The sequence below is a fragment of the Artemia sp. Qi Xiang Cuo genome, chromosome 7, assembly GCF_049724085.1.
Source record: "Artemia sp. Qi Xiang Cuo chromosome 7, ASM4972408v1, whole genome shotgun sequence".
NCBI lineage: Eukaryota > Metazoa > Arthropoda > Branchiopoda > Anostraca > Artemiidae > Artemia > Artemia sp. Qi Xiang Cuo.
In genome coordinates this window covers 76063347-76135435 of record NC_142800.1, presented here as the reverse complement: position 1 = coordinate 76135435, position 72089 = coordinate 76063347, and the positions used below count along the sequence as shown (strand labels likewise).

Sequence of the window (72089 nt, the reverse complement as noted above, 5' to 3'; positions counted from 1 at the left end):
GATTTGGACTGATATTTTTTTAACAATATCGACAGTTTTGAACTTGGTTATCAAACACCAAAATGTTTAATGCCTTTACACTCAATTCATTATAAAAAGTAATGCATTGTCAAAGCAGTTTGTTCAAAGTAAAACATTAAAACTAAGATTGAGAAAATCAAATAAAAATTTTTAATTCATTATTTTTAATTTTGAATACCGAAAACCAATATATTTGACACCTTTATACTTCATAACTGTAAAAAACTAAATCTTTTTTCAAAGCGACAACTAGATAAACACAATCCCTCCTGGACAAATAAATAAATAATATTTATATTTATTATTATACTTGCCCCCCCTGCCGGTCCCCATGACTGTAGCCCTGTGTAACTAAACCAAGGTTAATTGACTTCCCGGGCAACTGAGCCATTTTGTGTTTAACTACTCAAGCCCCGGACCCACCCTGCTAAGTTTTGAGTATTATACACAAGAAATTCTTCGCTCGACGATATCTCATTTTGGCATAAGAGGCACTGAATTTTCTTGGTTTCAGTTTTATTTGAAGGATAGGATAATTTCTGTTGATACAGTTTTCTTGTCACATGTGAATTTTGGCGTCCCCCAGGGATCAGTTGTGGGGCCTGTGCTATTTTTGATTTAAGGAAATGATCTCTATTATGTAGTAAAAAAGCAGAAACTTATTAATTGCTGTAGACTTTGTCATACTAAGCCTTCCCTTGCCCATAGTAGCAGCTATAGTTCGCCTTCTTCTGATGTCCTTGCTTGTTTTGCCGATGACAGCATACTTAGCGCTTCGGGAAACTGTAAATAAGAGCTTCATTTAAAAAACTTGTTTGAGAGGGTAATTTTGTGGGCTTGATGTTATTTATCTTACCCTAAATTTTTCGAAGTCCAGTTTTTTTATTTTTTCGCTTGTTTCTCATGTTTACCCCCAGTTATCAGAAATTCCCCAGCCAAATAGGATAATTCATAGATCTAAAGATCGATATGTTCGGTTTTTGGGCATTCTTGTTGATGAAAACCTATCTTTAAAATGTCATATCGATTTTATTAAAATAAAGATATGCCAGAGTCTCGGTATTTTAAGGAAACTTAGACATACTTTTCCTGGATAAAATTTGAAAATACTTTTTCACTGCTTGATCCAATCTTACGTTTCTTACTTTCCAATAGTGTGGATGCCAACCTTTTCCTTCACTGTTCAAACCACTTTCTAAGGTTTACAATAAAGTTAGAAACCTCATTCAGGAGACTAATCGTTCATAATTTACCACTTTACATGGTCTTGAGTCACTCTAAATTCTTTCATGAGCCTGCTTTACTTTTTCTCACCTTCATGGTGAACTCCTCCAGCCCCTAAGTGATCCGCTATCGTTTACCTCTGATCATAATAATTATAATCTTCGCAAGACGACAAATCATGTTCAAGTTCCATTTAATACTTGCATAAGATCAGATTTTAATCCTTTAATGGCGTGTCACATTGTTTGGAATAAGTTGCCTGAATCGGCTCGAAGGTGCCACTAATTTGGTTCGTTTAAAAAAATTGTTAAAAATTCTTTGTTATCTGTTTTTTTTATTATTATATTTTTTTTTATTATTATTATTATTATTTAGTCTATTTAATCTACTTAATTAATTTAGTATATTTATTCTATTTTTTCCTATAGTTTTATTTTATCTATATTTTATTAAATTTTGTTTTGTTTTTCATCTCTGAGTAAGTAACTCATTTGTCTTCCACCTTCTTTACAGGCCAATGAGCCTTTGGGGGAATAATAACATGTATCATTGTATGTGTATTTAATGAAGAATAAATATTATCTTATCTGAACCGTGAAAGCAACCTACGCAAGTCATTCTACAGGCAGTATTTTAGAAAAACCATTATTCTTGTCACAAACCATTAAAGGAGATGAATTTGTTTTGGTTTCAGACGAATCATACTTTTCGTGAACGTTAAGTAAAAAATATTTGTGTTGCAAGTCTTTGAACTTCTTTAAAATTTATTAACTTAGATGACTAAATTTCATCAGAAGTCTGATAATATTGCAGCTAAATAAAACATAGGAAGGGGACTAGTTGTACTTGGTCCTTAACATGCCCTGAAAGTTTTCGATGAATGTTAAAAAAGAAAGTTAAGATGCCCCTAAACATTTGCTGAACTATGGGATGGCTGCAAGAATAGCTTCACCTAAGGTGAGGCTGTTCTAGAATCTTAAGGGGAGTGTATAGCTAAATCAAAACACATTATATTCATGCAGCTTGTAAAAAAGGTTACAAGAAATATTTAATGTTATTGAGACTAATATTATAGTATGCGAAATAAGGTGAAGATATTCTTGAATCTTAATTTTAGTGTATAGCTAAATCGACGAACATTAGGTTAATGTAGATTGCAAAAAAGGTAACAGCAATATTTAAGTTTATTGCGTCGAAACTTATAGGATACGATATGTTCAACCCACCAACAGGTAAAATATGCATGCTACTACCAGTACTACTACTATTAAGTTGTATTGTTGATCACCAAAATGGAAAATGTGCATGCTTCTACCAGTACTACTACTATTATGACAACTAAGTCTCCTTCGACAACTACGAAAGTTAAGGGTAATAAGGTATCTAGGTCTTATAAGGTGTATATGAAGTAATATGGTAAGGGTATAGAGGTTAAGTGTGCACATTTGTGAATGAATATCCCAATAGATTGTTATGAAGTACAGCTCTTCAGAAACAGAAGTATTTTAATTAAGAAAAATTTTTAGATACCACCAAAAAACATTATTCATACAAATATTTTTAATTTTTCAAGTTTTAGATAGTATAGAATGAAACTGGTCCTTACTTATTGTTCATTATCACCAACTGTTTAATGCAAGTGTTTTTCTTATATTCCTCTTACTTTTTTTCTAGGAGCAAATCTACCGTATCTCTTTGGAAAAGACGAAATGGTATCGTGCACTGGGAAGTGACGGGCAATTGAAATCAAGGGATTGGACATCAGTCATAAAAAACGTGCTGAAGGATAACGGTATCTTTTGCATTATATCTTTTAAAAGTGTTCATAAGCGTGAAAGGTATACAACTGCTCGTGGTAGGTGCAATTTAAACGGATGCTCTGCTTCATATTTTTTAAAAATAAATAAAAATGAATCAGGTGATTACAGAGTAGAAAAGTTTTTTGAGCTTGAATTAAAACCAACAGTCATAATACAACACACAAAATATCAAAAGACAAAAAATTCATTAGCAGGTGTAAACCGTAACGACAAACAAAAAGAAAGGCACGTTGAGGGTGTTTATAGTACATTATACATGGACAAATGTACTATTATTGACAGTGTCGGTGAATATGACCAGCTTGTACTACCACCGTCAATAATAGCTTACACAACAGCCCTTCACGAAGCAAATTAAAAAGCGAGAAAAAGTTTTGAGACTTTTGCGTCACTTGAAATTCAAGCCGAGACTTACGTAAGAGCAACTACATCCCCCAAAAGTAAAAATATGGATCATATTTTCCAGGTTTTATGCATCAACTGTCCCATCTTCCTTTTGGAATTTTTTTGTGCTCTGACAAATAATTGAGACTGGCAGGACTTGAGCTAAAGAAAACGAAAAATTTAGTTCAGAATTTTTATGCCACTGGGAGTATTGTCAAAAAGATTCCAGATGTGGACAAAAGAATCTTATTTCACAGCCTTGTCTCACACGACAACGGAGAAAGAAATCCAGAGATTTCTTATTCTGATTGTATACTAAGTAGCCATGATCATGTAGAGATATCCTATATTATGGCTTTTTACCTGAACAAACTTCAGCAATTAACCAGACTTCAGTTACCAATATTTTTAACTTATTTTTCTTGGGCAAAATTTTTGGGCCTCATTTTCTCATGAACCCGATTTTTCTTAGATTAATATTTATAAATTTTTTTAAAATTTTTATTTAAGGAAAACACGGCTCCATCATTCAGGTCTATCACCTGGCTCTTATTATGTGGTGCACATGTAGTTAAATTTACAAGTGCTTTTGTAAGAATATCTTAAAAGAAAATAGACATTTACGAGATTTTAATTTTTACAATTGTTCGTATTTTTCATAACAAGAAAATTAAAAGAGTTAAATACTGTTAGGTTCGTCTTGCATGTATTTTGCAAGAAGATTATATAACACCAAAGCTAAAACTGTATTTGAGGGACGTTTGTGAAGTAATACAGAAAAAGGACGCATTAATCAATGAAACATTTAACGCAGATTTCAGTCAGTACGAGGCTAAGCTTGATGAATTATCTCAAACTGGGCCGAAGATCCAAAGGAACCCATTTGTTCAATATTCATGTGGTTTAAGAAGAGAATATTCGAGTGAAGAAATTTACAGCATTATTTTTCCCATCAACCAAGAGAAGAACGAATACAAAAGTGACTATGTCCTCCAAAGAGATAAACAGCTAATTGTAAATCTGTGTCCATTGTCGACAGCTGTGATGATCAAGTCCAATGGTGAAGGGCTAATCGGTAAAGATAGATTAACAAACTCTTCAGTTGAAAATTATTTTAAGATTCTTAAACATCAGGTCTTAAAGGTAGCCTATAGGCCAAGTCACGTTTCAAACTTTGTCGACAAAGTTTATGAAAACTCCAAACATATCACAAGTATTCGACTCAGTGAGAATAGCCCGAATGAACACGTGTCTGGATATACCAAACAAGTTAATGTTCAGTTAGTATCATCCGAGAGTGAATCAAAATCTTTAGATTCTTATTGTTCTTTAGACGAAGCATCAGAAGAAGAACTCATAAGGTTTTCTTTGCCAGAACCAACGCAGGAGTCCTGGTCAAAAAAGCGCAAATCCCTTAAAGATAATTAAGAATTTTATCGAGAGCCTTGGGCCAAAAAATTCATATTTGATAAAAAGTATTCATAATAACATTCATCAAAAAATATACACTCAAATTAAAATAAATATAATGTTTTCTCAACATTTTATAATAAATATAAAAAATATGATCCTATTAAAAAATTAAAAAGCAATGAAAAAAATACATAAAAAGTAAAAAAAACAAGTATAAATTAAGGAAATACACACAACTACTCCGCAAGATGCCCCAAATTTATGCAATACTTTCTTGAAATAGACACAACTAAAACGCTCATCCTTGTCCGTATCCGGACTGGCAGCCATAAAGAAACGTTACTACTGGAAGATTTGAAAACACTTATTGAATTTGAATGGCTTAGTGACAATGTAATTGATTATTGGATGTCCGTCAAGCTTCAATATCTAGGTCTTACAGATGCAATGAGTGTGTTCCCAGTTCCTGGAGCCGATAAAATTCTTGATTTAAATTAAATTAATTCTAGAATTTTCAATAAAAAAAATTTGATATTCACTATTCTTCAAACTGGCCACTGGAGAATTGTAATTATTGACAAAGAAAATAGATGTGCCATTTTCTTTGATCCTCTTAACCCCGAAATGGAAGGTGAAAAGAAAATTTTCGGGGCATGGATGATAAAAAAGGGGATGCTTGGGCATGAAGACAAACTGGATAAATTACAGTTCCAATTCTACCGCCAGACAGACGGACACAACTGTTGAGTTATGTGTTTATCATTTTTGGAGTTCATCTTCAATTTATATGAAAACACCCAGCAGTCACCCCTTCTAAAAATTAATGAAATGAATAAACAACGCATGGACATAATTCCAAATTTTCAAAAACAGAATGTTGCCCTTGCATAACGAATGAAGATTTTTGAATACGTTTATTTGCATACTGATAAAAATTATTTTCAAAATCGTTGCCGTATTTGCGGTTTTGGTCATCCCCCGTACAAAGACTTGGTTAAAGGAAATCAAGTACAATGGATTGGCTGCGACTCAAATGCTAACCATTGGTTCCATATAGTATGTTTTGAGAGAGAAATTGGCGAACTACCATTCAATGACGGAGAAGAGTTTTTTTGTAGAAACGCTAAAATTATTCAAAAATTTGAAAATTATTCAAATGTGGACTTTGCACACATTGTATGTTGTAATAGAAAAATAAGAATCACTTTGAGAAGAATGTGTAGCAAATTTATTTAAAACAACTACTCAACCTCTAGCCTGAACAGTGACAGCAAGCCCAATGATATTTTAACAATACTGTCCCAACATCAACTTACATAACTAGTATTGCTATTCAAAAGATAGAGTTGATAGAACAAGAAAAAATAATATAGAAATTTTTAAAAATAGCTGTTTTAAAACTTGAACTATAAACCAACTTTGATTTTTACTACATTAAAAGAACAATAATAATTTCAATGAAAATTTAAATATTGGTAAACTCAAAATTTAAATAATCAAATTAAAGTCAATAAGGAGATGTAAAAAAAGAAAATTGAAGCCAAACAAAAATATGAAGTAATAATAATAACTTAAGAAATTGTACAAGCCGTTGGACCAAAAAGTGTTTTGCATGTAATTTTTTGTAAAAAAAATTAAATTGCTTTTCTGAACTAATTTTAACTAGTTTGTCGTAATGATCCAAACCATTCTAGTTTTCTATATGGTTTTCATTTTAATTTTAAATTTAGCAGTATATTTCAACCAAATTTATCGGTACAATTTTTCTGATCTCAAATCATTCAAGCATTACCACTAGTTATCTAAGTTAAACACATGCAGGCCCACGAATGTACACTCGCACATACTCACTTACCTACGAAAAAGAATATGCTAAATAGAAAGCAAGTGTCGTCGAGATCAAGCATTCAGAATTAGTGACAAAATTTGGTAAAAAACACAGTTGAAAAATGAGATCTCATTTTTCAACAACTAGCACGATACATTTTTTTTGTAGAGTTTTCGTTCTGATAGATAAAATTATATTAGTAAAAAGAGTAATCAAAAAATGGCTACCGTGTTTTTACCCGTCCTTTCGGCTACTAAGGTCGTTATGAAAAAAGTGCAGGACTCCACATAGGTACTCTTTTCCATTGTATTACGAAAACTTGCCACCAGGCAGTTCTCGGTAACGTCACATTTTTCCCCATCCCCCCCCTTCTACCGCCCCTTCGGCCGGTTTTTGTTTTGCAATTGTTTTTTTTTTGTCAAAAACACTTGCCATTTATTTAGTTTTAAATTTTGTTTTGTTATACTATTTAAAAAATTTCGTTGGATATTATTGGGTGTAATTTTATGATTACATTGTTAAGGGGGGGGGGAAGTTGCACAGATATAAATTAATGCTATTATAATTAGTCAGAGAATATATTATTTAAAATTCAAAAGGTACCCTCCGAGATTTATACGACCACTCCTTCAATATGAAGGGCATCTGAGGATATATAGAATAATAAAACATTATTGTTAATATGGTTTTAAGATTAAACTTGACAAGACCAACGTTGGGGCTCTTTTCTATAGGCAGGGCGTAGCACGCATTTACGATAAAGTTTTATTGTTGATTTGTTCAGGTGCAAGAATATAACCCACTAGAAAGCTGGAAAAAATTAACTTTTTAGAGGTCGTATCTCACTTTTGATTAGGAGTGTCAGTTGCTAACTTTTTGCTATAACCTCTTTATTTTTATAACACCAGCTTGAACACTTTATACTCAATACAGTCCCAATAGCTGTTATAAAAAGGAAAATTTAAATTGCTTTTAAATTAATCAGAATTAGGCACAAAGCAAGGGGAGTAAATTCTATTGAAACTTTTTTTTTGCCAAAATTTCTTTTTTTTTTGTTACAGAGTAGTGTAAATTTTAAAAATGTGTTAGAGAATATGAAAATATATTTTAATTTTTATATATAAAAAGAAAATTATAACCGATTCGAAAAATAAAAATAGTTTATCCGTCCATTCTCGCAGACACTGTAAATAAACAAACACGCATGGTGACTCATTGCAAAAACAATGACTAGAATAAAATATAGGTTAATTTTCAACTGTAAGACTACTCTAAACTATTTTAATCTTTGTCTCCAATTCTGGACGTACATAGCAAATTAGTATATAAGGGCAATGACGTCAAAGAGAGGAAAAATGTTTTCTAGAATGGACAATTTGAATGGCAAAAATACAAAATTTGGGGAAATTCTCTAGTTTAGAAAATTAGCTAGTTTAGAAAATTTTCATATCTAAGTGTAAAAGAATAGGTTTTAAGATTAAAATAGACAAGAACCACCTAAATGACTAAAATAATAAACTTGAAAATTTAAAGGCTGGAAAAATCTATAATTGAAAACTCAGACTATTAATTTTTTACTGAACCGTTTAATTTTTTACTGAATAGTTTAATTATTCTGCATTTGTTCATTTATTTGTACCAAGTTTGGGAAAAAAATAGCCTTGGGTGTAATATTACAAAATTACTCTTTGGTAATATTTGAAATATTATTAATTACAGCTGAAGTCTTTGCTTAGGTTTCATTCTTGTTATTATTTTTCCAAAAAGTCACACACACAAAAATACACACAGCACAAACGCAGACACACGCACATACACAGACAAATACACCCACACACAAACAGACAAAGAAAAACACACACAAAAACACACAAAATAAGACACAAAAAAACACACGAAAACAAACACACAAAAAAACACACACACACACACACACACACACACACATGCACACACGCACACACGCACACACGCAAACACGCACACGCACACACGCAAACACGCACACACACACACGCACACACGCGCACACACGCACGCACACACGCACACACGCACACACACACACACGCACGCACGCACACACACACACACACACACATACTATTGAATTTTGTTTAGATTTTTGATTCATCATAAATCTTTTTTTTACTTGTTCTGTAATCTTTGTATTCTTTATGAATGACTCAAACTAGGCAACCCCTTGTTATCGCTAAGAATATATATAGTTTGCGAAACAGCAGTTGTATACCCCTGACGCCATCGCATAAAGCGATGTTGACAAATTTAAAAGAGCTCTGCAATAATCCGTATCCTATTGATGTGTTGTTCAGCCGGACCAAATGATGCAAGTTAGCTTAAATCCAGTATTTTTCCGAAAAAAATATCAGCTGCTCTCCCAAGCTCCAAGCTTTAACAGTTTTCCTAGTACCAGTTTATTTAGAAACTCTCCATTGTTTGGAAATACTAGGATAAAGAGCTTCTATCAAAGATTTCTTAGAAGTTTGGATCTCTCTTTTCTAACTAAAATGGCATGACTCAAGGAAGTAACAGGTTAGAAACAAAAAGAAACAAGGCATATATAATCTTAGTGACGATAAACCTAAACATATTTTTTTAAGTCGTAAAAGTATCAAGGACATTTGTTGGGGGAGGGGGGATGAACCACTACCGTCAAATATTACCTGAAAGGCATGGTTTTCTGATATTTATTATTTGGTTGATTGGAAATCAAGGAGTTCTTATAATATTAACTTATGTTGATCAGCTCGTTCAACCGTCACAAGAAATAAGCAAAACAAAATGATGAAGTTTTTGATGACAAGATGAATTTTTGATGAAGTTTTGATGACAAAACAAAATGATGTGGAAACAGAAAGTTTTTTTTTTATGATAAAAAAATTAAGATTTCTCTGTTAATTTAAACCCACTTTTTGTAATTTTCAGCAGTATTAGCCAAAATCAATGACTGTATATGAATATCTACTATATTTTTGCGTTATCCCCACATTGCGATGACAAAACTTCTCAGTGAAAAAGCAGAAATTCTGAAATGTTCGTTTAAATTAATTAATGTTAAGTTCAAGAATTATAATTTTTCTTTTCTTTGGTTATAATGAAGGAGATCAATCCTACCTTGTCTTCAGAGTTCACTGCAAAAAAGTGGGGACGGTTAACTGGTATGAACTCAAGATAATTTTTTTGAGAAACTCGTATAAAAATTAAAAAGTATGCATATAAAAAATTTGTGACGAGTTTTGTAAGCTACCCACCCTGAACAATATATTGGACAAGGTGTTATGTGTCTTATTATTTTTGTTTCTGCCTGTCTTAGTAACTCCAACAGTAAATAATTAACACAATTAAAACACATCTGAGAAGAAAACAAAACGGCAAACTTAAAAGGAGCTCATACATTGAAGAGTTTTTCAAGTCCTTCTTGCCTACTTTTTCATGTATGTTTTTCTCTATGCTTCATTCCAAAGGTTTTTGATTGAACAAAATTCCTTCGTGCTCATTAATAAAACTATATTTGGGGACTATTAAGCCACAGGACTAAGGCTCGAAAACTGACATTTTTACCGAGTGTTTAATTTATCTAACATTTGTTTTTATCAATCGTTTTTTTAGAAGAGTATAAAATAGTATTGTGACGCCATAAATGAATTTCTTTTCCTTGAAAGGGACAGGCCTGACGTATCAGGGGTTAGGCTAAAATTAAACAAGTCTTCGACCCTAAGCTATTAAAAGCCTATTACTAATAAACAAAAGATTAAATCTTAAGTAATTTATGAGTCTTAAACTAAATACTTAGATATAAGTCTTTAGCTAAATACCGATTCTTGAACGATTACTCATAAACTAAATATTTTTGGTTATCAGAAGAGCTTTTGGATTCATCACCCCTGTTCCCAATGCCTGAGTATATAGTAAACTTACACGAAGATCAGTACAGAATAATTAGTCCTGAAGTTGCACCTGTTTAACAGGCAGTTGTTTCAAAAATTCAACTTAACCTAAGACTTACATCGATTGAAAAGGCAAGGACGGATTTTGCTACCCAGTAGGTAGCGGGGTGATTCCAAATTACTTCAGGGGCCTCTTACTTCACTTTTCCATACCAGCAACAATATAAATATTGTTCTCATTCTTCGGTCATTGATAAACATTAATTGCTTTGTCAATATCTGATCGACAGATGTTGTGTCGGTGAATTTTTTACCGCCCAGTGTGTAAGTACTAGATTAGCAGCGGCAAAAAAACTTGGGGAAAAAACACTGTAAGAAACGCAAAGTGTGTTTCTGGACTATTATTGAGAAATATTTTGGAAATACACAGGAAACCGATTGTCCCAGAATTTTGTCAATAGTCTTTGGGCCCGACCATATTGTGGCCTACAACTTAAAGTGCCGTTATTTGATATAAACTCAACTCCACGTTTTGTCCTCTATACATTCTTATCCATAATGACCTTTTTTCGAGTGCCATTTTGTATATTTGAAAGCAACAATATAAAAATATCTACAAAATCAAAAGCAGGTTGTAAGAATACAGTACAATTATGTGGAACGTGAAGAAGTATAAACTTCTGTAATGAAACAGAAGAAATTTTAAGTTACCCTTCATTGTATCAAGTTTTAATTTTCAAAAGGCAAAAGGACATTATCCTCTGAAGGGCTAAGAAAATTTCAAGCATTTATTCTTTTTTGGCTACTCGGTTGCTCTATTTATTTTCTTCTCAGATTAATTGCTGCTACTCACGTAATTTAAGATAAATTGGTCAAAGTTACAAAAGAGTTATAGCTTTTAGGTTTTTTCTAGCTATTCTTGTGTTTTAAACTTAAAGAGGGATTTTCAGAACATCTGGTAACATAAAGCAAAAAAGTTGCGGAGTGTTGTAAACTTGGTTGAGAACAACGCTGACGGCTTTTAATGGGGCCTTCTAAAGGAAAACTGGTATTCAGAGCTGTCATTGAATGATTTGGAATGGATTTCCCACATCAATCTTCGCGATTTTTGTAACGTAATTGCGTAAGATGTCACAACAATTACCTATTGTAGTTGTACAATGTATCTATCCCACAGAGACATTCTTTTTATATATTTTATTATTTCTGTTGCATAGTTTAAAAAACCGGCTACCAAATAAGTTTCCAAATCAACTTATCAGCGCTCTTCATAGTCCCTTCTTAATCCACATTCTTTATTCTAAACACACACAGGCTTCCCTCCAAAAACTAAATTGCACCTTTTCTCCTCATAATAGTTGAAAGATTATATGACTCGTTCCATGATTTCTCCGTAGACTTTTACAAAAATCAGCTCCATGTAAGAAATTAAATTACAAAACTTAATGTAAAGAATTCAAAGAATAGTAAATAAATATGACTAATTTATAGTTTACCTTATAGTATAGTTTATTGTTTAATATATATAATATAAATTATCTATAGTAATGTATAGTATTTTTTATTATTTTAGTTGTGTGCAGATTCATTTGGTTTCAAGTCTTCTCAGATTTTTCGTTAGATTACAATATTTTTAGCTCGTTTCTTTTTTTCGGACAAGTCATATTTATATGCACTTTTGTTAGGTATGTTTCTTTTTAAATCTTCTTTTTAAACTATTTTTTTTTTTTTTATCAATTTTGTATAATTTTTATTAAATATTTTTTAGTTTCTGTAATGAAAAATATTCATGGTTAGAAAAGATCAATAAAAAAGACATCAAAAGTGCAGCTTGCCGCTCTTTGCATCGGATAAAAACGAGAAGAATTTCTTAAATTCGAGATTAGATAGGAGGGGTTCTAAAACGTCTCTGCTATCCTCCTTTTTGAATTTTTCCGTTTTACATCCTTGACGCAATTTCATAGGAATAAAGATTGTTTTTTCCCTTTTCAAAAAGAAAATGATGTATTAACTTTATTTTTTGCGTTTTCACATTTTCAAGCTTAACGTAATCAAGGAGGCACACTTGTGCCTCTATAAAGAGGCGACCCACCACAATGTTAAGCGATTTCCGGTGATCGCATTTTGTAGCCCAAGCTCCAACTAAGAAACGTGAAAAATTTCACCCCCCTCCGACTTTATCTGCATGGTTAAAAGTGGGCCGGAAGTTTCGACCCTCCGACCACAACCCCCCGTTAACGTTGTTCGATCGGAATGAAAGTTAGAAGTTAAGCTTTTCTAGGCCCCGGGAGCTTATTCTAAAAATTTCAGCTCAATCCGATCACTTCTTCTCTCTTTTCCAAAAACCAGATATAGACACTTGATGTTCATTTCTTTTTTTTTATTAGCCACGCCTACAGGCCACAGTTGGCCCTGGATCCTGGTGAATGAGGACTCATTCAAAGCAGACTTCGACCGGTTAGGGCCTTTTGATATTTTCAGACCGAAAAAATTATCCCCCCAATTTACATTTACGAAAAACCTCGTTTTCCTATAAGAGCCCATGTTAAATTTTCCCACCACAGCCCCCCTTTAACGTTGTCTAATCGGTCTGAAATTTAGAGACTAATTTTTTATGGGGCCTGGAAGCCTATCCTTGAAATTTCCGCTCAATCCGATCACTCCTTCCCTATTTCCAAAAACCAAATATCAAGTTTTGTGAGGATTTGTTTGCGTCAAAAATACATCACATAGAATAAAAATAATGTAACGTGTCTTTGGTGCTGTGGTCACTACTCCTGAGTGTCAGGCGGAAGACCCGGGTTCGATTCCCTGTCAGAGAAATTCTTTTTACATATTGAATTTAAAGTTTAAAAAAGAAACTCAGTTTCTTTTTTAAATCCAATCTATTAAATCCTTCGGCTCAACAAGCGTATCCAGAATATCTGTTTAAAGATGAACAAGTGTGCCTCCTTAATCTTAAAGACAATGAGGTTTGGGGGGGGGGAGCCCCCCAACTTTAACGCCTGACACGATCAGCGAACAGTTAGTCAAGCCAAAATAAGTAATAAACTGTACAAAAATTTGCTGAAATTATTTGAAAAAAACTACGTTTTCTAAAGAGTTAAAGAGGCTGAGTCAAAAGTTCGAACCTTAAAACGTGCAGGAATTAGGAGGTACTGTGGGGGGGCTGCCGCCCCCCGAACCCCCCGCTTTCGCAACCCTTTAAATAAAAATAAAAATTTTTTAAACTGAAAGTAAGGAGCGACATTAAAATTTAAAACGCCCAGAAATTAGACCGTATATGACAGGGGCTGTCCCCTCTTCACCGCCTCGTTATTTAATATTAATTTTTTATTTTTTAAAAAAAAAGAGTTTTAATAAATTCAAAAATTATAGTAAAGAGCGAGGCGTTGTGCAGGGGGCCCCCCCCGATTGTAGGCAATAATTTATATTACTTTAAAGTTTTTATGTTACTCCTTACTTTCAGTGGAATTTGTATTTATTTATATTTGATCGTTTTTAAATAATACCGAGGAATACAGCTCCCTCTCCATTTTGGCGGATGATTTAGGGTGAAAAAAATTTCTTATCGCATTTTAATTTGAAAAATGCCTTAATTTCATATTTTTTTAAATCATGCCGAAAATCACCTCCTTGCCGCAAAATTTCTTAGGGGGTATGCGGCAGACCAACAAATAAATAAAAATAAAACAACCCTGTAACTCCAGGACTGGCAACTTTATTTATATTTTAGATATAGTTTACTTAGTACCGGTACCTGAGAAGGGATACTTAAAATGTATTGTGGATAAAAATGGTTAGAGTAACTAAATAAATTTGAGAACCACTGCTCTAGACAATTCCAACCCGGTAAAAATTTCGTGCGGAAGACTCATTCCAATAAAAATCTGAATTAGAATTCTTAAGAAAATTTAAATTCAATTAAATTAAAAACGGAATCAATGATAAAACAATTTTATGCCCTAACACAGTATTCCAGGCCATGCATTTTTTTTCAGTATGGACTAACAAAAGCGCTATTTAACGTAAATTGCAATATTATTTCAGAAACCTGGGGCTGAGATAAGTCGAGGTTTGCTTGTGCGACGTGACGCCAAGCGAGCAAATTTGCTGCTGAGTTGTGCAGGGTTGATCGTGGGGGGGATTTAGTTGGAGGATGGCTGAGGGGACATTTTTGTTGCATAAAGCTCAGTTGTGGCGGAAACTTAGCCGAGTTAAATAAATAATACAAGTTGAGATAGTTCACACAAACAAATATATTGAGATGTCTTCCCTGTCTTTTATGCCCTAGTTTCTTCAACGTAATACCTTTGACATACTTTGCTCTCCACTGTCTTTCATATTTAGCTTTACAGATGTCAAATTGCCACCGAATTTCACTGATGCCATTGGAATGCAATAATTAACACACAATTTGCTCTCTTCTTAATTCTCCTTTTCAACATGTGTACTCGTATAATAAAACTCAGCAAAATTTCATTGAGGCCATTGGAAGAAAATCAAGAAACTGTATTAACGAAGAATGGTCTACAGCCGGGTAAGATCAGCTACAGCCGGGTTAGATCTCTAAGTCCCGTATTACCAAGATAAAGTCAAACCCACTGCGCCACAACAGGGCCAAAAATAGACTTTTGGTACCGGAATAGTGCTATTTCCGATTATTTATCCATAAATTAGTGTAAAACTCATTTTTTCCCTATTATCCTGTTTGTTTAATGCATTTGTTTGTGCATATTAGATTTTATTTGATATTATTATTTATATAATAAATTTGTTTTTTTTTCATATACTTATTTTTTATAATTTTATTCTATATTACTTGTATGTGAAATATTGTGTTGGAAATTAGCTAGTCTGAAAAAAAAAATTGAGAAAAAAGATTGGTTATAAAAAATTAAAACAGAAAATCACAATGTTTAATTTTTCCAATACCAAATTTAAGCAAAATTCTTTTGATTCCATTGAAGCAAAATGCTAAGAAATTACCTATATTGCTGAAGTGTTTATCTGTAAATTAGTGTTACAAACACATAAGTTTATGTATTACCAAATCCATGTGTTTTCTCACTAGTTTGTGCATAAAATGCTGTTGTCAATTTGTTATTTTACTTAAAAAATTTTTTTTTTTTTGGTATTTTCAGTTGATATTTATTAATTTGTCTCTGCATATATTACTGCTGTTAATTTTTTATTTTAATTAATAATTTTTTTTTGGTATTTTCATTTGATATTTAGTCGTTTTTCTCAGCATAGCTTAATTCTTTCAATTTTTTATTTTACTTAATCAATTGTTTATTTCGTTTTTTTTTTTAAATTAAGTTGATATTTAGTAAGTTGGCATTCAATAAATTTAGTGTATGAATTCCACTCTTTTTTTTATTTTCTAAGTATGTGTTCATTTTATCTTAGTTTGTTTCGTTTCATACCTATGTTAAATTTAATTTGGCATTCCTTGTGTTTCAGCTACAGTAAATATCAGTGCTTACACTGCACATCATTTAATTGGCTGTTTTTTTTATTTAGTCAACAACCTTGACTAGCTAATGATGTTTCTCTTCAAAGTATTATTTGAAAAAAACTACGTTTTCTAAAGAGTTAAAGAGGCTGAGTTACAAGGTCACACCTTAAAACATACAGGGATTAGGAGGCACAGTTGGGGGGCTGCCGCCACCCAAACCCCCGCTGTCGCAGCCTTTAAAAAAAAAAAAAAAAATTTTAAACTGAAAGTAAGGAGCGACATTAAATCTTAAAACGAGCAGAAATTATTCCGTATATGAAAGAGGCTGTGCCCTCCTCAACGCCTCGCTCTTTACGCTAAAGTTTGACTTTCTCACAACTCTTTTTTTAAACAATAAAAACTTTAGCGTAAAGAGCGAGGCGTTGAGGAGGGCACAGCCTCTTTCATATACGGAATAATTTCTGTTCGTTTTAAGATTTAATGTCGCTCCTTACTTTCAGTTTAAATTTTTTTTTTTTATTTAAAGGCTGCGAAAGCGGGGGTTTGGGGGCCGCAGCCCCCCAACTGTGCCTCCTAATCCCTGTACGTTTTAAGGTTCGACCTTGTAACTCAGCCTCTTTAACTCTTTAGAAAACGTAGTTTTTTTCAAATAATTTCTGCACGTTTTTGTACAGTTTATTACTTATTATTGCTTGACTAACTGTTAGCTGATCGTGTCAGGAGTTGAAGTGGGGGGGCGGCCGCCCCCCCCAAACCCACCGCTCTTGAACAGTATTGTGTTAAGGCTTTTAATTCCTGACTACTCAAACCACGTCGTACAGGGTGCCTCCTAATCCCTGTACGTTTTAAGGTTCGAACTTGTGACTCAGCCTCTTTAACAGCCCCCCCAACTGTGCCTCCTAATCCCTGTACGTTTTAAGGGTTGACCTTATAACTCAGCCTCTTTAACTCTTTAGAAAACGTAGTTTTTTTCAAATAATACACATAAACAGGTTAGAAATTCTTTTTTATGAAAATTGACGCGCAGATATTTTCATAAAAAAGCATGTCTAACCTGTTTATCTGTATTATTTTAAAAAAACTAAGGTTTTTCGTAAATGTAAATTCGGGGGATAATTTTTTCGGTCTGAAAATATCAAAAGGCCCTAACAGGTCAAATTCTGCTTTGAATGAGTCCTCATTCAACCGGATCCGTTGCCAACTGTGGCCTGTAGGCGTGGATAAGAAAAAAAAAGAAATGATGATGAATTTTAAGTGGCTATATTTGGTTTTTTGAAAACAGGGAAGGAGTGATCGGATTGAGCTGAAATTTCGAGGATAAGCTCCCGGGCCCTAGGAAAGCTTAAGCTCTAAATTTCAGCCCAATCGGACAACGTTAAAGGGGGCTGTGGTGGGAGGGTCCAAACTTCCGGCCCAGTTTACCCCATGAAGATAAAGTTGGAGGAGGATGCAATTTTGCAAGTTTCTTAGTTTGAGCTTGGGCTACAAAATGCGATTACCGCCGTCTCTCTGCGACCTCTATGACATGAAATCACTTAACATTGTGACGGGTCGCCTCTTTATAGAGGCACAAGTGTGCCTCCTTGGTTTACTGTTGATATTCAGATCATTGATGTTCAAAATACTAGGTCTTTAATGCTGAGTGTTCTTTCGTGTTTTTTTTATGTTAGCTCCTAAGTTTTAGAATTTTGCCGGTGTTGATTTTAACAATTAATTATACGTTATGATGGTATATATTGTTGCCTAATAATAACTAATAAAATTGTTTAGGTTTTTGTAATGTACTTTTAAACAACACTTCCGTTTTCCTTGTTATTTGTATGTATTACATCAAAGCGGTGTTTTTGTTTTTGTCTGTTTTATAAAATATATCTTCATAAACAGAATACTATGATCATCAACGTTTTCATTTTTAAGTGATTCCGTATGCTGTTCTCCTGTGTGTTATTTAAGTTTATTTTTATAAATGTATTACCTTGCTGGCAAATATGCATATTGTGTGTGATACCGTGCACAAATAACTTATATTTTTTTCAACAGGTAAAATCAGCGAACCACCACGAATCAAGGATGATATATAATATAAAACTTACAAACTTAAAATAATTCTTTACAGATGGATGGGACTAATAACTAGAATAAGTTCAGATAAATTTAAATTAGGCCAGTTTAGGTAAGGTCAGATCAGGCAAGGGTAGGTAAGACTAGAATAGGTCAGGTTAGTCAAGAGTAGTTTTATCTTAATAAGATTCATTTCATCTGACATTTCACCAAAAAACAACAATCGAATAAAAAACAAATTACAATATCTACTATGGATCTGTTAGTCCGTGGAGATAGGTTAATCCTGTTTTGTTTAAATACCTAAAGTACTTCTTGATGTATTTTCAACAGGTTTTTAGACATATGATTGCAATGAAGCGTTTGCACGTTAATTCTTTTATTGTTCATAGAATTTGCTATTATTTTAGAAAATGTGCACTATAAAAGTATTTGGGTTATGTTGTTGATTAACTATGTTTAATTTTGAACAGTTAAGTAGCTACAGTTTTCTTGGCGGTTTTATAACAGAAAAGTGTTCAAAAACTGTTACAAAATGCTATTTTGTTAAAACTCAATATCATAGAATCTATTTAGTGCTTGCTCTGAGTGTATATATTTAAAAATACTCATGAGTCATTAAAAAAATTGCCAAAGAAGGAAATTAAATTTATTAATTTATTTTCAATCTGAAAAGAATGTAGTTTTGATTTGTATCACACGTATTTTTGTACGTTCTTTTAGTAAACTAAGCTAATATGTATATAAAGCTCTACCAACATATTGATCATAAAAGGTACTCGACTCTAACTTTATTCATTTCTGTATTTTCTTTGTACAATTCAATACCATAATCACATACATGACATAATTGACATTGAGATTCCATGACTGAAATCATGAATATGAATTATTAAAAGCAATGGCTTGCGAATTTACAAGGAAAGTGTTTTGTACAACAATCAGCAATATACAAACACAATTATGTGCCAAACTACTGAAGATCCAAATCCTGAACTCCTTCAGTCACACGGGGAGAAAAGATTGTAGCCATCTGCTGAAATGAGTGGTGAATGTTTACATAACTCACACCTTAGGTTTCGAACCGGAAGAATAAACTAAGAGATGAAATGCAAGTTACAGTGTGATGCTTATGGAAATCAATTCAATGGACATACAGTATATATACATTATCTTATTTCGGTAATGTGCTGCAAATACTTCTTGTTGTAAATTTCAGAAGTATTTGTAAATAAAGACTTTGAATTACTTAGTGGAGCGATAATTTTTTTTTTCCATCTAATTCGTCATTAGTTTTTGGAAGCAATAGTGAATTTATATAAACATATAAATTGATAGTTACTGTGAGGATTGTTCAAGTGCTTGGACATTTGATGAGGGTCATAGCTATTGTTGTAGTCTTTGTCATAAAACCCTATAGTTTTGGTCAATAAAATTTGTTAGTAAATAACTATTTCTTTCCTTTTATCCTCTCCACATTTTACTTCTTAGATCTCTGAAAGCAGCGGAAAATTTTATGTATGATTACATTTATATGTGCATTCCCTAGAAGCGACTTGTATTGATTGAATTTTGATCAGTTTGTCTTTTTTAAATACGTATGCCTTAAAGATATTTTTGTCAAAATTCGAGATTTTTTATCAAAACAAAATAAAGACAAACAAAAAATCTTCACATACAGACAACAGAAAGCTAAGCTTAAATCAAAGGTTAAATTAAAATATAAGTTAATTTGCCATCCATAAATAGACGAAAATAAAGTAAGACAAGGAATAAGGGAAAAATGAACAAAAAATAGAAAGATTACAATTTAGAGTAGGAGAGAGACAAGGGACAATGGAGGTTACCTCGGCGCGGCAATTCACCCCTCCCTCAGAAAACACCTTTCCAGCAAAATACTCCAGATAAAATTTCCCCATAAACTTTTCTTTGCAAGGGTATTTTCTCCGCGGAGTTATTTTTCCGGGGAGAGAACGCTGGCTCCTGACTAAAATAGGTCAATAGAGCTTTCCTTTTTTTTATAATAATAAGCAAGTGAAGATATCCAGGGGTATTTAGGGGTGTGGGTGGTAATTTTCCAGGGGGTTCGTATACAAATGCCTAGCAACATTCCACTGTATTAATGATGTTAAATAAAACCCCTCTGGAAACGACCCCTACCAAAGAAAATGCCCCAGAACTCCCCTCGGAAGATAACCCATCAGAAAAGTCTCCACCTCATTGCGATTTTTTCGCGGGGTTCATGCTTATGTATTTACGGACGTTAATTTTAACTCCTAATCAACTCACAACGACCGGACATTACAATTCAGGAATATATTAAGGTAAAGTAAGTATAAGTAGGACTAAGCATGACGGCACTAGACCCTTAAGGTCCAAACCGGCGGTGCTGATCTCCGTTTTGTGGTCCTTTAGCCAGGAAGTGTACTCCTCTATATATATTAAGGTACTCCTCTATATATTCTCTGTATATATTAAGGTACTCCTATGTTATACCTACTCTTTTACATACTGCCAGTTTGGTTAATGCTAATGAAATAAAATAAAATAGGATGACCATATAATAGCTTAGAAACAAGTTTGGGCTATATATTTGCAAGTCAGGGTGGTGGGGGGCAAAGCATAGCATTGATTAAATACGTACCCGCCCCTCGGTCCCTCCCCCCCCCCCCAAACCCCCAAAAACAACACTTTAGCTTTAGGAATAGCAAATATAAACCCGCTATACCTTGTATTTCTCTAAAGCCGTGTCTTGTATAATACCGTAACAACGGGTTTTTAGTCGCGTCTCCAGTTTGAGATATATAAAAGAGTAGGTATAACATTGGAGTACCTATACTAAACCAAAAACGAGCAGAAATTTAATATAACAATAGTAGAAAAAAAATTCAATAGGTAGTAGTGAAAATAAGTAAATAAAACTTAAAACACGTAAAGACTAAATTGCAACAACAATCACTACAAGCAAAAGGTTGGCTACTGCTCCCTTTCCTAATTGTGATAACTCAAAGGCCTACTGCAAATTGGCGCATTACTGCAAATTAAATAATAAAAAAGTGTTTTTTTAAATGAAAGTAAGGAACGATGTTAAAACTTAAAAAGAACAGAATTATTACGTATATGAAAGGGGCTGTCCCCTCCTCAACGCCACGTCTTTACGCTAAAGTTTTTATTTTTAAAAAAAAACAAAGTTGTGAGAAAGTCAAATTTTAGCGTAAAGCGCGCGGTGTTGTGGCGGGCACAGCCCCCTTTTCATATACGGAATAATTTCTGTTCGTTTTAAGTTTTAACGTTGTTCCGTAATTTCAGTTGAAAAAACTTGTTTTTTTACTTAATTTTTGAAGGTTTTTGTATTTATGCAGGTTTTGATTCTGTCTCACCGTACATTAATAATTAAAAAAAAATTTGCATATTAATTTTACTTTTATTTGGTTAAATGGCTTTCGTGAAAATTGTTTAATTTTATTTAAGAACATTTTTGTTAGTAATAAATATACGTAAACTACGAATTAACTTACGTAACGAAATTCTGCATTCATTGATTTGTAATACGTATATTAGGGGGTTCGCCCCCAATTCAATACCATGTTCTTTAAGATAAAGTTCGAATTTTGTTCCGATTCTTTAAAAATGACCTCTTAATCACACCGGGTGTTAATTAGAATAAATAGCTCTTATTAAATTACTAAAATATATTTTGTTTGAAGAGCGAGTTGTTGACTAGGGAATGAACCCAATCACATACGTAATAATTTATGTTCGTTTTAAGTTTTGATGTTGCTCCTTAATTTCGGTTGAAAGACTTGTTTTTTTATTTCATTTCTGATCTTTTCTTTAATAATGATGGGAAATCTGGCACCCCCTTCATAGCAATGTCCCTTCCCCCATGAAAACTTCCTTCATGGAAAGATCCTCCCATATAACCCCCGACCCACCACCCCCACCCACCTACCAGAAAAAATCCCCCCTGAAAATGTCTGTATACTTCCCAATAACCAATACTATGTGGTAACACTGGGTAAAGTTCATAACTTTCAGCCCTCCCCCCAGGAACTTCGGTGGATTAAGTCATCCTAAAAGACATAGTTATCATATTTCCGACCATGCTGAACAAAATAGCTATCTCAAAATTTTGATCGGGCGACTTTGGGAAAAAATGAGCTTGGGAGGGGGCCTAGTTGCCCTCCATTTTTTTTGTCACATAAAAAGGCACTAGAACTTTTTATTTCCGTTCCAATGAGCCCTCCCACGATATTCTAGGACCACTGGGTCGATACGCTCACCCCTGGGAACAAAAACACAAACAAAAAAACAAATGAACACGCATCCGTGATCTTTCTTCTGGCAAAAAATGCAAAATTCCACATTTTTGTAGATAGGTGCTTGAAACTTCTACAGTAGGGTTCTCTGATACGCTGAATATGATGGTGTAAATTTCATTAAGGTTCTGTAACTTTTAAGGTGTCTTTCCCCCTTTTTCTTAAATCAGACCAATTTTCTCAATCTCGTAACTTTTGATGGGTAAGACTAAACTTGATGAAACTTATATAACCTTACTTACAGTTCGTTCCCACGAACTGTTTGATCAATTATATAACAAGTATTTTCTTTTTTTACTTATGACGAAATTGAAAATAAAATTAAATTACTGTGAACTAAAATCTTGAACTGATTAGCTTTTAGAAATTAATAACATCAAATTATAACTGATAATAACTTTTAATGGGTAATTTACATGAATCATCATGAAAAAGGTAAAAGAAGTCTGTAAATATATATATATATATATATATATATATATATATATATATATATATATATATATATATATATATATATATATATATATATATATATATATATATATATATATACATGCTGGATCATGTTGCCAAGAAAATTTTTTATTTCATAAACACATTTTTCGGGGCAATGGTGATAACTTTGATTAGAAGAACTTTAAAAAAACTTGGATCAAGAATGAACATGAATAACTGTGGTGCTGCGGTGACTTGTTGGTATTTTCAAACAGTTCGTGGTAACAAACTGGAAGTAATGAGCGACCCGGCTCAATAGTAACCGAAACTCTAAAAATCGAAATTTTGATAACAGTAGATACATCAAAAGAATTGAATTCTTATGTTGATTTCAAAAATATAAGTATTATCAAGTTTAGTCTAAACCATCGAAAGTTACTAGACTGAAAAAATTTGACTTGCTATTGAAAAAAGGGGGAAACACACCCTAAAAGTGGTAGAATCTCAATGAAAATAAAAAAATCAGATTAAGAGTGACAGAAAACCATGATGCATTTTTTTCAAGATCCTAGCTGCAAAAATATGGAATTATTTATTTTTTTTTTGCCAGAATAAAGATGAAGGATGAGGGGTTATTTTTTTTTTTTGCCCCCAGGGGTGATCGTATCGATCCAGTAGTCCTAGTATATCATGAGAGGGCTCATTCGAACGGAAATTAAAAGTTTTAGTGACCTTTTTAAGTGACAAAAGAAATTGGAGAGCAGCTTGACCCCCTCCCGTGCTCATTTTTTCCGAAGTCATCCGATTAAATTTTTGAGATAGTCATTTTGTTCAGCACAGTCGAAATTTTCAATAGTATGTATCTGAGGATAACTTAGTCCCCCATCGGTTCCGGGAGAAGGGCTGCAAGTTATGAACTTTGCCCAGTGCTTACATATAGTATTGGTTATTGGGAAGTATACAGACGTTTTCAGGAGGGATTTTTTTTGGGGGGGGGGGGGTTGGAGGAGGGCTACGTGGGAGGATCTTTCAAGGGAGGATGTGTCCTTGGAGCAGGGATAGCCATATGAAGGAGGTACCGGATTTCCCAGCATTATTTAAAAAAACGATCAGAAATTAAATTAAAAAAAGAACAAGTTTTTTCAACTAAAAGTAAGGAGCAACTTTAAAACTTAAAACGAGCAGAAGTTATTACGTATATGAAGGGTTACCCCCTAGTCAATAACTCTCTCTTTACGCAAAATTTTTTTTTAGTAGTTTAAAAAGAGCTATCTAATTAAACGGGCCTGGGTTCTCCAGGGGGTTGTGATTCAAAGAAAATTAGAAATTTAGCTAAAAGATAGAGGTCTTGACTTGGGGGTGACCCCCCTCAGATACGTCATAATTTCTGTTTGTTTTAAGTTTTAACGTTGCTCCTCACTTTCAGTTGAAAAAATATCTTTTTTTAATTCATTAGTGATAAAATTGAACTCGGCCAGTATATGTCTCTAAGCCACATATTTGACCTTAAAAAAAACAACAGAATGGATTACACGTTTAGCTAAGACTCCATGGTGGAGAATGTTTTAAAATAACTAGAAATATCAATTATACGAGTAATATTTTTCAACAATATATATATATATATATATATATATATATATATATATATATATATATATATATATATATATATATATATATATATATATATATATATATATATATATATATATATATATATATATATATATATATATATATATATATATATATATATATATATATATATATATATATATATATATATATATATATATATATATATATATATATATATATATATATATATATATATATATATATATATATATATATATATATATATAAATAAAAAAATAAATAATAAATAAAAAAAATATAAAGCAATTAATAAAAAAATATATATATATATATATATATATATATATATATATATATATATATATATATATATATATATATATATATATATATATATATATATATATATATATATATATATATATATTTATACATTGCGACAAATTTCCGCAATGATCAATTTTCTCGCATTAAAATACTTTTGCAAAAGAGCGTATTAGCAATTCCTTGTTAACCACTTTGAGCATTATATTGGAACTTTCAGGTATGTTGAACTAACAAAAAGGCACTCTGTAGACCTACCTACTGATAATACTACTACCTACTGATAACACTACTTCTACTTCTACAACGACTACCCTGTTGTAGGAGCCCCGTCCTATTTTTACTAGGAACACGATCACTTAATAAAAGAATGCATGTGGCCCAATAAGCCCAAGACCAACACCCAACTGTCATTAAAAATATATATTTTCAATTACTTTTAAATGGGACTTCAAGACTTTCAAACATGGTATGACATATCTATTATGAATATGAGAAAAAAGGGCTTTCAAATGAGCTACTAGTCAAGAAGATATAGTTTCATCCTCGAAAAAATTGTGTGACCCCCTGGAAATCACCTCTGTACTGACTAATTGAGTTTTTTATCTGAATTGTGGCTAGTTCCAGCTCATTTTAAATGTTTCATCGGTCTGAAGATAGCACTCCACGTTTTGAGATGAATAGGAACCTTTTTCTCATTTTTCTGCCTTAAAGATAGAATTTTATGACCTGGGCACTAAAAAAACTGGTTTTGTTAAAAATAAGAAAGTAACAAAAAGATGTAGCAATGGGGCACATGTTCCATTTTATGAAAAATCCTATAGATATTGTTTTTCACTTAATAAAAACACTGTATAGGGCATAATAAGCCCTAGCAAGGCCAACGCCCGCATGCATGTAATACAAGCATTTTTAATTTATCAGAACCCAAAAATGAATGACATATTTCAAATATTTCTGAATGCCCAGAAAGAACCCAAAGTTGATCTCTACTGCAACTTGATATGTCTCTGCGAAATGCCGACAGAAGCCAAATTTCCCCTCTTGTAACTTGATATGATCTCTCTTTGTCAAGTTCCCTTTGTCAACACATTGGTTTGCTGACTTCAATCTTTGTGACAAGTAGAATTCTTTTATGTGTACCCGCACCATCTGTGATTTACAAACTTAGGTTAGGATAATTTTTTTAATCGCTATTTAAAGAAGAAAGAATAATTTGCTGTACCAAAGGTAAAATAACTTAATAATTGGTTATATGAATTGATACTTGTGTGTGCTTTTATTCATCTTTCAAATTGGGAGCTGTGGGCGCTTTGGGTTCTTGGGCGGTAAAGTAAATGTTTTGGGTTCTTGGGTGCTTTGGGCACTGGGCACTAAAGTATCGTTGGTACGTTTTACGAGGTATATTTTAAATTTCCATGCCACTGTATTTTCTGAACCTGGGCTGATCCATCTTTTGTAAACTTTGAGTTTTTTAAGAACTGTAAGATTTGCTATTTTATGGTAACCAACTCAAGATTGGTTAAAAAGTAGGGTAAAATTCTACTTTAGTTACTTTTGGCTATCTTGGAAAGGGGTTGGGTTAGGAAAATGAAACTTTCAGGGATGGATGTACATGCTAAGGTTTGTCCCGGGAAGGTACTTTGAAGTACCTACCTCCACTCATCCCCCCTCTATATAATGGTAAATTACTGCACATTACTAGTTGTTTTTAACTCATATTTCACCCTATATTACTATCATAAATATAAATCACTGCTTACCTTGCACAACTTCTGCTTTTAACCTTGTTCATTAAAATATATTCCAAAATCCTATTTAAATCCTAAGCCATTTAATTTTTAACCCATGCCAACTTTCTTTATGGTATATGAAACCAGGTTTGTTGTGATGTCACACTTGCCTTATCAGAAACCCTTACCCTTAAGGGTAGCAGGCACATGCCAAACCACTCTGTTGATAAGACCATTTAAACTGTATTAATTAGGGAAAGGATTTGACAAGAGAGACCAGTAAAAATGACCTAATCCTTTTTAGAGGACAAATTATGTCATGGGAAGATGTTTTTGAAATTCCCCTTCCACCCAAACTTAAAATTTTCTAAAATTCTACTTTAGAAGCTTTTAAAATATTTCTAAAGTACTAAAAGACAGAGTGCTAAAAACATCAGAATCAACTTCAGAGGACACATTATATCACGGGGAGAGGTTTTTGAAATCACCCTTCCCCCCAAACTCAAAATTTTCTAAAATTCTACCTTAGAAGCTTTTAAAATATTTCTAAAGTACTAAAAGATACAGTGCTAAAAACAGTCATGGAAAGATGTTTTTGAAATCCCCCTTCCCCCCAAACTAAAAATTTTCCAAAATTCTACTTTAGAACTACTACTAACTACTAACAACTCATTACAGCAACAAGCCGCCTGAGGCCAACACAGCTACGCACGCTCCTCCTCCACCCCAATCTATTCAAAGCCTCTCTTTTTACACCCGCCCACGAAGTTCCCATTTCCTTTAAATCTTTCTTTATGACGTCCTCCCACCCCAGACAGGGACGACCTGCCTTCCGTTTAGCCCTAGATGGTTGGCCGAAAAGAACAATCTTAGGCAATCTGTCATCCTTCATCTACACAACATGCCCTAACCACCTCAACCTATCTTTCATTATAGACCTAGAAAGCGGTATTGAACCACATTTTTTGTATAGCCTATTGTTTGAAATTCGGTCAGTCAGCCGGGTACCCAGAACAATCCTTAAGCAATTTCTCTGGAAAACATCTAGCAAATCTTCATCCACTTTTCGGAGCGTCCATGCTTCAGAGCCATATTTGACCACTGTTATCACTTAAGCTTTTAAGATTCTAATCTTGGTTTGCAGACTTATCTTCCTATTCTTTCAGACTTTTTTTAACTGTGAAAAAACACCCTGAGCCTTGGCTATTCTATTTTTAACATCTTCACTGCTCCCACCATCTTTGCTAATAATACTACCAAAATATTTAAAGCTGCCCACCAGATCAATCTTTTCATTACCCAACGTCACTTTTTCATCTTCACTTATTCCTAGCCTTAGTGACTTAGTCTTTCTAACATTAATTTTCAAACCAATACTAGCACCCTGAACTCGTAAAACCTCTAAAAGTTCATTCATTTTCCTCACACTTTCATCTAGGATGCTTAAATCATCAGCATAATCTAACTCAAGGAGACTTTTTCCTCCCCATTTGATTCCGTGGTCTCCCATTGCCTTTCCTGTGCTCCTTAAAACAAAGTCCATCAAAATAATCCATAGAAAGGGGGATGGAACACAACCTTGATTAACTACTGATTTAAAAAAAAAACAGCTACTAACCTTATTTCCTACCTTAATTTCAGCAGTGTTATTCTTGTACATAGCACTAATCACTTAATGTATTTTTTTGGTATACCATACAAGGATAAAACCTTTACTAAAGCTCCTCTGTCAACAGAATTGAACGCTTGCTCATAATCTATAAAACTGAGGACCAAAGGTGCTTGAAAACCTAGACACTTCTCAATTATTAACCTAAGAGTGAAAACTTGGTCAACACATCCTCTACCTTTTCTAAAACGGCACTGCTCTTTTCTTAAAAATTTGTCTATGTCATCTCTCAGTCTAAAAAGTATCATATTACTAACCAATTTACTACCTAGAGGGATCAGACTAATGCCTCAATAATTACCACACTAACTTTTATCACCTTTCTTATAAAGTGGCTTAATAAGGTTTTCCTAAAATCATTAGGTACTTCCCCTTTTTCAATAATCATATTCATAATCTTCAATAACTTATTTCTAACCTCAGAGCCACCATATTTAAGAAACTCATTTACTACCCTATCAGCACCTGGAGCCTTATTATTCTTTAATCCCTTTAGTACTGTTGCTAATTCCTCCTCACAAAAAATCTTCCTTCACATCCAAGGTATCAAAAACTGTTTCATTTTCCTCTATATTTTTTCCTGCAACTCTATCTCGGTTAAGCAAGTTCTCAAAATGTTTGACCCATCTCTCTTTAGTTTTTTCCTTATTGCTAATTGCAACCCCATTCCTATCTTTAACTGGGACAAGTCTGGATTGACTACTCCCTCTCAATTTGTTAACATGCCAGTACAATATTTTACCATTATGCCGTCTAGCTGCATCTTCTAAATCCTCGGCAATTTTATCCATGGCCTCCACTTCACACCTCCTTAGTTCATATTTCAATGCTTTCTCCACTTTCTTTACATTTCTTTTGTTTTCATGCGATCTATCACTCAGATAATTCTTGTAGAAGTCCTTTCTCCTTTCTATTAAATATAAAGCTTTTTCACTAATATTCTTAGCTGCAGTTCTAGCTTTCTTCCCTAATACACCTTCAGCAACTTCACAAATTATTTTTTTTAAATTATTCCAACCATCTTCCACATTATCAAATTTTAAACTCTCAAGTTTAGTATTCAACTATTCCTGGAAAGTTTCTCTCAAATTCTCATCCTGGATTCTACTAACATCATAGCTTCCTGGGAGGTAATTACCCTTCCGATATTTAAGCTTTAAATTAACCCTTGACACTACTAGATGGTGATCTTTACTTTTAACATCAATAACAGCACTCCTATATACCCTAGTATCTTGTATTGATCCTGCCAGTCTTTGGTTTACTATAACATAATCAATAAGGTTTGCTGTCTTTCCATCACGTGAATACCATGTTAGCTTATGAGCCATTTTATCACCAAACACCGTATTGGTTATAACTAGATTGTTATACCTACAAAATTGCAAAAGTCTGTATCCATTACTGTTTTCTTTTCCTACACCAAATTTACCTAAGCTGGGATACCATCTATCCCTATTTCTACCAACCTGGGCATTAAAATCTCCCAGTAATAACATCATATTTCTACCTGGGACCTTGTCTATTTGCTCCTGTAACTGTAAGTAAAATTCATTAGAGTGACTAGTATATCCATCAGTTGGTTCTACAGGGGCGTATACTACAATAACTGATGCCCTGAACTGTCTAGTCACAAAATGAGCAATTAGTATTCTATTATTAATACCTTCCCAGCCTAAACAAGACTTAGCAGCTTCCTTATTCATCATGAGCCCTACTCCCTGTCTATGTAACCCATCCTTCCTGCCTGAGTAAACAAATTCTGTATCACCTAATTTCATGCTTCCTTCCCCTGGGATATGAGTTTCTGAAACTCCTAATAAATCCAGTTCGAATCGTTTGAATTAGTCAGTTAAAATGTCAATACGATAGTCATTTTTTAACGTCGTAACATTCGAAGTTCCAATTTTCGTGTTCTTTAAATCATTGAAATTGTTTTCGCCTCAGGAAAAGCAATGATCCCGGATACCAGTGCAGGACGGGGATCACATATCTTCTCAAGTCTACACCGAAGTGCTTAAGCCGGCTTAGAACTGGACAGATAGAGTGTTAAAAACATCAGAATCGACTTCAGAGGACACGGTATATCACGGGAAGAGGTTTTGAAAATCCCCCTTCCCCCCAAACTCGAAATTTTCTAAAATTCTACTTTAGGAGCTTTTTAAATATTTCTAAAGCGCTAAGACATAGAGCGCTACAAACATCAAAATCATCTTTAGAGGACAAATTATGTGATGGGAAGATGTTTTTTAAATCCCCCTTCCCCCCAAACTCCAAATTTTCAAAACTTATACTCTAGAAGCTTTTTAAATATTTCCAAAGCACTAATAAATTGAGCGCTAAAAACATAAGAATCGACTTCAGAGGACAAATATTGTTACGGGAAGATGTTTTTGAAATCCCTCTTCCCTCCAAACTCAAAATTTTCCAAAATTCTACTTTAGAAGCTTTTTATATATTTCCTAAGCACTAATAGATAGAGCGCTACAAATATCTGAATCGACTTCAGAGGACAAATTATGATATGGGAAGATGTTTTTTAAATCCCCCTTCCCCCAAACTCAAAATTTTCCAAAATTTTACTTTCAAAGTTTTTTTTAAATATTTCTAAAGCGCTAAGACATAGGGTGCTAAAAACATCAGAATCGACTTCAGAGGACAAATATTGTTATGGGAAGATGTTTTTGAAATCCCCCGTCCCCCCAACTCAAAATTTTCTAAAATTATACTTTAGAAGCTTTTTAATTATTTTTAAAGTACTAAAACATAGTGCGCTAAAAACATAAGAAGCGACTTCAGGGGACACATTCTATAATGGAAAAAGGTTTTTAAAATCCCCCTTCCCCCCAAACTCAAAATTTTGTAAAATTCTAATTTAGAAGATTTTAAAATATTTCTAAAGCACTAATAGATAGAGTGCTAAAAACATCAGAATCGACTTCAGAGGACAAATATTGTTACGGGAAGATGTTTTTGAAATCCCCCTTCCCCCAAACTCAAAATTTTCCAAAATTCTACTTTAGAAGCTTTTTAAATATTTCCAAAGCACTAATAGATAGAGCGCTACAAATATCGGAATCGACTTCAGAGGACAAATTATGTTATGGTAAGATGTTTTTGAAATCCCCCTTCCCCCAAACTCAAAATTTTCCAAAATTTTACTTTCGAAGTTTTTTTAAATATTTCTAAAGCGCTAAGACATAGGGTGCTAAAAACATCAGAATCGACTTCAGAGGACAAATATTGTTACGGGAAGATGTTTTTGAAATCACCCTTCCCCCCAAACTCAAAATTTTATAAAATTCTACTTTAGTAGTTTTTTAAATATTTCTAAAGCGCTAAAACATAGAGCGCTAAAACATCAGAATCGACTTGAGAGGAAACGTTATATCACGGGAAGAGGCTTTTAAAATCCTCCTTCCCCCCAATCTTAAAAATTTCCAAAATTCTACTTTAGGAGCTTTTTAAATATTTCTAAAGCACTAATAGATAGAGTGCTAAAAACATCAGAATCGACTTCAGAGGACAAATATTGTTACGGGAAGATGTTTTTGAAATCCCCTTTCCCCCAAACTCCAAATTTTACAAAGTTCTGATTTAGAATCTTTTAAAATATTTTCAAAGCACTAATTTATAGGTTGATACAATGATCGGACTCAAATTCAAAGGGCATTATGTCACAGTACTTGGTTTTTGAAATCCCCTTCCCCCAAAATCAAAATTTTAAAAAATTTTGTTTTCGAAGTTTTTTTTAAATATTTCTATAGAGCTAAGACATAGAGTTCTACAAACATCAGAATCAACTTCAGAGGACACGGTATATCATGGGAAGAGGTTTTGAAAATCCCCCTTCCCCCCAAACTCGAAATTTTCTAAAATTCTACTTAAGAAGTTTTTAAAATTTTTCTAAAGCGCTAAGACATTGAGCGCTACAAACATCAAAATCATCTTTAGAGGACAAATTATATTATGGGAAGATATTTTTTAAATCCCCTTCCCCCCAAACTCAAAATTTTCTAAACTTATACTCTAGAAGCTTTTTAAATATTTCCAAAGCACTAATAGATAGAGTGCTAAAAACATCAGAATCGACTCCAGAGGACAAATATTGTTACGGGAAGATTCAAACTTCGCTCCTTTGGGAGGAGAAGGAGTCATTGTTGAGATAGATGAAGCCCAATTTGGGAAGCGTAAATATAATAGTGGTCGGATTGTCAAGGGTAAATGGGTATTTGGTGGAATAGAGTGAGGAACTGGTAATTCATTCATAGTTTCTGTGCCGGATAGAAGTAGTTCCACGTTGTTGGGAATTACCCAAAACCGAATCCTGCCAGGGACAACAATTATCAGCGACTGTTGGAGGGCCTACGATTGCCTGGCTAGCCAGGGCTATCAGCATTTACGCGTCAACCACAGCATAAATTTTGTTGACCCTGCAACAGGGTCTCACACACAAAACATCGAAAGACACTGGCGTGACGTTCGAGACAATATACCCAGATATGGCAGAAGAGAAGAACATATGGAAGGATATCTGGCAGAGCACTATTTCAAAAAAAAATATTCAATCTCCTCGAGAATGCACCATTTCGTGAAATATATATCGGAGCTTTATAACCCCAACTAATTTGTTTTTTATGGGTATTATTTATTAATTAATGTTTAAAACGTTGTAACAGAAAATTTGGCAATTTACGGTATCTAACCAAATTTGTTCTTAAAGCAATTAAAATGTTTTTTTCCAAATAGTTTAGTGTAGCAATCTTCATTCTTGAAGCTACGAGACGTTATTAAAGTGTAAATAGGGAGGGGGAGAGAGGGGGCAGAAGTAAATATTTGACTATAGATTATTCGGTACTTGTGCATTATAAATAACCCACCACTATACACAAAAGAAGTTAAGTTTGGTTACTGCTAATGAAATAAAATAAAATAGGATGAAAATATAATAGTTTAGAAAAAAATTCGGGCCATATATTTGCACATTAGGGGGGGCGGGGGTAAAACATAGGATATATTAAATACGTAACCTAACCTAGATACCTTTGCCCCCCTAAAACTAAAAAAACAACAGTTTAAATATTGTGAAGGCAATAAGAAATCACGCTTTGCGATCTATTTGTCTAACAAATACCCGTTTGTCTGGTTTCCTTGTACAGTCTATAGCAGTGGGTTATTTATAATGCACAAGTACCGAATAATCTATATTCGTTTTGATTATTTTTTTTGGAAACCCCTTAACATTTTGAGTTGGGTAACCACATAAAACATATTCAAATAGCTTAATCCTATAATGTTGAAAAATTTTGCTTTTCTTTTTTACATCCGTGGTTTAAAATATGTAAAAAATGTTGGAACTTATATAAAAATTTTCTTTTGATGGTGCAAAGGTTAGTTGAAAGGGGATTTGATAGCGGGGGGGGGGGGGGGGGGGGGCGGGGGTCAGCAACCTGGTCGCGGTGCCCCTGCTTCTACTAATCTAAGCTGACCATTTCGTTGCAATGTGTTGCACCGGAAAAATACTCTAAAATCTGGTTGATAAATTGCCAGTCTAACAAATTTGTCTAAGTTTCGTAAAAGGAGGAAACAACCCCTAAAAGTAAAAGATTTTAATAAAACACATACCATCAAATTTGTGGTTCTTGGTGAATACCCGCCGGAAACTCCCCCCCGGAAAATGCCTCCCCGCAGAAAATAACCCCCCCCCCCACACGGGAAATACCCTCACGGAAAATCCCCCTCCCCCCAAAAAATACCCCCGTGGAAAATAAGGCTTTTCAAATTTCAAATTATCAACCAGATTTTAGAGTATGAAGGGGGAATAGGATGAATGGTAAGGGGGATTTCTAAAACTTTGAATAACCTTTAAAAATTTGTGAGTTATAGTAACGGAACCTTGCAAAATAGATCTTCTGCTTAAATGAAGTACAGCAAAATTGTTTTCAGCTCCACAACTGTGCTCAATCCCAACTTATATGGCTTTGAAGAAATGTAAATGCAATTTCTAAATTTTGAAAGAAAAAAAACATTCCTATGACTTAAAATTCTGCACTATTATCAGAAGTTGCATTTTCAGAGCTAAAGCCTTAGAATAAAATACTTATAACTGAAAATCAAGAAAAAATGTTACTTTGTCAAAATTTCAATAGGTAATGGGTATTTCAAAAACATCTTACCATGACATAAAAAATATCTTCCCCAAACATAAATGTTCCTCTAAAGTCGATTCTGATGTTTTTAGCTCTCTATGGCTTAGCGCTTTAGAATTATTTAAAAGGTTTCTAAATTAGAATTTTGGAAAATTTTGAGTTTGGGGGGAAGGGGGATTTTAAAAACCTCTTCCCGTGATATAACGTGTCCTCCGAAGTTGATTCTGATGTTTTTAGAACTCTATCTCTTAGTACTTTAGAAATATTTTAAAAGCTTCTAAAGTAGAATTTTAGAAAATTTTGAGTTTGGGGGGAAGGGTGATTTCAAAAACCTGTTCCCGTGATATAACGTGTCCTCTGAAGTCGATTCTGATGTTTTTAGCACTCTATGTTTTAGTGCTTCAGAAATATTTAAAAAGCTCCTAAAGTAGAATTTTAGAAAATTTTGAGTTTGGGGGAAGGGGGATTTTAAAAACCTCTTCCCGTGATATAAAGCGTCCTCTGAAGTCGAGTCTTAAGTTTTTAGCACTCTATGTCTTAGCTCTTTAGAAATATTTAAAAAGCTCCTAAAGTAGAATTTTAGAAAATTTTGAGTTTGGGGGGAAGGGGGATTTCAAAAACATCTTCCCATAATATAGTTTGTCCTCTAAAGATGATTCTGATGTTTGTAGCGCTCTAGGCCTATGTCTTAGAGCTTTAGAAATATTTAAAAAGCTCCTAAAGTAGTATTTTAGAAAATTTCGAGTTTGGGGGGAAGGGGGATTTTCAAAACCTCTTCCCGTGATATACCGTGTCCTCTGAAGTCGATTCTGATGTTTTTAACACTCTATCTATTAGTGCTTTAGAAATATTTAAAAAAAACTTCGAAAGTAAAATTTTGTAAAATTTTGAGTTTGGGGGAAGGGGGATTTTAAAAACCTCTTCCCGTGATATAACGTGTCCTCTGAAGTCGATTCTGATGTTTTTAGCGCTCTATGTCTTATTGCTTTAGAAATATTTAAAAAGTTTCTAAAGTAGAATTTTAGAAAATGTTGAGTTTGAGGGGAAGGGGGATTTCAAAAACATCTTCCCGTAACATAATTTGTCCTCTAAAGTCGATTTTGATGTTTGTAGCGCTGTATCTATTAGTGCTTTAGAAATATTTAAAAAGCTTCTAAAGCAGAATTTTAGAAAATGTTGAGTTTGGGGGAAGGAGGATTTAAAAAACCTCTTCCGGTGATATAAAGTGTCCTCTGAAGTCGATTCTGATGTTTTTAGCACTGTATCTTTTAGTACTTTAGAAATATTTTAAAAGTTTCTAAAGTAGAATTATAGAAAATTTTGAGTTTGGGGGGGGGGGGAAGGGTGATTTCAAAAACTTCTTCCCGTGATATAACGTGTCCTCTGAAGTCGATTCTGATGTTTTTAGCACTCTATGTTTTAGCGCTTTAGAAATATTTAAAAAGCTCCTAAAGTAGAATTTTAGAAAATTTTGAGTTTGGGGGAAGGGGGATTTTAAAACCCTCTTCCCGTGATATAACGTGTCCTCTGAAGTCGATTCTGATGTTTTTAGCACTCGATGTCATAGTTCTTTAGAAATATTTAAAAAGCTTCTAGAGTAGAAGTTTAGAAAATTTTGAGTTTGGGGGGAAGGGGATTTCAAAAATATCTTCCCATAATATAGTTTATCCTCTAAAGTTGATTTTGTTGTTTTTAGTGCTCTATTTATTAGCGCTTTAGAAATATTATAAAAACTTCTTAACTAGAATTTTAGAAAATTTTGAGTTTGGGGGTAAGGGGGATTTTAAAAACCTCTTCCCATGATATACCGTGTCCTCTGAAGTAAATTCTGATGTTTTTAACGCTCTATGTCTTAGTGCTTTAGAAATATTTAAAAAAAACTTCGAAAGTAAAATTTTGTAAAATTTTGAGTTTGGGGAGAAGGGGGATTTTAAAAACCTCTTCCCGTGATATAACGTGTCCTCTGAAGTCGATTCTGATGTTTTTAGCGCTCTATGTCTTAGTGCTTTAGAAATATTTAAAAAGCTCCTAAAGTAGAATTTTAGAAAATTTTGAGTTTTGGGGGAAGGGGGATTTCAAAAACATCTTCCCGTAACATAATTTGTCCTCTAAAGTCGATTTTGATGTTTTTAGCACTCTATCTATTAGTGTTTTAGAAATATTTTAAAAGCTTCTAAAGTAGAATTTTGGAAAATTTTGAATTTGGGGGGAAGGAGGATTTTAAAAACCTCTTCCCGTGATATAACGTGTCCTCTGAAGTCGATTCTGATGTTTTTAGCACTCTATGTTTTAGCTCTTTAGAAATTTTTAAAAAAGCTTCGAAAGTAAAATTTTTGAAAATTTTGAGATTGGGGGGAAGGTGGATTTTAAAAACCTCGTCCCGTGATATAACGTGTCCTTTGATGTTTTTAGCACTCTATGTATTAGTTCTTTAGAAATATTTTAAAATCTTCTAAAACATAATTTTTTAAAATTTTGAGATTGGGGGGAAGGGGGATTTTAAAAACCTCTTCCCATGATATAATATGTCCTCTGAAGTTGATTCTGATGTTTTTAGCACTCAATGTTTTAGCGCTTTAGAAATATTTAAAAAGCTCCTATAGTAGAATTTAAGAAAATTTTGAGTTTGGGGGGAAGGGGGATTTTAAAAACCTCTTCCCGTGATATAACGTGTCCTCTGAAGTCGATTCTGACGTTTTTAGCACTGTATCTTTTAGTACTTTAGAAATATTTTAAAAGCTTCTAAAGTAGAATTTTAGAAAATTTTGAGTTTGGGGGGAAGTGTGATTTAAAAAACCTCTTCCCGTGATATAACGTGCCCTCTGAAGTCGATTCTGATGTTTTTAGCACTCTATTTATTAGTGCTTTAGAAATATTTAAAAAGCTTATAAATTATAATTTTTTAAAATTTTGTGTTTGGGGGGAAGGGGGATTTCAAAAACATCTTCCCATGACATAAATTGTCCTCTAAAGTTGATTCTGATGTCTGTAGCGCTCTATGTCGTAGCGCTTTACAAATATTTTAAATATTTTAACAGCTTCTCACCTAGAATTTCCAAAAAATTGGAGAGCGGGGGGCGGGGGGATTTCAAAAACATCTTCCCGTGATATAACGTGTCCTCTGAAGTCGATTCTGATGTTTTTAGCACTGTATCTTTTAGTACTTTAGAAATATTTAAAAAGCTCCTAAAGCAGAATTTTAGAAAATTTCGAGTTTGGGGGGAAGGGGGATTTGAAAAACCTCTTCCCGTGATATAACGTGTCCTCTGAAGTCGATTATGATGTTTTTAGCAATCTATCTTTTAGTACTTTAGAAATATTTTAAAAGCTTCTAAAGTAGAATTTTAGAAAATTTAAAATTTGGGTGGAAGGGGAATTTCAAAAACATCTTCCCATGACGTAATTTGTCCTCTAAAAAGGATTAGGTTTTTTTTACTGGTCTCTCTTGTCAAATCCTTTCCCTAATTAATACAGTTTAAATGGTCTTATCAACAGAGTTGTTTGGCATGTGCCTGCTACCCTTAAGGGTAAGGGTTTCTGATAAGGCAAGTGTGACATCACAACAAACCTGGTTTCATATACCATAAAGAAAGTCAGCATGAGTTGAAAATTAAATGGCTTTGGATTTAAATAGGATTTTGGAATATATTTTAATGAACAAGGTTAAAAGCAGAAGTTGTGTAAGGTAAGCAGTGATTTATATTTATGATAGTAATATAGGATGAAATATGAGTTAAAAACAACTAGTAATGTGCAGTAATTTACCATTATATAGAGGGGGGATGAGTGGAGGTAGGTACTTCAAAGTACCTTCCCGGGACAAACCTTAGCATGTACATCCATCCCTGAAAGTTTCATTTTCCTAACCCAACCCCTTTCCAAGATAGCCAAAAGTAACTAAAGTAGAATTTTACCAAAAGTAGATTTCTAGATTTGGGGCAATTGAGAAACAATCTTTACGAAACCAATTCTTATTTCATATTATTCAGAAAAATAAGGAGCAACAAAAAGTGGCAATGCCTATACTCCTCCCCCCCCCCCCCAACCAATATGAAAAGGAAAATACAAGTTCTTAATGATCAATTAATAATTTCTGGCCCTTTAAGCAATTTTTTTTATCTCTAATAGCTTGAACAAATAGTGTTCTGTGGAAAGGCTATGTTTGGTTCCAGTTAGGTAGGCTAGGCTCTATGGTTGGTTCTGTGGAAAAGCTATGATGCAGGCTAACTGTTATTGTCTTTTCCAGCACTTTCTGCAGAAAATTAAGGCTCAATATTGTTTTCTGATCCTCTGGTGGACTGTTCTTAAAAACAGAAAAAATAGAAGTACCCATCTACACTCCCAGTCTCCCATCCCAGATGTCTTCCAAAATATGAATACTAGATTGAAAAGTCATTGCTGGCTCAACAATTATGCAAAATAATGTTTTCAATTAGAATAGCCTGCTGATGTTTTTTATAGGCTATTAGATCCTTTGGTCAATTTATACCAAATCATATTTTTCAGTTATGACTTAAGTCAATGCATCAGTTGATGCCTTTTTTTATGCTTATTATGAATATAATAAGTATCTCTATTGAAAATTTACTTCGGCCCCCCCCCCTATAGGGGAGAACGGGGCGAAATTGGACAGGGGCGAACTTGGACGTCGAACCTGACATCTAGCCTATTGTTTCTATTGATCCACAAAAAATAGGTTAGATGGGGCTTATGTATGTCTACATTGGCGGGAAGTTTGAAATCTAACGGAACTGTTAGCACCAGGATAAGAGGTAAGAAAGTTTTTTGATGCTTAAAAAAAATCTGGGAGTCGCAACATCAGCTCGATTTGCGGTAAGAAAAAGTGGTAGTTTTTCTTTGTTGTTGATGTTGTACAGTTGCTAGATACATCCTCTATCTATGCCCTGAGTTTGATTTGTCTATCCCGAGTACTTCTTTTTCAGGACGCCATTTTCTAAAATTGGTTTGATAGGGGTGAGATTGGAAAGAAATTTGGGGGTGAATTTGGTCACTGTCCAAGGTCGCTCCGTGTGTCCAGCTTCACCCCGTGCTATTTTTGTTTATCATTTGAGAGAATGTCTTTGCCTCTGTGGAGGCAATTTTAAGAGAATTTCTTATCTAATATTTGGAGTTTGATTGATGATGCTAGATGGCGTTGCTTGTGTGTAGATGTTTTTTTTTTTTAGCACAACACAACGAGGTTAAGTTGGCTGTTTCATTAGCTTAATGAAAGGAGCAACATTAAAACTTAAAACGAACAGAAATTATTCATATATCCCCTCCTCACCGCCTCGCTCATTAATACGATAAAGTTTGACTCGTTCTCACAACTCTATTTTCTTAAACAATAAAAAAATTTAGCGTAAAGAGCGAGGCGGTGAGGAGGGGACAACCCCTTTCATATACGGAATAATTTCTGTTCGTTTTAAGTTTTAATTACGCTTCTTACTTTCAGTTAAAAAAAAACTTGTCTTTTGTAATTTAATTTCAGGACGTTTTTGAATTAATGCAGCTTCAATTTTGGCTCATCGTGCATGAATAATTCAAACAAAATTTGTATATCAATTTTATTTATTTTTTGGCTAAATGGCTTTCTCGAAATTTTGTTCTGAAATTTTTGTTCTGATGCTTTAAGAATGACCCCTTAATCACAAAAGCCGTTAATTAAAAAAAAGTGTGTTTTTTTAATTTTTAATATAATTTTTTTTTAATTACAGGATCAAACAATTCGTGGTAACGAAGTGTAAGTAAGGAGGGACCCGGTTCATATCATTGCCTCTTAAAGCTATTTTCAGGTTATTTCCCGTGCATTTACTGTTTGTTCTTTCTAGTTGGACAATGGTTCGTAACTACATCAGGAAACACGATCTACCAGATGGTGAATCCATGGAGCAGGCAGTGAATGCAGTCTTAGAGCGTAGACTATCTATTAGAAATGCCGCAAAAACCTATGGACTGAAGAAATCAACCGTCGCCTATGCTCTGAAAAATCGACAAGGAGTTACTGAAGAACCTCGAGCGAATCCAGTTACACCCGCAGGTCGCCCAAGCCCATCGCCCAACCTGAAGAGAAAAATTGTTTTCTCTAACAAACAAGAAAAAGAGTTTGTAGAGTATCTCCTAAAATGTCAGCTGATGAATCACGGCCTCACTCCGAAAGAAGCGAGGAAACTTGCCTTTGAATGGGGCAAATTGATTGGCGTCGAAACGCCGGATAGCTGGGTGCAAGACGACATAGCTGGGGTTGACTGGTTCTCAGGCTTTATGAAACGAAACCCAGAGCTATCTATTCGTAAGCCTGAAAATACCAGCCAGGCAAGGGCTGCTGGCTTCAATCCAGTGGTTGTGAATCTGTTCTTCGACAACCTGCAGAAACTCTACGAAAAATTCAAGTTCCCACCAAACCGTATCTGGAACTGTGATGAAACTGGGGTTCCTACTGTATTGCCAGCTCCAAAAGTAATCGCAAGGAAAGGATCAAAGCAAGTTTCCCAGACAGTGTCAGCAGAAAGTCGGGAAATTTTTACAATGCTCGGGTTTATTTCAGCCACTGGTCAAGCTCTTCCCCCCTTTTTTATATTCCCACGGGTGAATATAAACGACCAGTTTTTTGAGAAGGCCCCCAGGATGTCTCGGGCTTTCTCACCCTAGTGGTTGGATGACTTCCATCAATTTTGTTGCTTCTATTGAGCACTTCATCAAGCTGGTGAAGCCATCGAAAGAAGATCCTGTGCTATTGCTACTTGACAGCCACGATAGCCATGTTTCGGTGGAATTAGTGTGGCTGTGCAAAGACAATTGAGCCCAGCTCCTGACCTTTCCTTCCCATTGTTCCCACCGCTTACAGCCATTGGACGTCTCTGTCTATGGACCATTCAAGTTTGCGATGAGAGAATCACTGAACACCTGGCTGCAGATCCATCCAGGTCAACGAATTACGATTCATGAGACTGCCCAGCTCTACAAAGAACCATTCCTTTGCAAGTTCAACCCAGAAAATATAACGGTTAGTTTCACGAAAGCTGGAATTTGGCCCTTCAACAGAAGTGTATTTCAACAGTACTTTCTGAGGTAGACTTTCTACCTGCTGAGGTGACAAATCGTCCACCCCCGGACGATTCGTTACTCGATATGGAGCCAATACCCTCTCCCTCTCCTCCTTCACCTTCTTGTCCCCAAAGCGAGCTAGGAAAACAGACTCCTGAAGCAGTAACACCCTATCCAAGAGCAGATATGACAAAGCCCAGAAGGAATGCGAGAAAGCAAGGTCGAACTCGTATTCTTACTGATACACCCGAAACAGATTCTTTAGAAGCTGCAGCACGAGCGAGAAAGGAAAAGCAGAGTAAAAAGCCTATACCCAAGCAGGCCAAGCAGCCCACTGCCAAGAAAAGAAAGCAAATTGAATCTCCAGTGGAAAGTAGTGGTGATGACGTTGAACTTAACGACAATTCATCTGACGATTCTCTGCAACTCTATGAGGCTGATAAGGATGACGTAGACAAGGACATTCAAGCCGGAGACTTTGTTCTTGTCAAGTTCGAGTATGGAAAGAAGAAAGCCCTTGTGTATTATGTTGGCGAAGTTCTTGATGTTGTAGAAAAGCAGTTTGCGAGGGTTAACTTTCTTCGGAAACAAGGGGACAAATTCATGTTTCCACAGCTTCCCGATATTGCTGAGATAGACATTACCAACATAGAGCCGAAGCTTCCTATCCCCTTTTCATCTAGTGGAACCGGTCATGCAGTTCAAGGGCTTGTTTTTGGTTGTAAACTTTCGATATACGCTTTAAATTGACAATTCTAGTTGAAACACAGATACCCGTGCAATGTTCCTGGCTGATTTTTTTATGCGATTTTGAGTTTTCATATGATTTTGAGTGATTATGTAACATTTTACACGAATGTTCTGTATTTGGATAAAGTTTAATTGCGTCCAAGGTCGCCCCGTACCTGTCCCATTTCACCCTGTGTACAGGGCGAAACTGGACACTTGACAGGGTTCTAATTTCATGGTACTCACGCTTCAGAGTGATCTAAAATCTGGAAAAATTTCACTATTATTTGCGAGACTTATACCTTTCTAACGACCCACACTAAATTGTTTTATGTCAATCCAGTACCTAGTTATGCTTGGAAAACTAAAAAGTGTCCAAGTTCGCCCCGTTCTCCCCTATATGCCAATTCAGGGTTAGGTTAGGTTGGGTTAGGTGATGTTAGGTATAGCCTATATAGGGGGGGCTGAAATTTATTTCCAATAGAAATGCTTATTATATTTGTAATCAGCATAAAAAAAGGCATCAAATGGTGTATTCACTTTATTCCTAACTCAATAATATGATTTGGTAGATATTGACCAATCCTTTGCATCACAGAAAAAGTTTTAATACAGCTTGTTTTCTTAAAATTAATTTAAAAGAATTAAGCGCTAAGATTATACAGAATTTTCACTGTTTTGAGGAAGTATACCTAGTAGCATGGTTCAGATTTTATTTGTCTACATCTTCTAACTCCCTCACCTGCCTCCAAAGAATTAAGGTAATGATGCCCTTTTCTACAATTACATGTGCCCAAGACTCCATCAGTGGAATCAACTTGTCAATTTGGTTAATTATTGGCACCCATATCACCCCCTTCAAGATTTCACTCTAGATCCCCCTTTGGCTACACCTGCTGGATTTGTACTGAATTTTTGGCCATTTTATCATATCAAAATTCACTTTTTTAGCTTTGGGAACAGATTGAAATGCATTGATTTTACATATCAATCCATTTTTTTATGGTTATTGGAGAGGAAATAAAAATTTGTGAGGTTTTTTATTTGCTCTTCTGACCCCCTGTAGATTTACATGTAGGGCCTATGGTGCATATAACATGTATTACATACACATTACTTGTATGGTACCATACAAGCTGGTAAAATTAGAATATACAAGATTTTGAAGGTTCACCTCCTAGAAAAAAGGTAAAAATTAAATTTGGAGTCACAGACAGATACTTCCATTGATTGTTAGAATTCATGATAAACCTTTTCAAAGAGAAGATAGAACTAGCCTTCCAAAATATCCCAAGTCACCAGAGAATCTCATATAATTAGGACGTTAACAAAATGATAAGCCAGAAAATTCAGAGCTCTTCCAAATCTCTTTATCTACTGCCCTTAGGGATGCACTGAGACATAGAAATTACAATTTATCTCACTGTAGACCATTGAAACTCAGCTTTAAGGTGCACAGGGATAATTTGGTATTTCTGAAGATTAAGAGCAAAGCAATGATTCTCTGTATGGAAAAAGACCTGTAGAATAGGCACGTAAGCCCTTTCCGTTGCCAATGTGCATCAACAGTTGAAATTATTCAGCATCTTCTGTTTGAATGCTGAAAATTGACAACAATCTCTTCTAAGCTTACTAGGACAACAAGGACCCTGGGAATTCCAAAAGATTTCAAGCTGTTGCTAGAAGTAGACCTTCTAGTCCATGAAGAGAGGTGGATTTTTAATGAGATATTTAGAAGTGTTGACAAGCTGAAGAAGGGGAAACTCTTGTTGCAAGAGCTCTAGCAGCATTTACCAAGTATTATACAGTTAAACTGCAGGGGAAATATTGCAGGATCTTACACTTCCCTTGTTTTCCCCTTTGTGAAGAAGCCAAAGTTTTTGTTTTTTCTTTAGAAGAACAAAAGACAAAACTCCATGCCATGGAGGAGAGGATGTGAGGACAACCAAGTAACCATGCAACCAGCTTCAAAGCCATAACAACCCTGAATCATGCAAGTCCAGGTGCTATTTGCCAAAGAAGAAGAATAAAATGGCAGCAATTTATTTTATTAACATTTTTTCTTTAGATATGGTCAACTACAGCAAATTTACCTCTTTTGTGCTTATTTTTTATAAAGCCAATTTGAAAATGAAACAGACAAGGTGTCCAAAGAAGGGTCCATGGACATGCATTACATAATCATTGTTGCAGTCATGGTTGCATAACCATGGACATAATCTTTACCCTCCCCTGTGTATAAATATATAGCCAAAATTGCATATTTGTCATGAATTTTCTGTTTCTTGATTTCACTTGTCTGTTTCTTGATTTCACCTGTCTGATTTCATCTGTCTGTACACTGATACCCAACAAATTTACCACCAAATATTATGTTATTGCTGCCAAAACAGCACGCTTTTGTATGTATTCTAGGAGTATATAGTGTATATAGTGTATATGGTGGACTTATGTTTTATCCATCAGAGGGAGGGGGTGGGCTAAAGTAAAGCAATGCACGAATAGCAATAAGATAGGTAAGTATTTATTATTGTTCTAGAGTAGTTTTCAGAATTTTCAATGACCACTTTCTATTGGCAAATAATAAGGAATAAGGTTTGAACTGTAAGGGTTCACAATAGAATTTATAAAGGAAGCAAATCCTAGTTTGCTAGCTAGTATGCAGCAACATGCTGCTAACACACATTATGTCAACCAAACCAAAAACAAGCTCTCTGCTTGCCCTTTTTTTTTATTTCTTTTTTCATCACTTTTATACTATTATTATTTTTTTAATTGTGCTGGTTTTCAAGTATAACTCACTGTGTAGACACCCTCTGTAAATATACCAATTTTGTACAATTAGGATTAATGTATGTGTATAGCCTATATGTTACTGTGACTGTCCAAAATTGGTGAATGTCAACATTCACTGGTGCATCTCCGAAATACCTTTTTTTCTCCTTGGATTTAGTCAGCGTTTGCAATCGACCTTTTCAACTTAGTGCAATGTTTGGTGATGACGGGTTAGGTTGAGTTTTTATGCCATTTTTGAAATTTATAGCCTAATTTAAACTAACTTTAACTTTTACAATCAAAGCTTGCATAAGACTGAAAAAGCTGATTTGTAAAGGTAATTGGATCCAAGCCACGTTAAAGGAATTTCAGACATTCACCAGCAAATGCTGACATTAACCAGATTTTGGATATTCAGAGTAACATTTATATGTGCCTATATAAATGATGGAGCCAAAAATTGCTGTGCACGGACCTTAATTGCTGTGAGCTGTGAATGAAGGCAATTAAGGTATGTTTGGAAAAAGCATACAAATGTCCATGGTGTAGTGTTTTCACCTTTTACCTAGCAAAGTAATCTAAAAAACTCTAAATTTACTGCCCCATTAGGGGGTTGGGTTGGACAGAAATCACAACAGCAGTGATGATTATATTTAGAAAGAGAATTGAAGAGAGAATCTTCTGATAATTTCTTTTTTTCTTGGTGAATACTGCCCTATGATATGCCTTTACCAATTCTGGTTTGAGCTTACTTTTCTTTGACTCTAGGTATCAATAACACAACTCCAATGATTTGACTAGGATTTACAGCTATATTAGGGTTGCAGCTATATTAGGAATCTGAGCAGAAGGCTCAGATGGTTTGGGCAGGTTATGCGGCTCCCAAGTCAGTACCTGATCCATCAGTCTTTTGAATTTAAGCCCCTCCCCCATTGGAAGAAACGCCAAGGTGGCCAAAATAAATCTCTGCATGCCACAATGAAGAAAGACCTCGAGCCTTTGGGAGATTTCAGGAAGTAGCCTACAGACGCAATTGGGATAAATCATGGTTGGAAATCCTCTACCCCCATACAGAAGACTGAAGTCAGTGGCAGAAAATGGTCCATTATATCCTCAGTGCTGAGTTGTGCTGAACACCTATACCTCACCACGAGTACAAGTAAGATTGCAGTTGCCATGGTAGCAACAATCATATTTGGAAACAGTGTTAAGAAGAGAATTCATTGGTACTACTCTTTTTTTTTTATTATAATTTTAGCTCATAAGCAGCCATGCACAAGTCTGTTAGCCATTCATGCCCCCTCCCCTCATTGGTGTTGAATATAGCCCAAGACTATATAAAGAAGTCTGCTGATTTATTAAGTTTGTACTAATCCTTATGGTTATTTTTTCCTTTTTTTTGGTCAACAGTTTGCTGAGAATACCAAATACAGCCAATTATATCCAGCCTTGTTTGAAGGAGGGAGGTGATGGGGTAAATTCACAATGGTAGCTACTAGTATATTCAGAGATATTATTGAAAGGCACATTAAATAATATATTCATGTTTGAGCTAGCCAATTGATATGACAGAAATTGACCTGTAAAATTTGAATTGAATAACAGAGGGCCCATATATTAGAATCCCATGCTTGGAGAGTTTTCAGGATTTGTTTAGCCGGTTTGGTTTTACTTAATTGGATTGAGAAATTGTAATGCTATAGATTTAAGACTTTTATATTATATTCAGAAAGATTATTGAAAGGCACATTAAATAATACATTTGTGTTTTAGCTAGCCAATTGATATGAAAGAAATTGACCTGTAAATTTTGAATTGAATGACAGAAGGCCCATATATTAGAATACCATGCTTGGAGAGTTTTAAAGCTTTGTTTAGCCTGTTTGGTTTTACTAGATTGGATTGAGAAATTGTAATGCTATAAATTTAAGACTTTTAGTAAAGGCAGGCACACTTAGCAGCCCCCACCCCTGGGGTGTAAGAGGGGACTCATCAGGTGAGACCTATACCAATTTTAACTTGTAATTTGCCTACAGTAACCAATCCTTGGGTTTACGCCACTGCTACTGTTGATGCTTGATGTTTTGTGCTGGTTGCTTTTTATTCTTCAAATTTTACAATCCCCTGCTTTGCTATTTGAAATTTATTACTAGATTGTGGACATTATCCTGCCTTATATCCAAACTGTCTTATGCCACTGCTTATTCTGTTCCTGTTTTGTTGTTTACTTCAGATAAGAAATGAAAAGTCAACTCAAGCCACCTCGTGAATTAAGGTCTGATAGCTCAATCCAATTCTCTGGATCAAAATCTGTTTCAGAGCAACTACTCATGCTCACTAACCACATAAATAGCATAAAAATCAAACATAAAATGCTAGCAGATTCACTGCAACCTGGCAACCTTAAATCTTCAGTGGAAGGGTTACTTGAGGACCTTATAGAGGCTAAGATCTCTTCCCAGGTCGATGAGGCAGTGGTTAAAATGAAAGAGGAACAGACATTCATGCAACATAATGGCAGTATCTCTTCAGAAAAGCTGGATGCAATCAAGCAGGAGGTGTATGCTGGCCTCAACCTAGATCTTAGTAATCTAGTGGATAAAACCCTTGAAAGCTATAGCCGACGCATATTTTCTGTTGAATCTTCTTTGGCTACTTTAGAGTCATCCATGATAGACCTTAAAAACTCTTTTCAGCCTATCCAGTCCAACCTGGCTAGATTAAATGACCGTTTTGAACAGCAGGCTTTGAGCAACCTGATAATGAGATTCGGGAAATCACTCATGTCAAACAAGAAACATCACTCAATTCTTCGTCCAATTGCACCAACCCACAAACTCACCAGGCATCAGAACAGACTGCAACCCGTCAAGTGCCGAACGAACTTAAATGCATTGTAAAAATAGCATAATTTAGCGTTCAGTTTTGTTTGCTACGAAAGCTATTTGATTAAACAAATACGAAAATGCGAACCAAATTATTGTCTTTGGGGTGAAAGAAGATACCTCCATTGAAAACACTGAAAGTCAATTCTTGTCACTATGTGCTGGAATTTTTTCTGATATACCAATTATTTAGTCTTATGTTGTATCAATCAAAAGAATTGGCATATCATCTGCAAAACCCAGACCCATAATTGTAGAATTTCGAAACTTACGAGTTCCTCAACTGCTTCTCAGACAAAAGAAGGATTTGAAAGGATGAGGGATTCTATTTTCTGAGACGCTTACAAAACCACGCTTACAACTTCTTTCATATGCCAAGTCAAAGCTTGGCTTACGTAATGTTTGGTCCAGTAAAGGTGATATCCTGTATAAAACTCAATCTGGAAGAGTGTTTAAGTTTAATAATCAGAATGAAATTGATTTATGTGCTGCAAACGCAGAAAATTAAAGTGATGGATTTAGATTTATTTTGTTATAATGTATCGCATTGTTTCTGTAGGAATTTACTTCATGTTCTTAAAATATTCCTCTATTATTCTTTACTGTCCTCACATAATTTTGACTGGTACCATATTACACTTTGTGCCAATAGTTTGGATGATATGTCCCCTCCCACTAATATTTCTATATGTTTGTTTGTGATTCTGTCACCTTCTTGTTGCCTGATTTACATTATATTGTTGTCATGTCAATATACTTGTAATCCCCATAATGTCAACTGGTCACACATTATAGTTTGTGCCAATACTTATAATAATATGTGCCTTCCCACTGATTTTTCTTTATGTTTGTTTATGATCCTTTCACCATCATGTAGCTTGGCTTCTATAATGTTTTTGTTTGTCTATAATTTTTGTCATTTCAGCATAATTGCAGCTCATATAATCTTGACTGGTTCCACATTATACTTGGGGCATAGTGCCATGCCACTATTATTTTCTTAACTAGGTTAGTGATCCTATTGCCTTACTGTAGCCTGAATTCTATCATATTTTTCTAATGTCAGCACACATGCAACTCACATAATTTTGACTGGTCCCATATTATACTTTGGGCCAATATTTTGAATAATATATGCCATCTCATTGATATTTCTTATCTTTGTTTGTGATCCTATCACCCTTGTGTACCCTGAATTCTATCATATTTTTTTCATGTCAGTATTTATGCAGCTCTCATAATTTCTTACTACCCATATTATGCTTTGTGCTAATATTTGGAATAATATGTGTCATTCCATTGATATTTATGTGTGATCCTATCACCTTCAGGTAGGCTGACTACTATTATATTTTTTTTCATGTCAGCCTACTTACAGCTTACATAATTTATACTGGTCCCACATTATAAATTGGGCCAATACTTTGAATAAAATGAGCCATCCTACTGATATCTCTTTATGCTTGTTTGTGATCCTCTCACCTTCATGTAGCCTAATTTTTATTATTTGTTTGTTCGTCCAGCACACCTGCATCTCATGCAATAGCAACTGGTGTCATATTATACTTCGGTCCAATACTTTGGATAATTTGTGCCATCCCACTGATATTTCTATGTGTGCATTTATTATGTGTGATAATTATGGGTGATTTTCTCTTTTCTTTTGAATTCTTCTATTCTTAATTCAGTTATATTTGATCAACCAAGTAAGGCTGGTAAACAGGATACTAACACGCTTGACCCTCTCCTTGAATCTATGGTTAATTCCAGCTCCAATTATCACACTACCATTGATTATTGTGATAAAATTATACCCTCACTGTCTTTAAATAGTAGCTTCAATGTATTTTGTTTGAACAAGCGTGGGATAAGAGATAAGGGGGATTGCCTGAAATTGTGTTTGTGGTCTGATAATTCTTGCTCTTTTGATGTAATAGGTTTAACAGAAACATGGTTATCTGATGGTGAAAATTTTACAGCCTATGATATGCATGGTTATGTTGCTGTCCATATCCCCAGAATGGTAACAAAGTGCTCAGGGGGTATTGATATTGAGTTTAGAAGAAGGTTTGACCTTGAATCCTTGTTTACATCAGTAGTGTCAAATAGTAGGACAGTTTATTCTCTTGTTATTGATCTGAAAAGCCAGTTTGCATGTGACACTGTTTGTTTGTTTGTTTTATAAGCCCCCTCCTTTTCCAACACATTTGTTCTGTGATTTGCTTGATCAACTTTCTTGTGTGGGGTCTTTCTCTAAAAAACTTATTTGTGTTTTGGGAGATTTTAATTGTAATATATTAAATATTGGATCAAGTGATGAATGTGACCATCTCTTTGATGTGCTTTCTTCTTCTGGTCTACTTCCTTCAATTTTTTTTCCTTCTCGTGTTGACCCTACTAGAAATTCTGCCACTTTAATAGACATTATTTTCATTTCTCATTCTTCTAATTTGAAGTTTACTTCTGGTCTTGTTTTCACTGATCTTTCTGATCACTTCCCTATTTATGTTTCACTTTTTGTGCCTCAAACTGAGATTGCTGTGGATGAGTGGGGTGAGTCTTCTTTTAGAACTTCCACAGATAAAGAAATTTCTAATTTAATACATAGTCTTCAGGGTAATGATTGGTCTAGTGTTCTTGAATCTAATGATGTTGATTGTGCAACGAATTTATTTTTGTGTCGTATGGGAGCTCTGTTGGATAAGCATTTTCCTCTTAGAAAGAGGAATTTCATACCCAAATGTCCATAGATGTCTAGAGGTCTGATCAATGTTACACATAGGAAGGCGTCTCTGTTGAAGGCTGCATGTAAAAGTAAGACACAGTATGATCTTTTGAAGTATAAACTTTATAAAAATGTGCTTACTTCTTCAGTACGTGCAGCCAAAAAGATCTATTTTTCGCATCGAATTGATGAGTGTAAGGGTTTCCGAAAGGTTTGGACTGTAGTTAATGAAGCTTTTTCCCGGAAGAAACTCAAACAGTCCCCTCCTTGTCGTTACAGGAAAGCTGATGGATCTTTCGTGGACAAAATTCTTCAGCCAGCGCCTTCAATTCGTATTTCACCTCACTTCCTTCAGTTCCTAGTCCACCCTACAGCAGAGTAAGTAGTTTTCCCTTAGCAGAAATTCATTTTTCCTTTTCCCATGCAGTGATACCGAAATTCCTAACATTATTTCTCAGCTTTCAAGTAGCCGTTCAGTTGATGGGTTTGGTTTGAGCTGTAATATTCTTAAAAAATTGTTCAGTTTGTTTCTAACCCCATCTCACACATAACTAACCTCTCTCTTTCTTCTCGTGTTTTTCCTCATTTATTTAAGGTTGCTAATGCTGTACCTTTGTTTAAAAAAGGTGATTCATCTCTAATTTTAAACTATAGACCTATTTCTCTCCTTCCTGTAATCTCTAAGGTTGTTGAAAAAGTAACGTATTGTAGACTCTCTTCATTGCATTTAGTACTAATACGACTGCAGAAAATTATCTCATAACTAACCATCAGTATGGCTTTCGTCCCAGTTTTTCTACCTTGCATGCACTTTCAGATGAACAGAGTTTGTGCGTGTTAATCTTGACAAGGGCTTGTGTGTTTTAGGTCTGTTTCTTGACTTTTCGAAGGCATTTGATATGGTCGTTCACTCTGAACTAAACTGAACTTTTGTCTAAACTATCTTCATTTGGAGTGCATCGAGTCCCACTTGAATGGTTTAGGTCTTAATTCTCAGGGAGATCTCAGTATGTTTCGGTTAATGGTACTTCTTCCTCTTCCTTGCCTATTTTGAAAGGTGTCCCACAGGGCTCTGGGCTTGGACCACTTTTGTTTTTTATTTATATTAATGATCTTGTTGATGGTCTTCATCCCCTTGTGCACCCTATTCTTTTTGCTGATGACAGTAACTTTTTCATTGCTGCAGTGGACCTGCCATCTGCCACTTCCCTAGCTAAACGTGTTCTTGAAAAAGTAAAAGATTGGTGCTGGTCAAATGCTATGACTATCAATAGCCAAAAAAGTGCCATTGTACAATTCAGGACCCCTTATCGTATGAGAGACGTAATGGAGCCAACCATCCTGAATTATGGGAATTCTATTATACTGCAAGCTACTATAGTGAAATTTCTTGGTGTGTATCTTGACTGTTTTCTTTCTTTTAAACCCCATATAACTCATACCCATTCCCTTGTCCTCCGCCAATCTTCAATGTTATACAGGGTTAACTCATTTCTTCCCACAGATGTTATGCTTTTTCTTTATTATGCTTTTATTTTTTTCCTACCTTTCTTATTGCTGTTCTGTCTGGGGTAGTACTAATAAATCTCTTCTCTGCTCACTTCAAAGAGCCCAAAATAGGGCAATGAAGGCTACTTTTCTTCTACCTCGTTTTTACCCTTCCTCTGATCTTTATAATGATACCGGAATAGCTCCACTGGATCGTATTGTGGGTAAAAGTTACCTTTATTTAGCACATTCTGCACATTTAGCACATTACCTTTATCTCTAGGTACACTTCCACCATCTCTGCAGCAGTTTTTCTTTCTGTCAGGCTCAGGTAGGTACTCTTCTTTTTTACGTAGCTCTTATCGCAGATTCATTTTACCTAAACGATCACCAACAGCAGGTCAGAGGTCTCCTGTTTATCAGGGTATTTTACTATGGACCTCTATCCCTCCTGATGTCCCTCTATTTTTTTCTGCCAAGGCAGTTTCTCACCGGGTTTTCCAGTATAGTAATTTTCCCCTTTTTTTTTTTTGCATTCCATCCAAATTTATATGTCTTTCTTTTCATTCAACATATTTTTCAGATTTTAATTTTTTTTTTATGTGCTTTATAATAGTTTCTTGTTTTGTTTTGTTGGCCCTTTACAAGCTGAGCTTCTTGGGCGTGTATAAACTTTACGTTTGTAATTGTTTGGTTTTTAGTATTAATAAATTGATTGATTGATTGATTGATTATATTAACTTACTAGCTACCATTCAATAAACCTTGCAGCTGTTTCTAAAAGTACCAATGGGTACCATTGCAATTTCCTTTGTAAACCCTTAAAGTGACTCCATGTTCCTTATTTTTCGCTGGTAAAGCTGAGGTAAGAAGCTTAACATTCGATTAAAAATTTAATGCTACGTTGATGTTTCTCAATCATCTGTTTCAAATGCATGGATTTCTTGTGATCAATGACAATTAACTTTTTACTTTTGTAATTTCTATATATTGCCAATATTATAATTAATATTATAATTATATATTATAATTATATATTGCCAATGTATAATTCCTTTTCGGAATTAAACACTGAAATATCCAAAGAGTACTGCTGCACGAATTTAAAAACTCTTCCAAAATAAAATAAACGCAATCATGACAATTGTACACCAGTCCCCGTCCCCTTCCTATTGCCTTGATATAGCCCTAATCTATTTACTAAAGTTTGTTAATCTTGTTGGTGGTTTTTCAACTGGTATTAGGGTATTCGACATTGTGAGCCAACTGTTTATGAGAAATCACACACACAAAAAAACAGAATTGGCAAGCTTTTGAAGATAGCCTATGTCTGTATCCAGGGATTCAGGGGGCTGGGACGCAATTGTCACGATAGTACTTATTATATTTAGAATGTGTGATTGAGTAGAAAACAAAATGGTTTTACATACCTCTGTTATTATAGAGTTTAGTTTATAACGTCTCAGCCCCCCGCCCCCCTCTCTCCACTTAGACAAATAGTTTGTGCTGAATTTTGATCATTCCATCACAAAGGAACCAGCTCTAGGTGTAAATAATTATTATTATATAACAGAAATAATATTCAAACTTATGGGCCTACATCATATTAGCCTCTACCATAGTTTTTTTTTTATTGATATAGTGTTTTTGTCTCCATATTTGATTTTTTTTAGAACTTGTACTTGAGAACAACTGCGATTTAGATATAATTTTGGTCATTTATTTATTTATTATTACTATTTATTTGTTTATTTACTATTATTTATTTGCTTATTTACTAGTTTATTTATTTATTTATGCTATTTTCTTGTATGTCAACTGTTAACTCTCGTTTTTTTTTCCTTGAAAAGCTTACAAATGTAAATCCAAAATACTCAGGGTTTTATTAGAACTTGTAATATTTTGATAACCTTAATTAAAAGGTTTTACCCATCATTATATATTTTCAATTTACTTCAATTATAAATCATAAATACTTAAATAATAAATTAATTTACCATTTGAGCAAATTGAGCTACATAAAAAGTGTCCGACCTGCACATATGAAGCTATAGTTCTGCAGAAAGGATAGAATTTTGTTGCTGCAACTATTTCTATTACAACTACTTATGCCACAACTACTTCAACTATGATCAGTGCCACAATACTCCATCGGAGCTACTTTTATTGGTGCTATTCCATCTAGGGCTACTACTACTACCATTCCTACAATGACTGCTCCTACCAGGATTACTACTACTGCAGATATCATAACTACTTCTGCCTCTGCTACTCCAAACCTGGCCACCCTCATCCTGACTGCTCTTGCTATGACTACTCTGTTACAACTACTTTTACCATGACTACTCATAGTACCATAGCTTTGGCTTCCATGTTTCTGCTATTGATTGGTGTTAATTATATAGTTACTCAGTCTTATTAGCCAAAATTACAACTGATAGTATAGAAATTAAAACAGTTCTTCCAATTGAAATAGAAAATTACATAAAACATTTATAACATAAACGATTTTCAAATATCCAATTGCAAATGTACTGGTGTGGAATAACATGGCTTTGGTGAACAAATTTAGGCTGAAGCATCAATGTCTCCCCCCCCACCCTTCCAAGAGTTGATTGTTTTAATAAATTGAGAATAAAACTAAATAGACAAATCCAGACGGATAGACAGTGAGAACAAACTTATGTAAAAACATGTTGATATAAAACACATGTAAAACATGTTGACGTAAAAACATCAACAATTTGATACAAAATTGTTGAGAAGTCTTTGAAATTTTGACATTTGAATTAATGCTTGCCAAAGGGGCTATGTGGATTTGTGTGATATTTTTTTTTCTTTACATAATTGTAATATATCAATACTAAGAAGTAGATATAAACCTGTCAGCAGCGTCAATCAGAGGATGAATTTGCCCCTCCCGAGACTTTGGCTCCTCCTAGATCTTGAAAATACCTCTTTTTGGTATTTTATTGGAAAAAACTCAAGTTGCCTCCGTTCCTACATTTTGAAAAATACAATTTCGCCCCCTCTCCTTATTTTAGTAAATTAACGCCACTGAACCCTGTGTGTAGACATGTATTTACTCATTTAAACTATGGATCGTTGCAAGCTCGTGAACCGCTCGAGATTCCGATGGGAGTTACCAGAGAGGACATAGTTGTTAACCTTATTACGAGCATCGATAATGGAGTAAGTTCTATTTTCCACCTCATAAATTCACGACATATAAATAAAGAATTAAGCAGTAGCGAAGGTTACTTTCAAACATACCTAAACATAGAAGGAAGTATCGTCCTCTGCTATGGTCATAAACCCTCTCTCCCAACTTAATACAGTTTTTGGACCCCTCTCAAAACTGAGTGTTGAGGGCAGGCCTTGACCGTTGTAAGGTTTTTAAGAGATAGCAGGGGCTAGACGTTATTTAGTTTATGAAGAATCTGGTGTGCTAGTAATTTTTTTGGGATTAATAATGTTTTTCCAGCCAAAACTGCAATATATTTGTATTTATTAGATCTGCTTTCTATTTTAAAATTCTGTTAAAACTTTCTTTTCATTAGGTATATTCATTATGAGATTTAACGAAAAGGAACTTTCTGTCATTGCTCTCCAACCCTGTGCATTTGAAGGAAAACTAAGTTTCAAAACCCATCATTTGGAAAAGCACCAAGAAGATACACCCACAGACCGTTACTTTAGATTCGTTGGAAACTGTTTATTTTACTTCCGTTGTGCTGCATCTGGCATTGAAAAAGTGCCATTAGGTGCTATATTCCTCGAACATTGCGAGGCTTTACAGTACACTGACAATACTTTTCCATTTTCGTTTTTATTGAAGTTTAATCTTGATATAGACAAACAGTACAATTTTGGCTGCAGTAGTATAAAAAGTGTTGACAAAAGGGTGAATACCATTAAAAGAGCTGGCTATGACCAACTTCGGAACCGATACGATTTCTTAAAGGGTCATATGGAGAGTAAAACAGGCGTACGACCTAAGCTAGGCTTAATTTCTGAAACAAACAATCAAGAAAGCTCAGAGAGCTTTACTAAATATGTCAACCTTATTGACCTGTGATAATTTGATAAATATAGTTATCCGTCCTCACTATAGACTATAAAATAGATGAGCCCCTAATAGACTACCGTGCATTAGTTTTGTTATTTGTTTAAAGCAGGGACCACTAGCTATTACTATTTGCTTCCGTTGTACGACCTTTCTTGTGAGATGTCTGGTGGCTGTTAACCTGGGAGCATCTTGCAATGTTGTTCAATATTTTCTGGGATCTATTAATTTAATAATTTAAAACTGTTTAAATCTGAAGTTGTGACTAATTATAGTTATTGATCATTAGCATTGATTATTTTTGTATTAGTAAGATCTGTTTTATTTAGTCAAATTATAAGGAAAATATGTTTCACCAGTCTGTTAGTAGCCTTTTAGTCGACAAATTAAGTTAATTAATAATTTTTTGTCTGGGTCACAACTTGTATGACATGTTTTCATTTTTATAGAATAGTCCAGAATTACTCATATGTAACATATATTAGACAGACTTTAAAAAACTTATTTCTATTTTTTTGTAATGTGAGGCGAACAAGGCACGCCCGCTTATGTTCTTAAGAAGGTTGACTAAGAATATAGAATTGACATAGGACCATTAATTTGCTTGAAATAACAGGCATAAGAGACCAATTTCGAATACAAACATCTCATTTTTGAAATGCTATCTTTCTTCTTTTTTTCCGCGTTATTTAGGCACTAATTTTTTTTAAGAGCGCTAATTAATTTCAAAATTTAACATGACAGAAGCGTCTACTTTTCTATCTTCTTGGGTCACTTTTACTCTTGACAATGTCGCCCTAGCAAGAAGTTTTCAAAAATATATTTCAGTTAAAAGAGCTGAAATTTGGAATTAATACCAAATTACTATTATTTGAGCAATATATTGGAATTGAAAGTTAATGATATTTAAATCTGAAATTGAGGTTATATACAACTTTGTCGTCATCAACTATTTAAAAAAAACTTCTTAAAACTAATGTATAAAACATTTTCCCTCATTGGATCTCTCTTACTTAAGATTCGTAATGCTTTTTTGTGCATACTTTAGGGCTAAGACCAAACAGTATGGTTAACTTATAAGAGTGGAAACTGGCGATAGAGTTGATAAAAAAAACCTATTAATGCCATCTAGCGTTTGGTGACACTTGGCATTTTTTTTTTTTTGTGTAATAATAAGAAAAATTAATTCAATTAGTGTGGTAATAAGTGTCTGGTCTCTGCACCTGACAGAAGAATGATTACAAAACTGGAAGAAAGGCCAATTGTCGCCAAACACTAGATGGTGCTCATAGCTTTTTCGACACTAACTCAAGTATCCACTCTTATAAGCTGCACATACTCTTTGGCAAAGACTTAAGTTATCTGGAAGTGGATTTTCGTAAACTTTAAAATAGGCATTGTCACAAATCTGATGAAGACCAACTGAAACTACAAATCATCAACTTTAAATAAAGCTAAACAATTTTGATAATACGTTACTACAGATTATAATTGTAATTACTAAAGCCCAAGACAGATGTGACTTAACTTTTACGTTCCTCAGGAATTGTCGGTTGTTATTAGTTGCCATTAAGTAATATGTTAGATAATCCTTATTGTGCCTTTCATATTAAATTTATGATGATCTTTGTATGTACAGATTTTAATTTACTTCGTATATATCGAGCGATATTAAAGCCATGATATAGGAGATGATTGTGTTGAGTATTTAAATAAAAACGAGGAACCTGTTCTTGGGTAAGATCTCACTTTCTTACCTTCTGTTCTCACCTTCTGTTCCTTCTGTCGTAAGTCATCGTGTCGGATACTTTTGTAGTTTTACAAGAGATCGAAAATAAGGGGTTGGAGCTCTTCAAAGGAACAGCTATTTTATTTTATGTGCATCTTGATTTCTCAAATATTTATATTAATTTTGTCAATAAAGAGGTAAACAATTTTTACAACAAAAAATTTTCAGGGGGCTTAGTGCTGCAGTGAGTTGTTAGTAGTGTAGCATACGAAACTCTGCTGGTGACCATTGGCGTCCATTCAGGAAAACTTAGGAGAGGGGGTAAAATTTGTTCGTATTTTCAAAAAAAATTTTCGTTGGGGACACTTGGCATTTTTTTCCCCTAGGGTAATAATAAGAACAGTTAATTTAATTTGTATAGATAGTAAAATTAGTGCACTAATAATTGTCTGATCTCAGTTCCTAATAGAAGTCAAGCTTTGCAATCGTTCTTCTGTTAGGAACTGAGATCAGACAATTATTAGTGCACTAATTTTACTACCTACACAAATTAAATTAACTGTTCTTATTATTACCCTAGGGGAAAAAATGTCAAGTGTCCCCAACGCTGAGTATTTATCGACACTGACGCCAGTTTCCACTGTTGTAAGTTATCCATATTATTTGTTCCATGCCTTATCATTTGTCTATCACCAATTTTTTTTTTATTTATGTGAATTTCCATTGGCCTCTAATTTCAAATCTGACAGAACATTAAATAGATTGGTTTATCTCTTTTTCATTTCGTTGTTAAGAGAAGAAAAATATGCTGGTGATACTGAAACCTATTTTCTTCAACAAAAGGAGATTGTCAACTCAAAGGCAATCAAGTTGAAATTGGTCAATATCAAACACAGTTTTGTTTTTGTTGTGTGTTACGTTTTATTGTAAAAGCACTTCGTTCATGTTCAAATTTGTTTCTTAATTTTACTGTATAACAATCTGTTTTTGCTGTTGTTTTTATTCCAGTTTTTGTATCTAACCTGGGGTGAATTCCAGAAACCAATTGTTTTTAGTTTAATGATAATTAATTAGTTTTTATTATGGTTGTTCCAAACCCATCATATAACAAAACTTTTTATTCATTTTTAGGGTTATAAGTGCAGAAGGGACTAATATATTTGCCTGTTTAGCTGATGAACAAGCATAAACGGACCTGGGTTTTAGTTATCCACCATTTGGGATGAAAATCATAGGAAACAATTAGTTGTAGTTGGCTTCTAAAATGCTTCCTAGGTTTTAAGTCAGGATTTTAGCTTATAAGAAATTTAATTATATTCTTAAGTTAGTTAAAATTGAATTAAATAATTCTAAAAATTATATTCTTAGAAAGCTGTATTGCCGCAATAACTAACTGCAAAATGATCCAGTTGTGTAAATTGTTACATGGTTTAAAATAAAGTATTTTTTATTTCTGCTTTAACGATAATTTAGACAGTATTAGTTATTTCCATAGTCGATATATTATATATCATCACGTGAACGCTTCAAAGGCCAATCCGATCAAATCCATTCTTGAATGCGCTCAAGAACTTTCTCCACTCTTAAGTACATAAGCAAGCACACAAAATTATCACCGAGCTCTCGGTAAATAATCAGTTCTCGGTTTTTCACCGAGAGCTGATTAATGGATTAAAATTAAGACCAGAAATGAGTCTTCTTTTTGGAATACACTGCGTCGTTTATTAATGAAGTTGGTCACATTGGCATCTGAATAGATCATATAAAGAAAAACGACCTCACTGGAACGCCCGCATTAAAATTTCTATTAATACGATTACGTCGGTGCCCTATTTTGCTCGCAAAAAGAGTAAAAAGTAAAAAGAAAGGTATTTTTTTTCGGCTGAACACATTAATTTGGCATCACAAATAACGACGTTTCTTGGAAAGATACAAAATTCTTTGACTTTTTTTATAAAAAAATCTGACTGGGAAGAAACGCCAAGCAGACACTAGAGCAAGGTAAAAGGGCTTTGTACAGTGACTTCAATTATCGACAATTTAGTGGAGGCGACAAAATATATTTTTCTATATCTAGGGGGGGGGATTATAATTTTGTTTTTCATTGAGGATACCAAAAAAGCATTTTATCTGGGGGGGGGGGAGGGGTTAAATACAAAGCCCCCCTCAGGGGGGGGGGTAAAGGACAACCTCAGGGGGGTTAGTCCAATATATGCAATGGTTTGGTGTTCTAATGATCGGCTTTTAGTATATTTTTTTATTTATTCTATTTAGTAATTTTGTTGGCTTATTTCCCTACATGTTTACTGTCACCATACACTTGGCGGTCACCTTGAGACTAGCAGTCCCCCTATGGATCTCTTTCATCATTTACGCTTGAATTAGGGAGACTCTAAATGCTTTAGCCCATCTCGTCCCATTAGGGACACCAGCACCCCTTATACCCTTTATAGTAATAATTGAAATTATTAGAAACCTCATTCGGCCTATCACACTCTCTGTACGACTCGCAGCTAAAATGATTGCGGGCCACCTTCTTTTAACTCTCTTAGGAGGCCAAGGCACCCTAGAAAATATCTACATCACCACAGCTGTAATCTTTTCACAAATTATTCTCTTAGTACTAGAATTCTCTGTGGCTATTATTCAGTCCTACGTCTTTATGACTCTGATGACTCTCTACGCAAGAGAATAATGAACTGCTGCAATCCGGATAATGTTTGATGTGAAATTACAAACAAGAAAAGGCCTATGGCTTTTTCTTAATTGGAATAGTAAGAGACGACCTGGCTACAACCTTTGGTTTTGACGTCATTCATCAATCTTTAACATGAAATATGCAGTTTTTCGTAAAAAAATAATTCTATTTTAAAAATAATTTGTTTTAATTAAAAAAGGTTTTTAACCCCAACAATTTCCTTTGAAGAAAAAAAACATGCCGGTTAGGCGGAATGACTAGGGTTTTCGGACAAGCCGGTTCTAGTGGTCTAATTTTTGTTTTGATCTGACTCTATTTTAGGAGTTATGGTTTGTTATATTTCTTAACATTGGACGTGATCGTCTCTTACTAGGTTGCTAGCTACCGTTGCAACCTGGATATTATTCCAATGAGCATCTTTTAATGTAACTAAGTAATCCCGGTAGGGAAAATATAAGCGTTCCTTTTATTACTTCAGTTACTAGGGGTTACAGTTAATGCCAAATATGTAATTACTTCTCATGCAATGATTTGTTATTCCAATGATCGTCTTTTAATGTAACACAAAATACATAATTCCACATTTTTGCAGATAGGAGCTTGAGCCTCTATATTAAGGTTTCCTAATACGCTAAAACTGATTGTGTGATTTTCGTTACGATTCTATGACTCTTAGGGGGTGTTTTGCCCTTTTTGTGAATATAAGGCAAATTTTCTCAGGCTCTTAACTATTGAGGGATATTAGTAAACTTGATAAAACTTATATATTTAAAATCAGTGTAAAAAACTGATTCTTTTGATGTATCTGATATTAAAATTCCGTCTTTTAGAGTTTCGGTTACTATTGAGGCGAATCGCTCTTACTATACTGTTCGTTCCCACGAACTGTTTGAAATACCACGAACAGTCTGATTTATGTATAATATTGTTGATTTTACAACTTTGATTAATAATGTCATAGTCCAAGTGGCTAGCACGGTCGGCCGTTAACTGAAAGGTTGGTGGTTCAAATCCAGTCGGGGTCGTGTTCTTTTTATTTGTAATTAAGCAATAAATAAAATCATATCATTGCTATATCATTAACTATATTTAAGTTGAGTATCTAATCTATTATAGGCAAGAGTTTGTTCTTTATTATAACTATCTGTAGAATTACTAACCTATACTATAATTAAGTCGCGTATAAAATTTAGTATAGGCAAGAGGCCGTTCTTTATTATAAAACCCGGATTACAAACAGCAAAAAGCCTACGGTTTTTTTTTAGTTTGAGTAGTTAGAGCTAATTTTCAGAGAATAAAGCATGTAAATAAGTCAAATATTGCACCATACTCTAGAAAAGTTTAACGATGATAATACTGCCACTAAACCTAGAGCTACAACTTTTAATTAATATTTCAGTTACTATGAGCAAGCGTTCGTTCGTTATTATATGCAACCCGGAAATCAATCCGGGTTGTAATTCTTTATGTAAACTTTACTAACCTATACTATAGTTAAGTGGTCTATAAAATTTAGTATAGGCAAGAGGTCGTTCTTTTTTATATCATTCTTTAATGTAATGCACGGATCGTGAAACTATATTCTTGAAGAGACAGAGCCCATCTTTCAAGACGATGGTTACTGCCTCTCACAGAATTTAGCCATGCCAGGGGATTGTGGTCCCTTACTACCTCAAAATGTCACCCATATAGGTAGTATCCGGGTTGCAGCGGTAGCTAGCAACCTAGTAAGAGACGATCACATCCAATGTTAAGAAATATAAAACCCCCCAACTCCTAAAAAAAAGTCAGATCAAAACAAAAAGTACACCATTAGAACCGCCTTGTCCGAATCCTCTATAAAGGAAACTTACCGCCCTTTGGCTTGAATAACAAAGAAAATATATTGGCTTGAAAATCAAGAAAATAGACTTTTACCACGTTATTCTCCACAAACGGGATATTTTTTTCTTTCCGCTTTATTTTTCTCCTCAGCTAGCTGGGCACTGGAAAATCATAGAGAGCTGTATAATAGCTCATTTTAAAGGAAATTGCAACATCTAGTCACTTTTGTATTTAAAAATAAAATACTTTTTAAAGTAGAATCAATGTTGTCAAAAATTATAATAAAGATCGAACTCTTCCCTATACTAACTTGCATACGCAACTTCACTATAGTTAAGAGATTACAGTATTTATATTATATATCATTATAAATTATAAAAAGTTCAAATGTTTGAAGATTATAGAGCTAAAAATTTTCCCACACCCGGAATTGAACCCGAGCCTGTTAAGTGAAAGTTAACTATCCTAGCCACTAGACCATATAGAACCATAAAGATGTATGATTTAAGAGCCATATGCATATTATTATTTCACCATACCAATTATAATAAGGCCAAAACAAAATCGTCGACTTGCAACCTTACTTTTGACGCATTAGTTAAATCTTCATCAGGCTTAAAAAATGTTTTGCTAGTTTTTACATTAAAAGACGATCATTGGAATAAAAAATTATTGCATACATTGGACTTAGTTAGCTACTTGATCGTTTGAGGTTTGTCTCTTACTATTTCAAAGAAGAAAAAGCCGTAGGCTTTTTCCTGTTTGTTATCAGGGTTGTAGCGGTATAGCATACATAAAGGACCTATATAACCTACTTACAAAATTCTCATTTACAGTATTGATCCCTTATGTAATATGAAAAGACCGCAATATGAAAACACATTAAAAATGCAGTTTTCTTGTAAAAAGAGATTATATTTTTAAATTGTTTAGTTTTTGATTAAAAAATACACTAGAAATTTTAATTTCTGTTCGAATGAGCCTTCTTGTGACATTCTAGGACCACTGGGTCGATACAATCATCCCTGGTGAAAAAACAACAACAAATAAACACGCAACGGTGTTCTTTCTTCTGGCAAAAATTACAAAATTCCACATTTTTGCAAATGGGAGCTTGAAACCTCTACAGTAAGGTTCGCTGATACACTGAATCTGATGGTGTGTTTTTCATGAAGATTCTATTACTTTTAAGGGTGTTTTCTCCTTTTTTCGAAAATAAGGCGCATTTTCTCAGGCTCGAACTGTTTGAAATTTCATTACCCATATATATCAGGCTTTTGCTTTATCTGTTCGGACTTATTTAAAATCAAATTTAACCTTGTATGTCGTCACATATACACCAGACCATTTATTTTCCCTATTGCATCAGTTACTATAAGATAGACTTCGGTCCTTACTGTTACAAACGTGAAATTACGACAAATCAGCATCGATAAATAAATGAAACCCAAAAAGAACAGAAATTACAATAAATAACCGAGTTAAACTCAAAGCAGGCAGAAATTAACATAAGTTGGGCGCAAAACCCTTATGCCTTCCCAAGGCCAGAACAAAATTTGAACTTTACTGAAAACATAAAAATGAATGTACATTCAGTTTAATATACATATACTGATAATTAGTAATCAAAATGTTAATATTATTTGAAGTATTAAAGTTATAAAAGATTACTAAATATCAGTATATGTATATTAAACTGAATGCACATTCATTTATATATTTTTCAGTAAAGTGCAAATTTTGTTCTGGCCTTGAGAAAGCATAGGGGTTTTGTGCCCAACTTATGTTAATTTCTGCTCGTTTTGAGTTTCACTCGGTTATTTATTGTAATTTCTGTTCGTTTTGGGTTTCATTTATTTATCGATGCTCATTTGTTGTAGTTTCAAGCTTGGTAGATTATTTGATTTTATTTTTCCTCATTTTTTGTTTAATCCAGTTCTTTACTTTTCTTTGAAAAACTTATTTTGTCGAAAAAGTTTTTTTAATTAATCTTTCATTACAGAAGGAACTAGATATAGCAAGTTACTATTGAGGCGAGTTCCTCTTACTATACAACAGACAGTTCGTTATCACGAACTGTTTGCTTTGATGTATCTATTGGTATCAAAATTTCGTTCTTTAGAGTTTCATTACCATGAACTGTTTGATTGCTTCGAAATTCAAATATCTTTGAAAAGACTGCAATATGAAAATACATCAAAAATGCAGTTTTTTTTGACAAAATTGATTCTACTTAAAAATTATTTTATTTTTAATTACAAAAGTGACTAGATGTAGCAATTTCTTTTAAAATGAGCTATTATACAGCTCTCTATAATTTTCCAGTGCCCGGCTAACTGAGGAGAAAAATAACGGAAAGAAAAAAAGATGCCGTTTGTGGAGAATATCGTGCTTAAAGTCAATTTGCTCGATTTTCAAGCCAATATATTATCTTTGATATTCAAGCCAAAGGACGGTAACTTTGCTATATAGAAATTTTGGCCAAGGCGGTTCTAATAGTGTACTTCTTGTTTTGATCTGAATCTTTTTTCAGGAGTTATGGGTTACTTTAGTTTCTAGGATAAGGCGTGATCGTTTCTTACTATGTTGATAGCTATCACTGCAACCTGGAAACAGATTATAATATAGCATAAATTAAACTATTTTAATAATGGGTTGTTCAAAGCCTGCGTGTAGCAGTCAATAGTCTGTTGATATCTGATGAAGCTTAGATAGCCCCAATTTATAATGAACTTCATTGATCCTTTATGTAATTTTGTCTGGAATTATTGGGTGTCACCTTATCCTCAAAAGCTTTTTATTGGACTTTCCAACTATTCTGAAAACAACACCTATCTGAAAATTTTTATGGGATGTCTCTGGGATAAAAGATAGGTGGGAGGAGGGCTATTTACCCTCCCATCTTTTTGGTCACTTGAAAGAACACTAGAAATTTTGATTTTCGTTCGAAGGAGCCTTCTCCCGATCTTCCAGGACCAATGGATCAATTCGATCACCCCTGAGTAGATATTTCCTTTAAAAAGAGCGATTAAACAGCTCTCTACGGTGTACCAGTGCCCCGCTATCTGAGGAAAAGAAGAAGAAGAAAAAGAAAGATGCCTTATACGCTTATTTTAGTGTATGCTTTTTTAGTGACGTATATGCTTATTTTTTATGAGTTATGGTTTATTTTAGTTCTTACTGTGGACCATGATCGTCTCTTACTAGGTTGATAACTACCACTGCTACCCGGATACTTTTATAACTACTGGCTATAGTTCATTCTTTAATATGATATACACAGAATGTTAATATTCAAAAGACAAGAAGGTGGGTGGGGAAGAAGAATTGGAATAAATGCGATGCTGATTTGTATATGGCCACTGTCTCCTCTATTCTTTCTGTGCCATTCCATTTACTTGCTGATCCAGTCTTGCTGAAGCATTTGCCATGATTGATCGTAACACTTAGCACCTATCCATAACTCTATCTCTAACATATAATGTCATATAAACCACTGAACTCTTTTTCTTTTTCCTTCTTGACTTGACTTGACTACTACAAATTACAAAATAAACTATATACAAGCAACCGCCCGGGGAAGGCTCTAAAAGCCTGATGAAGGATGGCTGCAATCCTCTAATTCTCAACTATTTACAAAATTCATTTTAAAAATAAGACCTGAATACTCTCTCTCTCAATTTACCAATAATACCAAAATCTATGAAGAAAAGAAAAAAAACACAGACATTAAGAATAAAAATTAAAATAATAATAAATTATCTCCCCTCTCCCAATAAATGTTTTTTTTTATTTTTACTTTAAACGACCCAATGTGTTCAGCTTCCCGAACGCCAACTGGGATATCATTCCAAATAGCCGGAGCCATATACTACTAACAACAACTAACAACTCACCACAGCACCAAGCCGCCTGAGGCCAACACAGCTACGCACGCTCCTCCTCCACCCCAATCTATTCAAAGCCTCCCTTTTTACACCCGCCCACGAAGTTCCCATTTCCTTTAAATCTTTCTTTATGGCGTTCTCCCACTCCAGACGGGGACGACCTGCTTTCCGTTTAGCCCTAGATGGTTGGACGAAAAGAACAATCTTCGGCAATCTGTCATCCTTCATCCGCACAACATGCCGTAACCACCTCAACCTTTCATTCATTATAGACCTAGAAAGCGGTATTGAACCACATTTTTCGTATAGCCTATTGTTTGAAATACGGTCAGTCAGCCGGGTACCCAGAACAATCCTTAAGCAATTTCTCTGGAAAACATCTAGCAAATCTTCATCCGCTTTTCGGAGCGTCCATGCTTCAGAGCCATATTTGACCACTGTCATCACTGTAGCTTCTAAGATTCTAATCTTGGTTTGCAGACTTATCTTCCTATTCTTCCAGACTTTTTTTAACTGTGAAAAAACACCTTGAGCCTTGGCTATTCTATTTTTAACATCTTCACTGCTCCCACCATCTTTACTAATAATACTACCAAGGTAAGTGAAGCTGCCCACCTGATCAATCTTTTCATTACCCAACGTCACCTTTTCATCTTCACATATTCCTAGCCTTAGTTACTTAGACTTCCTAACATTAATTTTCAAACCAAAACTAGCACCATTAACTCGAAAAACCTCTAAAACATAATTCAATTTGCTCACACTTTCATCTAGGATGCTTAAATCATCAGCATAATCCAAGTCCAGGAGACTTTTTCCTCCCCATTTGATTCCGTGGTCTCCCATTGCCTTTCCTGTGCTCCTTAAAACAAAGTCCATCAAAATAATCCATATAAAGGGGGATAGAACACAACCCTGTTTAACCCCTGATTTAATACGAAACCAGCTGCTAACCTCATTTCCTACCTTAACCACAGCAGTGTTATTCTCGTATATAGCACCAATCACTTTAATGTATTTATCTGGTATACCATACAAGGATAAAACCTTTACTAAAGATCCTCTATCAACAGAATCGAACGCTTGCTCATAATCTATAAAACTGATTACCAAAGTATTTTTAAAACTCAGGCAATTCTCAATTATTAACATAATAGTGAAATTTTGGTCAACACATCATCTACTTTTTCTAAAACCGCACTGTTCTTCTCTTAAAGATTTGTCTACGGCATCTCTCAGTCTAAAAAGTATCATATTACTAAGCAATTTGCTAACTACAGAGACCAGACTAATGCCTCGATAATTACCACACTCACTTTTATAACATTTCTTATAAAGTGGCTTAATTAAGGTTTTCCTAAAATCGTTATGTACTTACCCTTTTTTAAAAATCATATTAATAATCTTCAATAACTTATTTGTAACCTCAGAGCCACCATATTTAAGAAACTCATTTACCACCCTATCAGCACCTGGAGCCTTATTATTCTTTAATCCTTTTAGTATTGTGGTTAATTCCTCCTCACAAAACAAATTTTCCTTCGCATCCAAGGTATCACAAACTTTTTCATTTTCCTCTATATTTTTTCCTGCAACTCTATCTCGGTTAAGCAAATTCTCAAAATGTTCGGCCCATCTCTCTTTAGCTTTTTCCTTATCGCTAATAGCGACCCTATTCCTATCTTTAACTGGGACAAGTCCGGATTGACTACTACCTCTCAATTTGTTAACGTGCCAGTACAATATTTTACTATTATGCCGTCTAGCTGCATCTTCTAAATCCTCGGCAATTTTATCCATGGCCTCCACTTCACACCTCCTTAGTGCATATTTCAATGCTTTCTCCACTTTCTTTACATTTCTTTTGTTTTCATGCGATCTATCACTCAGATAATTCTTGTACAAGTCCTTTCTCCTTTCTATTAAACATAAATCTTTTTCACTAATATTCTTAGATGCAGTTCTAGCTTTCTTCACTAATACACCTTCAGCAACTTCACAAATTATTTTTCTACTATTATTCCAACCATCTTCCACATTATCAAATTTTAAACTCTCAAGTTTAGTATTCAACTGTTCCTGGAAAGTTTCTCTCAAATTCTCATCCTGGAGTCTACTAACATCATAGCTTCCCGGGAGGTAATTACCCTTCCGATAGTTCAGCTTTAAATTAACCCTTGACACTATTAGATGGTGATTTTTACTATTACTATCAACAGCGATGCCCTTGTGGATCCTAGTGTCCTGCAATAGGCTTGTGAGTCTTTAGTTTGCATAAGCATAGTTCATAAGATTGGCAATCAAGTCGCCACGGGAGTACCATCTTAACTTATGAGCTATTTTATGACCAAACAATATACGGGGTATAAGTAGATTATTATATCGAAAAATTACTAAAGTCTATATTTATTACATTTTTCTCTACCTATACTAAATTTACCTAGGCTAGGATACCATCTATCCCTATTTCTACCAGCCTGGGCGTTAAAATCTCCCAGTAATAACATCATATTTCTACCTGGGACCTTGTCTATTTGCTCCTGTAACTGTAAGTAAAATTCATCTGAGTCACTAGTATCTCCATCAGTCGGTTCTACAGGGGCGTATACTACTATAACTGATACCTTGAACTTTCTAGTCATAAAATGAGAAATTAATATTCTATTATTAATACCTTCCCAGCCTAAACAAGACTTAGCAGCTTCCTTATTCATCATGCGCCCTACTCCATGTCTATGTAACCCATCCTTCCTGCCTGAGTAAACAAATTCTATATCACCTAATTTCATGCTTGTTACCCCTGGGATATGAGTTTCAGAAACTCCTAATAACTCCAGTTCAAATTGTTTGAATTCGCCAGTCAAAATGTTGATACGATAGTCATTTTTTAACTTCGTAACATTCCAAGTTCCAATTTTCATGTTCTTTAAATCATTGAAATTATTTTCGCCTCAGGAAAAGCAATGATCTAGGATACCAGAGAAGGATGGGAATCACATATCTTGTCAAGGATACCCCGATGTACTTAAGTTAGCTTAGAGCCATGCAGAGAGAAGTCTCTGGCTCCATCAATGGGGGCTTTTTGCAATCCTGGGCACATCTTGGTCAAAACATGGTTTTCAGTACTTGGCGATGCTCTTCTATCAACAAGAGTCAAAATCCTGCACAGACAATCTCAAGCCTATTACCTCTGACTCATTATATATTCATCCCTACAAATATTATGCTACTATGGGGAGGCAACCCGTAATAGATAAATTAGCTAGGAAGAGGTTTTTCAGCCCAAAGACGCCCATCAAAACATACCAATCCCAGAAGAATTGTCCATTAGTCAGAATCCCGTGCAAATGCTGTGTCCTTTACTAGGCTATAATTTCCTCGAGGGGTGCCACTCCTCAAGTGGGAGTAGAGTTGACCACAAGGTCCCCAGTCTTGCAGGTACCCCGAAAAGGTCGAGGCAGCCCTTTGCAGAGGCCGTTGTCCATAGATCTGGATCTTACGCCCTGCCACAGTTGTCCTCCTATAGAGGATCCTCCCGCGATGGTGTTCTGCATCACCATGCAATTTAACCTATTACTGGGGGAAGGTTTGCAACTCATGGAACTTGTGGTCAAACCAGTGGGCCCTTTTGAGTGTACATTTGAGGGACCTTCTTCCTCCTCCGCCTGTATTTGACCCCGGGCAAGCTCGCCCCAGTTTCTATTATAGACCCCCAGGGACAAGGTCCCCCCTTGGGCTGTGCCTCCTACGGAGGTACCCCACATATCTGTAGATCGTTCCCCTATCGCCACCTGGGGACACGCTGAATTGCCTGGGGGAGGCCAGATAAACGGATCACTTTTGTTTTGCAAAGGCCATAACTCAGTGACATATTTAACCTACTACTTATAAATATACATAACTCACTGACTAGGCCTATATAAGTTATATACAGAAATATATAACTCAGTGACATATTTAACCTACTACTTATAAATATGTCTAACTCAAAGGAATCTTTTTTTTTTTATTAATTGTTAGGAATACAAAAATCAATTTTTTGCCATCTTACTGCGATATATATAAGCTAGAGGGAAGCTACATCATTCCAACATCTATAGGCAAAAATAGCAGCTTGGTAATCGTGAATCTGACTAATGTTAAGCACACTTAATTCTTTAAAACATGACGCGGTATCATTCACATTTTCTTTATAATTCCCAAGAAGACGTACTGTTTTGTTTTGTAAAATCTGCAGTCTTTTGAAATTTGTATAAAAATTGCTAGACCAAATGACACAACCATAAGAAATATAAGGCGCAACAATACTATGATACAATAATAAAAAAACCGACAATGGTAAAAAATGCTTCAAACGACGCAAAATTCCCAGACCTCTAACAACTTTAGCTGCAACAAGATCACTATGGTGCTTCCAAGACAAATTACAATCAAGCTGGAAGCTCAAATAACGCACCTCATGCACCTGTGACAAAGGCTTACCATTAAAAAATATCTCTCCATCGACGCTCGGCGGCTTACCAACTCTCCTAAAAATCATAAAATTAGTTTTTTTAACATTCACTGACAAAAGGCTCAAACTTGCAAATACATAAAATGACTTTAAACCCCTATTTACTTTCAACAATAGATCATCAATCATTTGACTAGACATAGTTAAAGCAGTATCATCCGCGAAAGTCGTGATAAAACACTCCGGTAAGTAAAAACGCATTGAATCAACATACACAAGCTACAGAAGTGGTCCCAAGACAGATCCCTGAGGTACACCACACTTCACTTGATAGGGAGAAGAAAATGCATCATTTAAAACAACTTGAATAGATCTTCCACTTAAAAAACTATCAAACCATTTCAGATAATTACCACGAACTTCAAGGGACTGTAGACGTTTGAGTAAAATTTTAAAATCCACAGTATCAAACGCCTTTCTAAAATCAATAAAAAAAAAGTCAAAGGGATTTTACCACGTTCAAAGCATCTATTTACAGTATCACAGAGAGAATGCACGGCGTCCGACGTCGAGTGACCTTTGCTTAAGCCGAACTGAGTTTCCCTTAACATCCCTGTTTTCGTAAGATAATCATATACCCTTTTATGCACAATTTTTTCAAATATTTTTGAAAACAGGGGAAGGATGGATATAGGTCTACAATTTCCGATATCTAGTTTAGACCCACCTTTATGGAGGCAGGTGACTTTTGCCCTTTTAAGCGCATCGGGGAATACCCCAGTTTCCAGGGAAAGATAGATTATGTGGACGAGACATTGTATTAAATAACACATCACTGATTTAAACGCCTTCAAATTAATTCCATCTGTCCCAGCTGAATTAGATTTGATTGTTTTCAAAACCTTCAGAATTTCATCTGCAGTACAAGGTTGAAATTCAATTTCATTTCCAATTCCTCTTTCATCCAAATATTCGTCCTCCAAGGAATCATTATTAAAATTCACTAATCCTTCCTCTTGCACATTTTGACCAATGCTTGAAAAGAACTCAGCAAATTTATTAGTAATAATCGTTTCATCACTCACTGCCTTCTCCTTGAATCAGCACTGAATTGGGTGGATCTTCTTTCCTCTTTCCCAATAGGTCATTTATAACCTTCCAATTTCCTCTCGCATTATCCTTATTTAAACTCAGTTGGCTAGCAAAATATTCTTTTTTAGCTTTCCTTCTCATTGAGTTCACTTTATTGCGTATTATTTTAAACTCTTCCAATTTCTTGACACACTTACTATTTCAATAATCTGTACACACTTGATTTCTTAAATCTGACGCTTCAAGAATTTCTGTAGTTATCCAAGGCTTCCTGGGTAACTTCTGCATCAGTTACTTGGAGATAGACTTCGGTCCTTACTGTAAATACATCAAAAAT

The 72089-nt window shown here is 34.5% G+C and overlaps 2 protein-coding genes across 3 annotated transcripts in view; one reads left to right on the top strand and one right to left on the bottom strand.

Annotated features, from left to right (window-relative positions):
• LOC148950694 (cyclin-dependent kinase-like 1) overlaps positions 1-1341 on the bottom strand; it is a 69598-nt gene extending 68257 nt beyond the window's left edge. Inside the window, exon 1 of the mRNA XM_089091921.1 lies at positions 1336-1341. Coding sequence (XP_088948047.1) covers positions 1336-1341 — 6 coding nt within the window. The remainder of the gene's footprint in view (positions 1-1335) is intronic.
• Positions 1342-26242: 24901 nt separating this feature from the next.
• On the top strand, positions 26243-56178 carry LOC148950693 (pleckstrin homology domain-containing family J member 1-like). Of its 2 annotated transcripts, XM_089091716.1 has the most exons (3): positions 26256-26286; positions 52287-52334; positions 55564-56178. In XM_089091716.1, the coding sequence occupies exon 3, from the start codon at positions 55575-55577 to the stop codon at positions 56079-56081; it is 507 nt and encodes a 168-aa protein (XP_088947842.1). In that variant the 5' UTR covers positions 26256-26286; positions 52287-52334; positions 55564-55574; the 3' UTR covers positions 56082-56178. The 2 variants fall into 2 exon arrangements, with proteins under 2 accessions (XP_088947843.1, XP_088947842.1); XM_089091717.1 differs by lacking the exon at positions 52287-52334 and having other exon boundaries at positions 26243-26286.
• Positions 56179-72089: the final 15911 nt, after the last annotated feature.

Bases quoted from the DNA above. Each gene is read 5' to 3' on its own strand.
- LOC148950693 (XM_089091717.1), top strand. From the start codon at position 55,575: ATGAGATTTAACGAAAAGGAACTTTCTGTCATTGCTCTCCAACCCTGT.